Source organism: Piliocolobus tephrosceles, chromosome 14 (genome assembly GCF_002776525.5).
Source record: "Piliocolobus tephrosceles isolate RC106 chromosome 14, ASM277652v3, whole genome shotgun sequence".
NCBI classification, from domain to species: domain Eukaryota; kingdom Metazoa; phylum Chordata; class Mammalia; order Primates; family Cercopithecidae; genus Piliocolobus; species Piliocolobus tephrosceles.
In genome coordinates this window covers 25296450-25368538 of record NC_045447.1, presented here as the reverse complement: position 1 = coordinate 25368538, position 72089 = coordinate 25296450, and the positions used below count along the sequence as shown (strand labels likewise).

The 72089-nt window shown below is 41.7% G+C and overlaps 1 pseudogene; it reads right to left on the bottom strand.

Annotated features, from left to right (window-relative positions):
* Positions 1-47091: 47091 nt before the first annotated feature.
* On the bottom strand, positions 47092-47517 carry LOC111550346 (annotated as a pseudogene).
* Between the last annotated feature and the right edge of the window lie 24572 nt (positions 47518-72089).

The following is a 72089-nucleotide window of genomic DNA, read 5'->3' as shown; positions in this document are numbered from 1 at the left end:
CCCCCAGTGCTGTCTTGAGAAAAGAAGGTTTACTGTAAGGATGTGCATGGATGGGGAGGGCACCAAGCGTAGGAGAGGCTCTGGGAATGTGCTTCTGGTTCACAAGCTCTCCTGTTCTCTAGGAAGGTCAGCTCCTTTCTCCCCTCACTACCACTGGTTTGGTCCCAAGGGAAGGAGAAGAATTGGAACCCTATTGGGCAGAGCCCTTTGGGCCCACCATGTTTTAGGTGGCCAGCCTATGGGTGGGTCCTCTGTGGGTCAAATGCCTTCCTGAACCAGTCAGTGGCTCCCTGCACTGACTTGACTGTTGGGTAGGGCAGCCCCAGTGTAGAAGATGTTAATTTCCTCTCGAGAATCCAATAAGCCAGTAGATATAACTCATGAGACCAGATCCTGACTGTAAGGGTTGTGGTGGGTTTGGGCAGTTCAGCACCCAAGGACCTAAACAGAAACCTAAACAGAGATTCAGTGTAACTGAGAAAAACAAGATCAGCATCCCTGGCAGAAAGGAGAGATGGAGGCTCGGAAGTAGAGCCTGGGGGTCCCAAGGGGCAAGTGGCAGGGAGCAGCGTGGATGAGTGGAGTGCTGCCAGACCAAGTCTGAGGGATCTGGATTTTAGCCCCAGCTCTGCCAGAGACTTCTGGTATGAATTTGGCCTGGTTCTTAACCCCTCTGGACCTCATAATTCCCCCGATTATAAAATGGATATAACTACACCTGTCTAGCTTTCTTCTGCGACTGATACACAGGATATGCATTTAATTTTAAGGTCACTGATAAGATGTAGTGGTAGAAAGCAGAGACCAAATCCCCATATTACAGAGATGGAAACTCATGGTAGAAGATAAGCGATACTGTTTGAGATATGCTCTTTGAGCCTTTATTACATACAGAGTCCTGGACCAGGCATAATGACGGGCAAGGAGGTCCAGCCACACTCTTCACTGCGGCTGGAGGGATCTTCCTAATACGCACATTGGCTACTGTCATTCACCATCCTGAAACCAAAAGACTAGTAAAATCTTTCAGGCCAAGTTAGAAACATTTATGAAGGGTCTTAAAAAGGCAGCTATGAGGGGCTAGGTAAGAGCTTGGGTTTTGGAGGAAGGTCCCCCTATTCTCAAAACCCTCCTCTGCTACTTACGCCAGATCTTTGAGTCCCAGTCGTATTCCCCTCAAAAATCCTCCCCCCCCCCCAGTGACTGCCTTGTAGAATTGTTGTAATGTTTATCAGACATCATACAGAGTATATGGTCTGAGTTATGCTAAGCATTTCATAATTGTGGATGCTATTATTATTATTGGTAATGTGGCACTTTGAAGACTACTTTTGCATCTGAACAGGTGGTGGAATCCTGATTCAGGAAGGAGCTGTCTTTGGGGAGACACCCTGTCTTTGGGGAGACACCCTGTGAGGTCCCTTGGGGAGGAGGAGGACCTGGGCTTGGCAGGAGCTGAGATGTCAGAGGATGGAGGAGTTGCTCTGTCTGAGGCACAAGGAGGCACTTGAGGTTCTGTTTTTGGGAAAAAGGAGTGAAAAGGTGAGAAAAGAAAGGGTACACAGAGAAGGAGAGGTGCAAAGACAGGGGAAATGTGGGTAAAACCCACTGTTGGGAGTACCAGGGGTACCTGGAGCAGCATACCATTGGGGAAGCCTCCTGTTCCACCTTGACATTGCTCACCTGTCCTCAACATAGGGGACTCCTCTGTTCCCTGCACTTTCTGGACTGAGGAATGCCTATGGTGGTCACCAGTGCTTTAGGGGTAGATTTCGATGGGGGCGGGGCAGTGGGTTGGATCTCCAAGCAGGGACAGACTCTCACAGCTGGCTTAAGTGGTGAAGGTCAGAAACAGCAGAGATGGCCCTGACCCTTGAAGGTCACTGAATCTTGAGCCAGGCTTTGGGCTTGTGTAGCTCCCCTCTCTCACCCGCTTTGCACGGTAAAACCAAGTTTACTCCGAGGAAGAAGGGAGTGCCCATCTGACCTCTGAGTTACACTGGAATATCCACAGTAATAACAATCATATCTATGTAATCAAATCCTTGAATGTGCCAGGCATTGAGCCAGTAACTCTATATGTATCCTTCTACTTGATGTTCACAGTAATCCTCATGAAAAATGAAGTCCAGAGTTTAAATGACTTGTCTGAGTCATAGAGCATGTCAATAGAGAGAACAGGTTCAAGTGTTGCCAAAATGACTTCAGAGCTGGCCCTCTTAGCCATGACAGTGAACTTGAGCCAGGTCTGTGAATGACTAGATAGTCAATGTTACAAAAACAGAAAGCCAGAAACAGGTGTGAAGGTGTGATTTTAGACATATCTATATAAAATTTGTATATAATAATTACCATTTCAAAGGATGGGGTATTACTGAAACAGGCTACTGGGAAAATCAAATCAGTTTATATCACATGCTAAAACAAATCCCAGATGTTTATAAAATTTATATGTAAACAGATAATCATAAATGTAGAGTAATTTGATCTTTGGCTGGGCGCAGTGGCTCACGCCTGTAATCCCAGCATTGTGGAAGGCCAAGCAGTACAGATTGCTTGAGCCCAGGAGTTCAAGATCAACCTGGCAACATGTTGTAACCTCATCTCTACTAAAAATAAAAAAGCTAACCAGGTATGGTGCTGTGTGCCTGTAGTCCCAGCTAATTGGGAGGCTGAGGCACGAGAATCCCTTGAGAAGCCAAGATTGCTGTACTCCACTGCACTCCAGCCTGGGTGACAGACACTCCTACCCCCTAAAAAGAATTTGATCTTCATTCTGTAAGAATATTCTAAACATATGCATAAAGACAAAAACCATGGGAGAAAAAAGATTGATGTATCTAACTGAATAAAATTTTGAAAATTCCATAGGGCAAGAATACTTACACAGATTTGAAAAGTCTGATAATAAAATGGTCAAAATATTTGGAATATAGATGGCAAAGAGCCAAGAGCTCTTGTGAATTAATAAGAAAGATGAAAGGGTAAGGGATGTGAAAAGGCAGTCCAAAAATAGGTGACTAATAAATGTATTAAAGTGTTCACCTTTGCCAATAATAAAATAAATTTGAATTAAAATGATCATTTCCTCTCTGACAGTCTGTTTGGTGCCACTTTAACAAAATACCACAGACTAGTTTATAAAGAACAGAAATTTATTTCTCATGGTTCTGGAGGCTGGAAAGTCCAATATCAAGATGCCAGCATTATCTATGGCAAAAGGGCAAGAGAACACTCCAGAGAGAGAGAAGGTCAAACTCATGCTTTTATAAGCAAGTCCCCCACCATCACAAATCCACTCCTACTCCCACAATGACAGCATTAATCCATTTATGAGGGCAGAGCCCTCATGCTCCAATCATCTCTTAAAGGTGCCACCTCTCAACACTGTTGCATCGAGAGTTGCATTGGGATTAGCCTTCTAACACACAAACTCTGGGGGACACATTCAAACCATAGGACTCACCAATAGTCCAACATTGAAAATACTCAGTATTGGTGAGTGTAGATAGAAATGGGAGCTTGTAGGCTAAGGGAAAATCACTGGTACAACTACTCTGTGGGTAAGTAAAACATGATGTGACCGGCACAGTGGCTCACGCCTGTAACTCCAGCGCTTTGGGAGGCTAAGGCAGGTGGATTACATAAGGCCAGGCGTTCGAGACCAGCCTGGGCAACATGGCAAAACCCTGTTTCTACTAAAAACACAAAAATTAGCCAGGCACGGTGGTGCACATCTGTAATTCTAGCTACTCAGGAGGCTGAGGCAGGAGAATGACTTGAACTTGGCAGGCAGAAGTTGCCATGATCCAAGATCACGCCACTGCACTCCAGCCTGAACAATAGAGCAAGACTCTGTCTCAAAAAACCAAAAACATAATGTATCAAAAGTCTTAAAACTACACCTGCCTCTGCTAGCAATTCTAATTCTACAACTTTATCCTGAGAAAGTAATCATGGATGTATGCAGCTATTTAGCAACCAGAATATACATTGCAGTATTTTTTTTAATGACAAAATAAATTGAAAACCTAAATGTTTAATGGTAAGTAACTGGTCAATTATGGGGGATTTACTTAACTGAATAAATCCTCAGCAACCGCTAAATTTGACAGTATAGATCCAGTCTTAATAACAAGAAAATATGTTCTAATTTTATTCTTTAGATAAATAAAGCACGTTACAAAATAGTGTAAAGTGTGACCTCGTTTTGTAAAAAAAAAATGTAAAAATACATACAAATTTGCAAAGAAAAAACTCTAGAAGATATATATTAAAATATCAATGTAACTGGGAAGTGGGATTTCTGGTGATTTGTTTTTATCTTTCCTTTTGTTTTTGTTTTGCTTATTGCTATTTTCCTCTGAAACATCTCATTTGTCTATAAAAATCATACATAGACTAACAAAATAATAGAGTGATTTTGCAGAATGCAGACATAGCAGTACTTACAGGGAAATTCACAACTTTATACAATGTTATTTTCAAAAAGAGAAGACAATCAACTTTATGTACTAGAAAAGGAACAAAAATAAGCCAAAGGAAAATGGTAAGAATACTGTAATAAAGATGAAAGCTGAAGCAAATAAATTAGAGGACAACAACAAAATAACTCGGTGGAATTTGTAAGTGAAACCAAGAGCTAGCTTCTTAAAAGGACTCATGAAATATACAAACTTCTGGCAAATCCAACCACAGGGAAAAAAATAACTCATGAACAAAATGAGAAACAGGGTGTAACCGCCAATACAAAAGAGGTTAATGCAGATAAGGGTGAACCAACGCACAGTTTCATGGTCATACATCAGAAACACCTTAATCTAAATGGATAATTTTCAACAAAACTCCCACAGGCCTTGAAATATGCACCTCATTTGTATGACAAAAATCAGCCATCAAGGGAGCCCAGGCAGAAGGAAGTCCTTCCATCAAAGTATTCTGAGAGCCGGCCTTCCTTCCTCATGACAAAATAAAAATTAATTAAATAAATGAATAGCAAGGGAAACCTCTGCCAGTGGCTCCATGTCAAGACTGGCCTCAAAATGTTTTTAAGGCACGTCAGGGCTGCTGGGCAAGATGACATCATTTGATAAAACCTGTGATTTTCTTCCAAGCCACAAACTGGCTGAACAGTTTCTGCAGAGTCTCTTAGGTCATGCATGGCCTCTTTTGCTTGGTGAGGCCTCACACCTTGGAGCGTGCTTTGAGGTGAAGCTTGTGTAGGAACATTCAACTTCTGGTCAAGTGCCAGCCTTTAAAACCACACCTACTTCTCGTGGATCCTGATTTGAGGATCCTAGTAGAATGGGTTCCTTTGATCTATGGGCTTCATGCTCTGATGGCCATGAACCTGGGCCCTGAGTACCTTCTCATGTTTGTAGATAAAAGTGAAACCTGAAAGGTGTGGGCGTTTCCTTGCACATTCTTTGTTCTGACATTTTCTAACTTAATCTCTCTGTAAACATGAGCAGATGTTCATAATCATCACTGAAGAGTAAGTCTTAAAGTAGGTCTTTTAAAATGTCCTACTTTAATAGGGGTAGAAAGTATTACAGGAAAGTATTGTAGACACCAAAACCCAGTGACAGTGATCAGATGTTACTTAAGTATGTAGACTACTGCCTACCACACTGTACTTGTTGGAAGAGAAAGAATAATATGTCATAAACCATTTTTACTAACAAAGGCTAATTTCAACATACAGTACCCGGAAGGAAATCAAAGGAGAAACATAAGGATGCCAGGTTTAACCTCCTCCCCCAAAGCTCCATTAATTTCGGGGCATCTGAGTTAAGAGTTCTTGTGTATTCTTCCAACCCCACATTTCAGCCTAACCGGGGGCACCTGCATGGATCCACAGGGTGTGGGAGCTGATAGAGACTCTGAGGATACATCTGTGATGTATAGATCAGAAGACAGAAACCCACTCAACTCTTCAATGAATTAATACAAACCACTGACCTGGGAGTGCTTCCCACAGGTACTTTGCAGGCCTTAGATTTATTGTTGGGTGTATTAGGGTTCTCCAGAGAAACAGAACCAATGGAGTGTGTGTGCACATGTGTATGTGAGAGAGAAAAATTTTTTTTTATAAGAAATCAGTTCACATGATTCTGGAGGCTGGCAAGTCCAAAACCTACAGGTTAGACTGGCAAGCCAGAGAGCTAGGAAAACGATGATATTGCAGCTTGAGTATGAAGACAAGGTGAAGGCAGAATTCCCTCTTCTTCAGGGGTCCTCAGTCTGTTTTTCCTTAAGGCCTTCTACTAACTGAATAAGGCCCACCGCCATTATAGAGGGTAATCTGCTTTACTTAAAGTCTATTGATTTAAATGTTAATTTCATCTAAAAAATACTTTCACAGCAACATTCAGATTGGCGTTTGACTAAATATCTGGGTAATGCAGCCAAGTTGACACATAAAGTGAACTGCCACTCTGAGCCAGACAGGTGCATGCAGATAGTGTGTAGGCAAGTGTCCTTGCAAACAGCATCTTAGGGGAGTGAGGGAAATAGGTCAGGGCACAGAGAAAAGTCAGGCTGCAATGCAATGGCAGCAGAGGCCTCTGTTGATTCCACTGGGAGCTTGGAAGCTGGATTGGCTCTTGTTCCAGTTGAATCAAGGCGGGGAGGATGGGTCATTATCTCCCTGCATAGACCAATCACTAGATTAAGTCACGAGGACTTCATCATTGCCTAAAGACTCCACCTCTTAATACTATCACATTGGTGATTAGGTTTTGATGTAACACACTATCACTAACCCCCTTATAAATGGGATTAGGGCCCTTGTAAAAGGGTTTGAGGGACTGGGTTCATTTACTTCTATTCTGCCATGTGAGGACACAGCTACAAAGTGCCATCTTGGAAGCAGAGAGCAGTCCTCACCAACCATTGAATCCACTGGCACCTTGATTTTGGACTTCCCAGTCTCTAGAACTATGAGAAATAAATTCCTATTCTTTCTAGGTTATCCAGTCTAAGGTAGTTTGTTATAGCAGCACAAATGGACAAAGACAGAGAGTCTAAATTGAGAGCTATGTTACGTCTTCTTACAGTACTCTGGGGCATGATCACCTCCAACGTGAAGGAGGGTGTTTGTTGATGCACCACTGTTCCACTATGCAAACATCATCTCATTTTATCCCTCCTAGAACATTGTAAAGTGGGTGTGATTATGCCCATTTTGCAGATGAAGAAACTGAGGCTAAGACCAATGGAATAACTTGCAAAAGCTCACAGGGCTGGCAAAGCCAGAATTCAAATCCAAGCCTGATGGGCTCCAAAGTAGTCCAAGCTGTTCAATAACTCAGCTCCAAGATCTGGACCTTTGTTTTGGGTTTACCTGTAACAAAGATTCCTATGTGGTGGGTTTCTATTCTTCTCACTGGTTGGACTGGGGGTGCCATGTTTGGCAGCTGGGTTAAGGGATACATACAGCTAATACTTCACAGCTATTGTTTCACTTAATCCCTCCAAGGGCTGTATGGGGTAGAAACTATTATTAACACTAGTTGACAGGCGAGAAAATTGCAGCATAGAGAGGTTAAATAATTTGCCCAGACTCTTACTGCTGTTAAGTGGTAGAACCAGACTTTGAATCTAAATCAGATGAATTCAGAGTCTGGGCTTTGAACCTGTAAACTCTACTGGCTGCCTCAGATGAAGGATTATAGATACTAGGTGGGGAGAGAGTAGAAGGGACTGGAAGATGCAGGCAAGTCTTCCTGGGGGAAGTGTCACTTAAAGAAAGTAACTGCTGAGAGGCCGGGCATGGTGGCTCACGCCTGTGATCCCAGCACTTTGGGAGGCCGAGGCGGGTAGATCACGAGGTCCGGAGATCGATACCATCCTGGTTACACGGTGAAACCCCGTCTCTACCAAAAATACAAAAAAAATTAGCCAGGCATGGTGGCGGGCGCCTGTAGTCCCAGCTACTCGGGAGGCTGAGGCAGGAGAATGGCGTGAACCCAGGAGGCGGAGCTTGCAGTGAGCAGAGATCGTGCCACTGCACTCCAGCCTGGGCGACAGAACTCAAAAAAAAAAAAAACCAAAACGCTGAGAAGGATTGAGTGTCTCCTTGATTCAGGTTCTGCATGTTGTCTAGGATGTGATGGGGGAGGGAGAACTGGAGATAGTGTTATGGATGATCGTACTGCAGAAGCAAAGGCAGGGAGGTGAGACTTGAATAGACAGTGCACTGGGTACAATGAGAAAAGCAAGTGAGTGGGTGCAGCAGGCACATGACTGTCCCAAGAACATAGCAATGCACCTCAGCGAGCACTTGGAAAAGCGCCTGAGCTGCCCTCTCCAGCATATCCATCACTGCTTGTTCCTTAGCCTTGGAAGAGAGGAGGAATGTTTTTTCTTCCTTAGCTCCTTCCTGGCCACTGGCATCTGCTACGCTGACCCCTACCACAAGCAATTGCATGCTCCATTCTAGCCTCCTTGGCAGTGCCTTTGGGCTTCATGGCTGCTTTCACTGAGCCCTGCACTTGGGTGAGTAGACAAGAAATAATCTTGGCGAGAGAGCTCTGTGCCCCTCAACTGACCAAGTGTGTCTGGCCTGTTCCACTACAAAGGTTCCCTCTCAGCCTGGGCTCTGTCCTGGAGGCCCTCCAATGTCCCTGTATCTATGGCAGGGCAGAGGATACAATTGCTCTGGACCCTGGGGGCTGTCTCCAGATGATGCAGCCAAATGTGTGTTACCCCTATCGCCTCCCCTAAAGCTTCTCATGGTCCCTGTCCTGGAGTTTACAGATTGGCCATAGAGTTGGTGGCTCCTGGAGAAGGATGCTCTTGATGGGAAGGGTGAGATTTAAATTGTTAGAAGAAATAAAAGAACAGAGAACAAAGTGAGCAATGGATCTATGTGGGCCAACAGTCAGTCATTTATTCAATCAACAAACACTTCTTGAGTACCTATTGAGGCCAGACAATTTTACAGGAAGGAAAGCATGTCAGCTTGGCTCCAAGAGGTGGCAAAATAATGCTAGAGCTATCTTGCAGGATCTCTCTTCCCCAGGTCCAAAACTGACCTCATGCTGTTCATCTCCTCCTTTTGGATTCCCCGTCTCTGTCAATGACAACACCAGACACCTAACTGCTCAAGCTAGAAAACTGGGCGATCTCTCTGATTTCTCTCTTCCTCACGGCCCACATTCAGTCATCGACCTCTCCCATTGAGCTGCCCTCTGATGGCTCTCAGATCTGACTGCTGTTCTCCACTCCCCCGCCTCAACTGTGGGCCCATCAGCTCTGGCCTGGAGCTCTGTAGTATCTGTGCTCTCACTCTCCACTCCCTTCTGAACGTTCTCTGCACCATGACCAGAGGCATTAACTGAAGGCAAGTTTCACAGTGCTGCTTCTAGGCTTAAAATCCTTCACTGGTTCCCCTACTGCTCCGAGGACAGTGTCCAAAGTCCTGTGCTATGGACCAAATTGTGTCTCTCCCCAAAATGTACATGTTGAAGCTCAAACCCCATTGTGACTATTTGGAGATAGGGTCTTTAAGAAGTGATAAAGGTTTAATGAGCTTTTAAGGGCGGATTCCTGATCTTGATGGGATCAGTGTCCTTAGAAGAGGAAGAGGAGGAGACACCAGAGAGCTTACTCTCTGCTACATGAGGACACAGTGAGAAGGTGGCTATGTATGAGCCAGGAAGAGAGTCCTCACTAAAAACTGAATTGGTTGGAACCTTGATCCTAGACTTCCCAGTCTCCAGAATTGTGAGAAAATGCATTTCTGTTGTTTAAGCTTCCCAATTTGAGATATTTTGTTAGTGTGGCTGAGCTGACTGATGCACCCTGCAGGGTCTGTCCCCTGCCTATTCTATCCAGCTCATTTCTCTCCATTTTCAGGCTATCACAGAGCTGCTCTTCCTGGAACACTTCCCTGGCCCTTTCTAGGAGATGCCATTAGTGTCTGTGCCACCTCTTGGCACTCCTGCCTGCAGCTGGAGCTGGAACAGGCAGTTCTCATGCACATCACCTGTGTCCTACCACCAGGCTTCCACTCCAAGTGCCTGCTGAAGCTTTTGGCTCCACCCTTCTTTCCTTTGGAAAAACAATTCTGAGGCATATTCTGAACAATTCTTTAGTCTCCTTGAATGGAGCCCTGGGTGCTCCTAAGTATACCCAGCTCGGTTCCACACCTGCATTGGCTTTGCTTCTTTCTCTTCGTCTGCTCTGCACTTCCTGGCTCTGTGTCCCGAGATCACTGCCCAGATAAACCCCCTGCTCCCATGTCCTTGCCTCAGGCTGGGCTTTCAGGGGACCCAAATCAAGACACCTCTCCTCTCATCCAAACAGGAGTAAGTGCCCTTCTATTACCCTCCTTAAGCCATGTACAATTCTTTGTTCTATTATCTGTCTAGGTGTCCCCCTCCCTGACTTCAGTGTGAGCTAGAAAAGAGAAGTGACCTGGCTGTCCTATTCCCAGCACACAGCACAGGATGTGGAATGCAGCAGGAACCTCAGCAGGTGTTGTGGAATGAGTGAATGAGAAGTAGGATGTTCACGACAAAAACAACACACCGGGAACTGCAGGGAACTTCCTCGACATGATAAAAGACATGTGTTAAAAACCCACAGCTGATATCATACTCAATGCTGTCTAACTGAACGCTTTCCCCCTAACATCAGGAGCGAGACAAGGATGCTCACTCTTGCCACTTCTATTCAGAATTGTACTGGGGGCCGGGCGCAGTGGCTCATGCCTGTAATCTCAGCATTTTGGGAGGCCAAGGTGGGCAGATCACTTGAAGTCAGGAGTTTGAGACCAACCTCGCTAACATGGTGAAACACTGTCTCTACTAAAAATAAAAAAATTAGCTAGGCATGGTGGCACACATCTGTAATCCCAGCTACTCCGGAGGCTGAGGCACAAAAATCACTTGAACTCTGGAGACAGAGGTAGCAGTCAGCTGAGATCAGGCCACTTTTCAGTATGAAAAGGATGATTTTTTCTTTATTTCTTAAATTGACAAATTAATGTATTTATGGTATACAACATGTTGTTTTGAAATAAGTGTACATTGTGGAATTGCTAAATCAAACAAAATATGCATTACCTCACATACTTATTTATTTGTGGTGAGAACACTTAATATCTACTCTCTTAGCAATTTGCAAGTATACAATACATTGTTATTAACTATAGTCACCATGTTGTATGATAGATCTCTTGAAAGGGTAATTTATCTATTTTTAAATTAATTAATTTTGTAGGAACAAGGTCTTTCTCCATCACCCAGGCTGGAGTTGCCATGGCACCATCATGGCTCATTGTAACTGTGAACTCCTGGGCTCAAGCAATCCTCCCACCTCAGCCTGCTGAGTGGCTGGGAGTACTGTCACGTGCCACCACACCTGACTAATTTTGGACAATTTCTTGAAAGACAGCCAAATTGGAAAGGAAGAAGGTAAATTGTGTATATTCAAAGTTGACATAATTTGATATCTAGGAAATCCTAAAGAATCAAGAAAAGATTATTCAAGCTAATAAATTCATCAAAGTTATGGGATAAAAGATAAACATGCAAAAATAAGTTATATTTCTATATACTAGCAATAAACAATCCAAAAATGAAATGAAAACAATAATTCCATTTAAAATACCATCAAACAGAATAAAAAGGCATGGAATAAATTTAAAAAGGTACAAAACTCGTACACTGAAAGCTACAAAATATTACTGAAAATAATTAAAATCTAAATCAAGGAAAGATATCCCATGTTCATGGATTAGAAGATTTAATATTGTAAGATGTCAGTACTCCTCAAAGCAATCTACAGATTCAATGCAATTCCTATCAAAATCCCAAAGGCCTTTTTGCAGAAATGGAAAAGCTGATCCCCAGATCCATATGAAATTGCAAAGGATCCTAAATACCCAAAACAATTTTGTAAAAGAGGAAAAAAGTTGAAGAACTCATGCTTCCTAATTTCAAAACTTACTACAAAGCTACAGTAATCCAAATAGTGTGTCACCAACAGAAGGATAGATATGTGGACCAATGGAATACAATTGAGAGGCCACAAATAAACCCATATAACTGTCAATTATTTTTCCAAAAGGATACAAAAAAAAAAAAAAACAAACCCCTCTCTCACATTATATATGAAAATTAACTCACAGTGGGTCAAAGACCTAAACATAAGAGCTAAAACTATTACGGTTAGAAGAAAACAGGTAAATCTTCATGAGCTTGGATTTGGTAATGGATTCTCAGATATGACATTAAAAGCAGGAGCCAGACAAAAAAAGATGAATTGGACTTCATCAAAATTATAAACTTTTGTATACCAAAGGACAATATCAACAAATGAAAAGACAACATACGTAATGGGAGAAAATATTTACAAACTGTGTATCTGATAAGGAAATTGTATCCAGAATATGTAAAGAACTCCTAAAACTTAACAAGAAGACAACCCAATTTAAAAATGAGCAAGGGACTTGAAAAAATTTTCAATATCATAGTCATCAGGCTTGCAAATCAAAACAATGAGATACCACTTTACACCCACTAGGATTGCTGTAATAATGATAATTAATGGAAAATTAGTGTTGGCAAAGATGTAAATAAATTGGAATCCTTGTACATTGCTTGTTGAAGTGTAAACTCATGCAGCCACTGTGGAAATGTTTGGCTGCTTTTTAAAAAGTCAAGCACAAAATTACTATATGACCCAGCAATTCCACTCCTAGACATACACCCAAAATAATCGAAAAGTTAATTTAAATAAAAACTTGCACATATGTTGATAGCAGCACTAGCCACAATTGCCAAAAGGTGGAAACAACTCAAATGTCCATCACTGAATGAATGAATAAGCAACATGTGGTCTATCTGCAAATGAAATATTATTCAGCCATGCAAAGGAATGAAGTTCTGATACATGCTACAACTTTGATGAACCACGAAAACATTGTGCTAAGTGAACCAAGCCAGACATAAAAGGTCACATATTGTATGATTCCATTTATATGAACTATCCAGAACAGGTAAGCCCACAGTGTCAGAAAACAGACTGATGGTTACCAGGCCCTGGAAGAGGGAGGATTGGGGGTGACTGCTTAATGGGTACAGGGTTTCCCTTTGGGGTGATGGAAATGTTTTGGAACTAGATAGAGCTGATGGCTGCACAAAATTGTGAATGTATTAATGCAACTGAACTGTAGACTTTAAAATGGTGAATTTTATGTTATGTGAGTTTTACCCCAATAAAAACAAAAAAGGTCAGGTGTGGTGGCTCACACCTGTAATCCCAGCATTTTGGGAGGCCAAGGAGGGCAGGTCACTTGAAAAATACAAAAATTAGCCAGGTATGGTGGCACATGCCTGTAGACCCAGCTACTTGGGAGGCTGAGGTGGGAGGATTGCTTGGGCCCTGGAGGCAGAGGCTGTGGTGAGCCAAGACTGCACTACTGCACTCAGCCTGACTGACAGAGCTAGACCCTCTCTTAAACAAACAATAAAACAAGTGGATCAGCCTGTGGTGTCCAGCTACTCCAGTCTTCCCATCCTGCCTTGCAGTGGCACGAGTGGTACAGAGACCCCTCTGTCCCTGCCTCGTGATTTCCAAAGACCAGCTGCCTGGGTCTTCAGAGGTGGGGCCACTGTGGTCTTGCTCATCTCTGCCCTTTTCTGAAGGGGATGGGAATTGTCTAACGTTTTCAATCTTCCATTTCACTGGGAGTACTCATCAGAATTTGGCTAGAACCATTGCTCGAGGTCACAATTACTTCTGCCAAAGGTATGTGCATATTTATGACTGTACACATGCTTTGTGTTTACTATGTCTCAGCAGCACTGTTTGCATTTTTGCTGATAATAAAAACTCAATTTATAGTAAAAACAAGCATTTTGTTGTGAAATTGGGTTTTAAGGATCCTATAAAGGCATTGCAGAGATTTATTTTAGCCTAGTAAATATCTTGCTCTAGGGTGAGACTTTAGAACCTTCGAACAGTTCATTTTGAAGGATTTGCTTATTAGAAAACTTTTATAGTCTCTTTAATCACGGAAGAATAACAAATTGAAGGGCTTCCAACAACAACGGATTCCCCATATCTGGAATGTCTTGCCATTTTAAATAGGCTGGATGGTACAAGACTATGGTGGTAGCTGGGAGTTGGGAGACCTGGGTCCTAGGATCCTCAAAGGCTAGATGACTGTAGGCATGTACCTTTTCCCCTCTAGGCCTCAATTTTCTCTTTTGAACAACCTAGGGGTTGAATTTTTTACATAAAAACTTTTGATCCTGCAATTCCATACTTAGAAAATGTTCCTGAAGGAAAAAATTTAATAAAAGCAGTAAGTTATACATTTAAAACTGTTCAATGTAATGTTATCTATAAAGGCAAAAAAGCAGAAGCAACAAAAATATCCTATGAATTGGAAATAGATGATAGAATTATAGAAAAACTTGTGACAGAATAATAAATTGACATTAAAAATAGTAATTGCCATATATATATATATTCCTTCTCTCTCAACACCAATAAGACTGGCATAATGCTCATTAAAATGAAACAGTGGTTATTTCTAGATGGAATTATAGTTAATTTTTGTTTTCTTCTTTATGCTTTTATGTATATTTCAAATGTTCCATAATGAACACATATGACTTTTATAAAAGACTACTGTCATCGAAGTAGCAATTAATTTTATAAAGAGTAAGTGACGAAGAAGAAAATAGTTATAATGTGAAATGAGAAGGAAACAGAAGATGAAATGAACACTCAGGTTGCAACTAGGTTGAAATGGCAACAGACCAAATCCCTGAAAATCACTTTGCTAATTATCAATCTATCTAATAACCAATTCTCTAAAAATTTACCACCCTGCCTATAGGTGTTTTTGTATCTATTCAATTATCATATTCTTTTTTCATTTTGCCATCTTTTGACATGTTAAGTATTTTAAATAAATTGTCTAAGGGTACTTCTGATTTTATATTTCTTTCTTTCTTTTTTTTTTTTTTTGAGACGGAGTTTTCACTCTTGTTGCCCAGGCTGGAGTGCAACGGTGTGATCTTGGCTCACCGCAACCTCCACCTCCCAGGTTCAAGTGATTTTCCTGCCTCAGCCTCCTGAGTAGCTGGGATTACAGGTGTGTACCACCATGCCCGGCTAATTTTGTATTTTTAGTAGAGACGGAGTTTCTCCATGTTGGTCAGGCTGGTTTCGAATTCCCGACCTCAGGTGATCCACCTGCCTCGGCCTCCCAAGGTGCTGTGATTACAGGTGTGAGCCACTGCGCCTGGCCTTGATTATATATTTTTAAGAGTTATTTTAAACATGTGCACCATCCCTTGATTATGGGATTGTTTTTATCCTTTTGTGTGTGATTGTTCCTTTTTAATCTACTTTGAAATAACTTAATAAGTTGTGAGCCTGTTTGCTGAAAACCCTTTCTTTAAGATTTTGTGTTTTGCTGGTCATGATGGCTCAATCCCAGCACTTTGGGTGGCCGAGGTGGGCAGATCACTTGAGCCCGGGAGTTTGAGACCAGCCTAGGCAACATAGTGAGACCTCATTTCTAAGAAAAAAAAAAAATCTGGGCATGGTGGCAGTGGCAGGTTCTATTTTTTAGGACATTAGAACATCCATCCATGTCTTACTTGCTCTGTAACTGGTGACAGATGCCAGTGAAGGATCAGGACAGAAGGAGCCTTTATAATTGGTTGTCCTTGACATCTTGGGCACCGTTGAAAAGGTTGTTAGAAACACTAAATCTGTCTCTCTTTGTGTGTGTGTGTGTGTGTGTGTGTGTGTGTGCGTGAGAGAGAGGGAGAGAGAATGAGAGACAGGGTCTTGCTCTGTCCACCAGGCTGGAGTGCAGTGGTGCAATCACAACTCACTGCAGCTTTGACCTCCTCTTGGGCTCAAATGATCCTCCCACCTCAGCCTCCCGAGTAGCTGAAACTATAGTTGTGCACCACCACGCCCAGCTAATTTTTGTATTTTTTCTATGGAGTTTTGCTATGTTGCCCAGGCTGGTCTGAAACTCCTGGGCTCAAGAAATCTGCCCACCTTGGCCTTCCAAAGTGCCGGGATTGCAGGTGTGAGCCCCTGTACCTGGCTGTAAGTGGGATTCTTAATGATGAACCTGAAGAACTTTTGGGTACTACTTCAAGATTGGCCCAGTGCAGAAATCAAGGCTTCAGTTGCAGCTTCCTGTTTTAGCATCTGCATGTGAATATACCAAGAAAGAGAGGAGGAAAGAGAGAAAAGACAGAAATAGAACATTTTATAAGAACAGCCTATCTATCCTTCCTAGTTTAAAATTGAAATCATTAGATTTAGTTATATTTAAATTTAGCAACCAAAAAAAACGGGATGGAACTTTAGATAAATGTTTCTTCAAACAAGTGAAATCTGTTGGTTAAGACCCCCTTTAAAGTTAAAGGAGGAAACATGACAAACTTTAATTGGTCAGAACCATTGTTATTTTCTTTCAATTAAAGCTGATAGTCTCTACTGCTAATGCCAGTTTAATCTATTTATATTTATTTGATTCCTGATGTTTGGACTTATTTTCAAATCACTCATTTATTTCTTCTTTTTTTCTTTGCTTTCCTTCCTTCTGTTGCACTAGTAAAGTTTTCTATATATATATTCCCCCCTTTTGCCCCTGCTTATTAGGAAGCTTAGATTTTATTTATATTTCTTTAGTGGTTACAATAAAAAATTTAACATATACGTATTTAGTAATTAGTTTCTCAAATACAATCTAAAGTTATTCAATACTTCCAGTCATCTTTTGAGCAATCTTGACATACTTTTATCACATTTCATAACCAATCGTCCTTGTTACTGCAGTCTAGGTATTTAGTTTCGTTTCTGTTTAAATTACAAAAGATGGTATATTATTACATGCAGTCAACAGTTAATTAAATTTTGTCAATTTTATCAATATCTGCATACATCATTTTCTTATCCATTCAGGCTGCTATAACAAAATACCATAGACTGAGTAGCTTATAAACAACAGAAATTTCTCATTGTTCTGGATAAGGGGAAATTCGAGATCAGGGCACCAACAGATTCGGGCCCATTTCTAGGTTCACAGATAGCACTTTCTAGCTGTGTCCTTTCATGGTGGCAGGGGCTAGCTTGCTCTCTGGGGTACTAAGGGCTCTACCTTCATGATCCAATTACCTCCCAAGGCTCCACCACCTAATACCGTCACCATGGAGTTGAGGATTACAACATATGAACTGGTGAGGGTGGGGGGTGGCACGGGGGCACACACAAATTCAGACCTTAACAGTCATTTTCTTTGTATTCTATTCTCTTTGATTTCAAACTTCTTCTTGATGAAAAGTCATTAAGTAGTAAATGGTGCATCTGGGTGGGGGGGGGGGGGGAATTTTTTATTTTACCTTCTCTCTGGAATGATCATTAACTTTTATACTTAAAGTATGAAAGTCTAGGTTAGTAGCACTTTTCCTTGGCATTTTTAATTCTTTAATTTTCTTTTAGCTTTTAATTTGGCTAATGAGGGCTGGCTTTTAGCATAATTTATTTGTTTTCTGGAAGCTTTTAAGATTTTCTCTATATCCTACATTTCCTGACACTTCTTTATAATGCATCTAGGTATGAATTTATTTCTTCTGTCCAGTATTATGTACTTTCAAGGTTAGGACTTATATCTTTAACAGTGAAAAATTCTCAGTCATTATCTCACTAAGTATTGTTTCTTCACCATTCTTTTTATTTTATTTTATTTTATTATTATTATTATTTTTTGAGATAAGAGTTTCGCTCTTGTCGCCCAGGCTAGAGTACAATGGTGCTACCTTGGCTCACTGCAACCTTCGCCTCTGGGGTTCAAGCAATTCTCCTGCCTCAGCTTCCTGAGCAGTGGAGATTACAGGTGCCTGCCACCATGCCTGGCTGATTTTTGTATTTTTAGTAGATATGGGGTTTTACCACATTGGCCAGGCTGGTCTTGAACTCCTGACCTCAGGTGATCCACCTGCCTCGGCCTCCCAAAGTGCTGGGATTATAGGCGTGAGCCACTGCATCTGGCTCACTGTTCTTTCTTTTTTCCTGTTTTGGCTATTCTCTTAGAAGTATGCTGAATCCTCTAGGCCAGGCACAGTGACTCACACCTGTAATCCCAGCACTTTGGGACACAGAGGTGCGGGGATCATTTGAGGCCAGGAGTTCAAGACCAGCCTGGGCAACATGGCAAAACCCCATCTCTACTAAAAATACAAAAATTAGCCAGGTATGGTGGTGCATGCTTGTATTCCCAGCTATTCGGGATGCTGAGGCATGAGAATTGCTTGAACCCAGGAGGCCGAGGTTATAGTGAGTCGAGATCGTGCCACTACACTACAGCCTGGGCAACAGAGCAACTCTGTCTCAAAAAAGAAAAAAAGTGTGTTGGATCCTCTAAACTATCCTTTCTATCTTAACTCTTCATTCTTCTGTGTGTGTATACATATATATGTATATGTGTGTGTATGGGTGCACATGTATATATATGTATATATATGTATCCAGCTTGTGCTGTATTCTGGATGAATTCCTCAATACTATCTTCCAATTTATTAATTCTCTCTCCTATTGTATCCACCATAGAATTTATTCTCTCCATTGTGATTATAATTTATTTTTGTTTTATTTTTGAAACAAGGTTTTGCTCTGTTGCCCAGACTAGTGTGCAGTAGTGTGATTATGGCTCACCACAGTCTTGGCTTCCCAGGCTCAAGTGATCCTCCCACTTTAGCCCCCCCAAGTAGCTGGGACTACAGGTACATGCCAGCATGCCCAGCTAATCTTTTCTGTTTTTTCACTTTTTATAGAGACAGGGTCTCATATTGCCTAGGCTGGTCTCAAACTCATGGGCTCAAGTGATCCTCCCACTGTGGCCTCTGAAAGTATTAGGATTATAGGTGTGAGCCACCATGCCCAGTGTTTATAATCAAAATGGTAAGATTTTTATTTCTAAGATTTATAATTTTTTTATATTCACCTATTCTTTTATTTACATCAGTATTTGTTTCATAAATTCTTTTTCCCTTTTAACAAATGACAGCTTTCATTATCTCACTGAGAACCTTAAACATTCTTACTTTAAAGTCTTTTCCAGACTGGCTCATTATATCAATTTTGATTGCAATTAATATACCCAATTATTAATTTTGTTAACTTTCTTAGGATTAGTTTATTTCATATGTGTTTTTTGTTGTTGAGATATAAATCACATACCATAAAATTCACCCCTTTAAAGTATATGATTAACTGGTTTTTAATAAACTCACAAGATTGTGCAACTATTACCACTATCTAATTAAAAACACTTTCATCACCTCCCAAAGAAGCCTCATATTCATTAGTAGTCATTCCCTATTTCCCCCTCCGCCTTATCCCTGGAAACCACTTATCTACTTTTTATCGCTAAGATTTGCTTATTCTGAACATTTCTTGTAAATAGAATCATACACTATGTGGTCTTTTATCTCTGGGTTTTTCCACCTGGCACAATGTTTCATCATATAGGATGAATCAGTTACTTCATCCTTTTTAGGGCTGAATAATATTCCATTGTATGAACAGACCACATGTTATTTAACCATTTATCAATTCATTGATGGGCATTTTGGTTGTTTCTACTTTTGGGATATCATGAATGCTGCTATGAAAATTGTGTACAAATTTTTGTGTGGATATATGTTTCTTCTGCATGCTACAATATTGCATTTAAACCATATCTGGAAATGAAGTTTTTATTTCAGTCATTGTATTTTTCTATTCCAGAATATCTAATTGGTTCCTTTTTATAATTTTTCACATTTTTACTGATATTCTGTATATGGTGAGCCATCATTCTCATACTCTCCTTTAGTTCTTTGGACATAGTTTCTTTAGCTCATTGAACATAATTTAAATAGATGATTTAAAGTCTTTGTCTGTTGGAGGCTGAGGCGGGAGGATTATTTGAGCCTAAGGAGTTGAAGAGCAGCCTGGGCAACACAGCAAGACCCTGTCTCTACCAAAAAAAAAAAAAAGAAATTAGCCAGGCATGGTGGTTTGCACTTGTGGTCCTAGCTACTCAGGAGGTTGAAGCAGAAGGATTGTTTGGGTCTGGGAGGTTGAGGCTACAATGAGTCATGTTTGTGCCACTGCACTCCAGCCAGCACAACAGAGTGAGACCCTGTCTTACACACAAAAGAAGAATGAATGAATAAATAAATAAGAAAAATAAAGTCCTTGTCTAGTAAGACCAGTGTCTGGTATTCCTCAGGAACAGTTGCTATTGACTGCTTTTCTTCCTGTATATGGGCCATACTCTTTATTATTGTTAATTAATTATTTTTTCTTAAGTCTCCCTGCAAAAAAAAAAAAAAAAAAAAAAAAGATAACTTTCTTTTTTCTTTAAAAGTCTCTTAATATTTTGTGGAAAATTGGAAATTTTAAATTTGGCAACTCTGGAAATAAAAATCTCCAGGATTTGTTGTTACTGTTTGTTGCCTTTGTTCATTTCTTTAGTGACTTTTCTGAACTAATTCTGTAAAGTCTGTATTCATAGTTGTGTTTAGCCATCTAAGTCTTTTACCTTAGTGGTGAGCAAATGATTGGATAGAGATTTCCTTAAACCCTTGCAATCAGTAAATCTCCCTCTCTTTGCCAAAGGACTCTGTGTGTGTGTGTGTGTGTGCATGCTTTCCAAACTCAGCCAGACTGTTAGCAACTCTGTCTAACTCTTCACTTCTTATTTGTGCAAGATCTCAAGGTCTGCCCAAGGTAGGAGCTTAGGACTACAGGTTTTTCCTGAGTATGTGCATAGCCCTAGGCATGTGTATAGCGGTATGCACTTGTGTGGGCTTCTAGAGTCCCAGGAACGTGTCAAAACTTTTTAAAGTCCCCTATGGATATCTCATGCCTCAGGTTTTCCTTTTAAGCTTTTTTTTAGCCTATTATTTACCCCAATTATCTAACTGCCTTGGGAAGCTACAAATGCAATCAATTGCCTCTAATTGTTTACAACAAACACCCCTCAGGAAAAGACTTTTTGTATTGTGTGAGCTTCAAGTCAGGTCAAATAAAGACAGTTCTTTAAAATGATGGCTTCCAGACAACTGTTAGACATGTAAAATGATGACAATTTTCTAGAAATGAAGCTTTGAAGGAACAGCAACCCTGTTATGCCCCCACAGTGGCTGGCAGACTGCTGATTTTTACTATGATTTTAGGCTGTTAATTTTCAAGGCTACTGCGGAGCTGGAGAGCATGAGATGAAAACAGGGCAAATTAAAATGCCAAAACACTTGCTGTCTTTACTAAGATTTAGCTGTTTTTCTTTAATAATTGCTCCCTGGATTGCTACAAGAATTTGATTAACTTCCAGACTTCTAAAAAAGTTGATTCCAAAATTTTTTGCCAGTATTCACATGACATATTCAAAGCATTAACTCTTCCATTTTCACTGGTATCAGCTTTTCAGGTGTTTTTAAATTTCAGTGTACAAGTTCATTTTGAATGGGAGAGGTCTTTCTCCCTGCATTCCTCCCTGTCTAGCAGTTATGTGGCCGTCTCCACCCAGTGCCTCGGGACCCTTCGTTCAGAGCCATGTTTTGCGTTAGTAGGCTGGAGCTCTAGCACAGTGATCACACTGGGGATACTGCAGATACTTTCGTTGAGTCAGCAGCTTGATTGATGTCCTGGTGGTAAGGATCTGTCCTCCTCCTGTCTCCCTAAGCTTGCAGTTTCATATGGGATGTAACTGGGAGCTGTCAGCAGACATTTCTAGCTTCCTTTCAAGAGCAGAACGTACCACTGCTTCCCTGGTTTGTAGCAGTGAGCCCGGCTCAAGTGCACCACCACATGTTGAAGGTTGTTACTTCTGGTTACATCCTAGAATCCAAATTCTCACTCCTGTTTGCTTCCCAACCTTGAGCCCAGGAGGCTCATGGTTACAGCTTCCTCTTCCCACTTTTTATTTCTGGTTCATAGAGATTCTTCTGTTGTTTTGAGCATGCCTCTGTGTTTTTAATTTTCCCTTTTTACATTTTATTTATTGTTGCTGTGTGTTTGGAGCAAGAGAGCTGGGGGTATACGAGTAGGCAAAACACAAGCGAACACTATTATCTTGACTATGCATTGTATGAAATCTTCCATCATTTAAAATTTTAAATTATTTTTTAGCCTGAGACAGTATCTATTGATTCTCTGCTCTGATAGATGAGGAAATTAACCTAAAATGATTAAAAATGATAATACATATCTAGGTCATGCTTATACATTGCGGGCAGTACTCCTGAGTATATTTCTCTGACAAAACTACTCCAGCTGCTTTTCAAAGTTGTATAAATACACCAAAAATCTATCTTGATTTTGCATTCTAGGAAAATGTAGAAATAAGGCACCAATCACCATAACAAGGAAATTTTTCTTTCTTTTGTCACCCACATTTTATAAGGGTGAAGAGGTGGCTCTGTGGAGGATAGAAGTAAATCTCAGGAAAACCATGATTTCATCTAATTACAATACTTATATGCATACCTATGAACCTGGATGAAAAACTGATGCCCAACTGAGTAAAATTTCACTAACTAGAAGTGTAAGGAATAGATGAGCCCGATCCAATTTGAGCAAGTTTTATTGAATTTTTACAAGGTACAACTGGTGTTAGGCATTGGGAGGATGTAGAAGTAAGCAAAGACCATTTCTGTTCTCTAGGAGATGAGAAGGGAAGTAAAATAACTTGAGGCCTCACAGTGTGGTCTACACGGGCTTGATGTCCTTCAGTGAAGTTGTTTCTGAGTACAGGCCTGAGGACCAGGCAACTCCTATGGCACCTGAATATTTAAGAACAAATCTCACCATCCTGTTGATGCCCTCACCATGAGGAGACAATTAGTGGCTTTGTTTGAAATTTTCCTATTGACTTTTTATCAACATGGTTCCATTGATCAACTCAGTTCTCCAAAAATGGAACTAATATTAATTGGCTAAGGACACGGCTCTGAAGGGTACAAAAGTTCAGTTATTTTAAATGTTGAGATCTAGAGGTGGGGATAGATGTAGTTCCAGAGAAACCTCTTTCTAACAAACATAACATCAAACCTTCTCTTAAGTGTGGGTTCTCTTAAGTTAAGAGGTGAGATCCTGGAGAAAAGTGTGGGAAGTGCCTGCAGGGGCAGATGGGTGACACCAGCCTGGGAATCAAGAAGCCAGCTAGGTTCTCGTAAGCCATCCCTAATCTGGCTCTTCCAACCCTGCGAATACTGAGGCCAGCATTGTCTTTATAGAACAGTCTAACTCTGTGTTTTAGATCAGGGGTCCCCAGCTCCCAGGACATGGACTGGTACTGGTCTGTGGCCTGTTTGGAATTGGGCCACACAGCAGGCAATGAGCAGTAGGCCAGCAAGCATTATTGCCTGAGCTCTGCCTCCTGTCAGATCAGTGGTGGCATTAGCTTCTCACAGGGGCATGGACCCTATTGTGAACTGTGTGTGCGAGAGAGCTAGGTTGCAGACTCCTTATGAGAATCTAATGCCTGATGATCTGAGGTGGAACAATTTCATCCCAAAATCATCTCCCCAACCCCCTGTCCATGGAAAAATTATCTTCCACCAAACCAGTTCCTGGTCCCAAAAAGGTTGGGGACCACTGTTTTACATAATCCATTTACCTGTCTCAAATACTTCCATGACTTTCCATTGCTTGCAGAATAAAGTCCAAATTCTGTCACTTCCATAAAACACCCTCCCTGGTCTGGACCCTGCCAGTTTCTTTCACTACTCACCTTCCACCCTAGACTTGGTCCCAGACATCCCCAGCTGCTTGCAGGCCTGTGAATTCATCCAGCTTCTATACCTGTATCTATGCTGTGCTGTATACCTGGAGATACATCCCTGCCCTTCCCTCCTCCAGGAAGCCTTCCCTCCTCTAATAGTGATAAGCAGCTAGTATTGGCTAGGATAATTCTGGCAACACATAACAGAGACCAAATAACAGTCGTTCACATAAAATAATTTGTTTCTCACCTAGTTATTAGGAAGGCTCTGCTTTACAAAGCTGCCTATAATGCAGATTCCTTCTGTGTTGGTCTAGGATGTATCCTTTATCCACATGGTCCAAGGTGGCTTTCATTTGTCACTGTTGTGAGGGAAGGCTTCTGGGAGGAAGGGCAGAAATGAGTCCTCCAACATGGAAAGGACAGGCAAGCAGGAAGGGCAAGTGTCCTCTCTTTCAAAGGCATGGCCTGGAAGTTGTATGCATCACTGTCACGCACTCCCCATTAGCCAGGACTGACTCACATGTGTACAAAACCCAGCTGCAAGGAAGGTGGGGGAGTATAGCTTTTATTCTGGGAAGGCTGTGTTATTATGTGAGAAAAGGGGAAGGCTGACATTGGAGGATGGCTGTATGTGGATGAGAGCTGTGAGAACAGAAGGACCACCCAGAAGGAATGAAGATGAAGACTTAACCACTCCAACAAGGGAGAGGGTGATGTCAAAGATGGACAAATGGCAAGAAATGTTGAGGAAATCCATATCTTTACCCCTATAAGTCTTCCTGTCTGAAATGCCATCCCATTTCCTTCCTCATTTCTCCAGGCCCAATTTATGCTTGATTTCCTCATGGAGGCCTCTACTGACAACTTCAGTCTTTCCTGGGCCTAGATTAAAAAGTCTCTGTCTGGGTTACTAACTGGTCCAATATGATTATAATCTTTTATTGATGCCTCTTATGAAACAGGTAATTTATATACATATACATATCTCATTTTCTTCTCACCATGTGTTTATGAGACTTTTAATTTTTTTTTTTTTTTTTTTAAAAGAGACAGGGTTTCACTCTATCACCCAGGCTGGTCTCCACCTCCTGGCCTCAAGCGTGATTCTTACCTGAGCTCTGACATTACAGGTGTGAGTCACTGCACCTGGCCCCTTGTTAGACTTTAAGAAGTTCAGTGAAAATCACTTCTCTCTCCCCTTCTAAAATGAGGACCAATAGGGAAATAAGATCCAGGAGACTGGTAAATGGATATCAATGCTAACTTTTTATTGATAAACTGATTGGAGAGCATGACTTCCTATTTGTGGTCAAAGGGCTGGATAATAACCCTCTTTGCACCCATACAGGGTCCCATACAGGGTCCCCCATACGGAACTTGGAAAGGCCTACTGGGGGAACTTTGGGCTGCAGAGTCTCTCATCTACAAAGGATTCCTGCTAGCACTGGTGTGGAGAAAAGGGATGAAAAGAGGACAAGAGGAAACATCCCTAGTCTTACAGTCTTTTAATAACTTAGCTCTGCCCACCAAGAACTATGGTCCCAAGACTGTGGCCCCACATCAGGTAACTCATTCACTTCCCCTCTGAGGGGTAGAGGGGAAGGGGTGGGGCAAGAGGCCAGGAGGGTTACTCTTTTTGCATCCTGTCCATGTGGAAACGGGAGGCAAGAGGAACGAAGTTTCTGCCATAACAATCCCTAATGAGAGGAATTACTTTGCCCATGTTATAGGTGAGGAAATCAGCACTGCAAGAAGTGCTGTGACTTGCTAGGGTCACTGAGATGTCATCCAGGTATTAGATGGCAGAGAATTTTGGAACCAAATCTATCTAGTCTTGGCCATTAGTCACTAGCTGTAGTAACTTGTAAGCTCTTTGAGGGAAGCATTACAATCAAACATCTCTACTTTCCCAGTAGCAGCTAGCAAAATGTCTATTCATTAAAAGACTCGCAGCAGAGTTTGGTACATAAAGAGTCCGGGTTCTGGTCCACATATGTTGCCTCTTTGTCCTTGTCTCATGTTCAGTCAATCTCTTTACCAGGACGTTTCACCTCAGAGCAGGAATCAGCGATGCTACCTGGGTACCCTGTCAACCCTGCTGCCTCTGAACAGTCCCTTGCTGGGTGTATAGTTTGAGGTATTTTGTTGCATTTTTTTGAAATCCACTTTCTCCCTTGAGCCTCCTACTATCCCTGAGGAGGGAAGAACAGGGTGGTGAAGAGATTAAAGGCAATGTGGGATTAAGGACCATGGGTGGTCCAGGCTAGTGGTTTAGTTCATAACCCTTCAAACAGATATCCTTAAGTATTTGCCCAACATGTATTTCTTTTGTTTTCTTTTTTTCTTTTTTTGAGATGGAGTCTCGCTCTGTCACCAGGCTGGAGTGTAGTGGTGCTATCTTGGCTCACTGCAACCTCTGCCTCCCAGGTTCAAGCGATTCTCCTGCCTCAGCCTCCCGAGTAGCTGGGACTACAGGTGCCCACCACCATGCCCGGCTAATTTTTGTATTTTTAGTAGATACAGGGTTTCACCATATTGGCCAGGATGGTCTCAATCTCTTGATCTCGTGATCCACCCGCCTTGGCCTCCCAAAGTGCTGGGATTACAGGCATGAGCCACCGTGCCAACATGTATTTCAAGAGGCTAGAGAGAGACTGGCTGGTAATAGAAATTGCTCAGAAAAAGGAATTATCTTACTAATGAATCTTGGGCAGAAGTGGTGGTGTCAACATCTAGAAAAGGCCTGCCCAGCATTTCCCCACTTTTCTGTGGTCTTTATACTCTCTACGGTTTTCTTTTGCAACTTGCTAAACTGTACAGCTTTTTGGTAGGCATATTAAATTATTTTATATTTAGATAATGAAAGAAGTCACTTGCTCCCAGTAAACAGTCCCGCTCCATGGAACACATCTTTACAGAACTTCTGGTGCCTCCTGAAGAACAGTGGGCTATGCTTGGGAGAAACGCTGTATTTTTATCTTCCACTGGAGGGCGCTGTCTACTTTGGTGGAAGTGGAACCATGGATTCCACCAATTTATTCTAGCAGTGTTTCAGCTCCCCTGGTGAATTTGTGCCCTGGGCAGTTGTCCAGCAGTCTACTCCTTAATCTGGCTTTTCCCAAGGTCCCACAGGGCAGTAGTGTCAGGGCTTGGATGAGACCCCAATCAGTGTCATTTCTACTGAGCTGGGCCACTGTAAGAATTCTTGTCTTTGAAAAGAATGCTTTTCAGAGCATACTGCAGCCTCATCCCATATGTGTGTATCTGTTACCCATTCCTATACTGTCTGTGACTCTATTTCCATGACTTTGCATCCTTTGCCTTTGAAAAAATATAAACTGGGTCTCTCTCTCTCTCTTTCTTTCTTGCTTTCTCAGACTCTCGCTCTGTTGCCCAGGCTGGAGTGCAGTGGCGCGATCTCGGCTCGCTGCAACCTCCGCCTCCTGGGTTCAAGCGATTGTCCTGCCTCAGCCTCCTGAGTAGCTGGGATTACAGGCATGAGCCAAGGTGCCCAGCCTGGGCATCTTTCAGATAGGATCCCCTTCCTAGGTCATGACTCTGCCTCTGGATGCACTGCTGCACAGTATCCCAGGTTGTCAGCACATGGCTTTAAAATAGGGCTTCTCCAACTTTAATGTGCAAAGGACATGTCTGGTATCCAGTGAAATGCAGATTCTGATTCAATAAACCTTTGGCAGTGGGGCCTGAGATTCTGCATTTCTAACAAGCCATGGGTAGTGTCACTACCGGTTAATGTACCACATTTCAAATGTCAAGACTTTACCTATTTATCCCATCCTGGAGTTGTCCCACTCAGTTTTGTATATGGGAGGTCCCCCCCTGCCCCTATAAACTCAAGGATGGAGTCTGGTCAGTATCTATTTGGAGTTTCGCCTCTTACTTTGTTTTCATCAACTGCTCCTGCAGGGCCCCTCTCCCTGGCTGTGCTCCATCTCATCTATTCCTCTTTCCCTAATTGGGCAAGCATGAAGCATTGTGTTGGTGCTTGTGTCTGCCACATCTGTCCCCTGAGTGGTCTTTCACTATCATGCAGAGTAACGTCTTTTCATTTTCTCTGATCTTGCCTTTTCATTGAGAGCCTGAATCAGGACACAACAAATGATAGCATAATGGCAATGACAGGTGTCACCTGTACATAAAGTGCTTTTATACCCACAAGGCAGTACTGGTAGAGGCTATGGGCTAGGGCTCCACAGTCTGCCTGCCTGTGTTCAAATCCTATCTCTGCCACTTCCCAGCTGGGTGGCCTCAGTTTACTTACTTAACCTCTCTGTCTTAGTTTCCTAATTTGCAAAATGTGTCTAATGCTGCTTTATGAGGTCCTTGTAAAGATTAAATAAGATAATGTATGTGAAGCACCTAGAATAGGCCTGACACACAGTATGCACTCAATTATAGTCAGGAATGTTCTGATTCCTTTATCCTGTGGGAAAGGTGAATTATTACTTCCATTTTAAAGATGAGGAACTTGAGGCCCAATGAGGAGAAATGACTTGCACTCAAGAGCCCACAATAAGAATGGCAGCACAGCAGGGACCAATCCTGACTCCAATCCCAGTGCTCACTGCACCCTCTCCACCAACCCTGACTCTAATCCCAGTGCTCACTGCACCCTCTCCCAACCCTGAATCCAATCCCAGTGCTCACTGCACCCTCTCCGTGCTTCCAAACACAGAGTTTCATTTCCATCAACTCAAAGCCCTGAGCGTGACTGTTTTCCAGGCATCCTGCTGATCTTTTGTTTTCTCTTTCCTTCTAATGGAGCATTTCCAGCTGGGGTGATTCATGGATCTGGGACCGCATGGCTCCCATTAACTTCGAGGAAAGTCATAAGGCAAAACCCACATCAATCACGTCTCCAAATTACTCATCTATCTTTTCAGGTGACGCATGGATTAAGATGAACGTGGAGTGAAGTGGGTATCATAGAATAACTATTTAGATTTATGAAAATCGTGTCAGAGCTTACACCAAGTCCCCAAATGGAAGCTTGCTCTGTTTTCACGGCATGGTTATACTTTAGGAATAAGAGACAGAATGTCACAGTAGAAGGGCCTTGAAGCTTGAAGTCTGAAGGGCTGGGACTCCCAGCTTCACTATTTGCTAGACTTTTGATCATCAACAAACCCTTTAACCCCTAAGAATCTGTTTTCTCGTTTTATCAGACCAAAGAGTGAGTTATTATCCCCATTTCACAGATGTGGAAACTGAGGCACAGAGAGGGTAAGTGACTTGCTCAAGGTGACAAGACCACCAAGGGATGAAGCAGGGCTTGACATCCCTATATCTGAGTCTAGAAACCTATATCCTTGTACCACACTATCTCATAAATGAGATGGTGAGTCTAAAAGCACCAGATACTGAATAGGAGCTTAATACACCTCTGAATCTTGAGGATGAAGGCCATATCTTATCTATTATTATTATTATTATTGAGACAGTCTCGCACTGTTGCCCAGGTTGGAGTGCAGTGACGCGATTTAGGCTCAATGCAACCTCCGCCACCCGGGTTCACAAGATTCTCCTGCCTCAGCTTCCCGAGTAGCTGGGATTACAGGCGCACAGTAGGTTCTCAATTTATAGGAGTTGAGTTGCATTATTCCCCCACGGAAATGGTTCTGTTTTTATTTAATGATTTGCTTAGATGCGTTTTAATATGCAGACCACAATGCTTCTTGTACAATATCTCTGGACTGTGAGGCGCGGGCATTCATTATTTTATGAGATGCATATGTCATGCATAGCACAAGCCCTTTTCTTAAACCAACACAACATGCAAATAGAAATTTCATGTAAAATCACATTCAGACAGTCTCAAAGTAGAAACAGATGTCTGAAAAATATGAACGCTAGGCTTATTAAATATTTTATCATCAAATATTTCATACATTTCAAAAATGTCATCTGTGAAAACACAGAAATACCGCCTCAGGAGAACCAAAATATTTAATCACTTTCAAGAAATTCTTAAAAATAAGTCTTCACCTCAGAACTATTCCAGGCAGAGAACAAATTTCCAGGTGCTGCAAGCTATATTTATTATATTTTCATCAAAATCAGTAACCTAGTTGAAGGAGATACAGTAATCAGTAAGGTCATTATTAGGTAAGATAATGACTTCTGAATGAATTCTCTCATTAATCTCATTACAAAATGGTAATGGTACCTGACTAATCATGCCGGAGGGGAGAGCTGTGTTGAATCAGAGCAAAATTAAGGCTGTAATCCCAGAGCTGCCCCCACCATTTCTTCATGAAAGCCTCACTCAGGGTTTGGGGATGGGCTGGAAGCCTCTGACAGGGCAGCTTGTTGATCTGAAGGTTGGGGTACCCCATGTAGCCGGGGCAGAGTGAGACGGCTGATCAGCAGTCAGGAAAACCAGCCTCTTCCTGCTTCTGTTGCCTACTTCCTGGGTGCCTTTGGACAGGTCATGCCTCCCTGTGGGTTCCATTTCTGGGTTTTCTGATTTTTGTTCCCTGCTTCCACCCTTGCCCCTTTTATAGAGTCCATTCTCTACCCAGGAGCCAGCATGGCCCTGAAACACATAAGCGTGGTCATGTCATTCCAAGTAATGACTATGCATCTCACCCAGAAAAGGGGCCATATTCCTATATGGACCACACCCCCTGTGTCACCTGCCTCCATTGCTTCTCTGACCTTATCTTATACCATCTTCCCTGTCACTTGCTTCTCTTCAGCAACGCTGACTTCCTTGCTGTTCCTGGGACACTCCAGGCGTGTGCTTGCTGTTCCCTCTGCCTGGATTGTCCCCACCCCCATCCCATGTGTCCACATGACTCACCTCCTCCCCTCTTCCAAGTCTTTGTTCAAAGGTCACCTTCAGCAATGCCTACCCTGACCACCATATTGAACCCTGCAAACTCTGCATCAGCACCCCAATCTATGTTTTCTTTCTCTACGTCCTCACTGCCTTCTGACACACTATAAAATGTATTGTTTCTTGTCTGTGTCTCTCACCCCCACCCCTTCCACCCCTGCTGGAATGTAAGCCTGAGAGCTGGGATCCTGGTAGACTCATTGACATGCGCGGCACATAGCCAATGTGCAATAACTCTGATAAATGTGGAATTTATCACATGCTTGTAGATTCCCAACCTTGCTGGACACTAAGGGGGGAACCCCAGCATGTGAGACTGATGACCAGGAATGACTAAGTGTACATTCACTGCAGCGAGGTCCTCTGTTGGTGGAGCTGGCTTTGCTTTTTCATCCTGTTAGAAATCGGAGCCTCATCAAGTTCCTTCATCCCGAGGAGAGCTAGCCTGAGTACACACATGGTGGGTGGCAGTGACTGGAGTCAGAGAAATCTCAACAGCCGGGAGAGCTGGGCCAAATGGAGTGAGGTGGAATTGACAGAGGTGAAAGGGGAGCCTTGTTCCAGGCTCCAACCCCAGTGTGCAGTGCAGGGTGTGGGTGACAGGGTTCCACAGGCGCAGGCATGCAAGGACCTCAAGGGTCTCAGCAGATGGGAATTTGGGCTGTTTGAATAGATTCCTCATGACAAAAATAAGACAGGTAGCGATCTCATACTAACCCTCACTGGTCTGACCACCTAGAATCGAGTCAGGGCTGCAGTTTACATTGGTGCCAAAGATAAAATGGAACATGTGTGGTGGGGAGGTCGTTTTCATTAAATGCTCAATGAGTTAAGCTCTGAATTAACACTTGAATATATTTCTGTGTGCCCCATTTTATGGGGGAGGCAGTAATAAACTGTCCAGAGCTAACAGGGAGCCTGAAAACCATACCACCGAAGGGACAAGGAAAAAAACAAAGGGAAGTTTAACCCGAATAACAGAAGGCAGGGTGAAAATAGGCCCCGTCTTTAGTAACTGCAGGACCAGCACGTGAAAGCCAGATTACTTTAATATGGCTTTAGAACAGGGATTGCTGGTAACCAATCCAAGCGCCACCACATGCCACTTCCAACCCAGTGGCAAACATCATTAATCGATCATAGATACTTTTCCTATAAAGCCAGATCAAGTCTCAGAACCCTTCTCAACGCAATGGCCCAAACTCCCTCACCCAAATTGAATGGAGTGAACCCACAAGGTCAAATAAAATTGTGATACTTTGTCTAGAACAGTGATTGAGAGCTCATTAACATTAAGAAAAACACATTTTGCTAGAAGCAAAGATGGAGTATCCTGGGATGGGGTGGGGGGTGGGCAGTGAGTTTCTAGAACATCATTGTTTAGGAAGAGGTTGTTTCTCTCCCTTCCTTCCCATGATGGTGTCCAGTGACAAGGTTAGCATCTGAGCTCTCACTGGTACATGGGATGCATTTCCAGTGTTGAGAGCTCAGACCCGTGGTTATATCTGACAAAGCACCTTAACAGCTAAGGATAGTGATTAGTGCTCACAAACAGCAGACACAAGGCCCTTCAATGCAGTGAATGGTGCCCTGGAAATGCTTCCTGGCTGCGCCCAGGAAGTTCTGCCATTTTACCCTGCTAACCAGGTCCCCATGTCAACAGCTCTTGCCAGTACTACATTCCTTGGATTTTGGCTCATATACTACTTAATGTCCAGGTTCAGTGGTTCATCTTGTAGCAGCCCTGTTCCAGGGACCTTTTGCCAGTGACTGTGGGTGTCTGTGGTGAGACTACACCCTGGCAACTTCAGCCATGTTTCCTGCTAGGGCATGTGGGAACTTCCAGCTCCTCTATGTGATACAGAGAAAGGAACTGGGCTCTCTCTCAGCCTAATTATACCACACCTGAATTCCTTTCAGCTGCCCATGTTGGTGCAGGAGTGTCCTGTAAAGGTGCTGTAATAAAAGTATTACCCAGAGTAATAAAAGGTACAACGGAGTGTATTTCCCTTCAACCTTCCACCTATGGTATACACAAGACCTTTCTGCCACCTATTCCTTCCCTGCCCCTATCCTAGGATTTCCACTGTAAAAGAGAGCCAGGACACTTGAGTCTCTTCTTGGCATATTTCCTTCTCTCTCCTCATTTTTCCTTTCCTTCCCCTTTCTCTCTGATGGAAACTTACCTTATCAATCATCATTTTCTCTATAATGTGACTTTATGGAAAAATTGTACAATTTGAGATCATCGGGCTCTGTTCTTGATGGGTAAAGAAGCATTTAGAATTGAAAGAACTTAAACCTTTCTCAACAAAACCTTATCTTTTATGCTATTGCCTCAAAACTCTAGTCTGATTTAAAGTAGGACAATGACTTTTTTGGCCTAAACTCTAGGTGGCACACACACCTGTTTCTGAAGAAATAGAGATCATAGAATGAATGGAAAGCCACAGGACAATATGACTCATGTAGAAGGAAAACCATGATTTTCTATCTTAAAAAGTTGTTTTCTCTGAAATAACCAAAGTGCATAAGAATATTTGTGTTCAAGGTTGTTCACTATAGTATGATTTGTCATTAAACTAAAATTGGAAGCAACTTGAACCTGAATGTCCATGAAAAGAGGATCAGTTAAGTTGGGGTTTTTCATGTTATCATAGGATATTGTTCATTCACATGGGTAAAATTTTGTATTATTAGATGAAGAAAGCACATTATAAAATAGCATATTCAATATGATTATATTTTGTGAAAACGTATATAACTATCTCTGGATGATAAAATGATGAGTGATTTTTAAAATGTTCTTCTTTGAGCTTTTTTATGTTTTTGAAATTACTATTGAACATCTGTTAGTTTTGTGATCAGAAACGAATGATAAATGCTCTCTTTATTTTATGGAGAAGAAAATACAGATGACCTCTTGATGGGGATGAGAGGGCACAGAGGATGCTGTGACCATTCTAGTCTCTCTAAGTCTGAGAGACTGTAGTTCTGTGATGCCCCCAACTTTGGCCTCTGGCTGTGTGGTATGATGAGAAGGTGGAAAGGCCCATTCCATTTTTGGTGGTTCCGAAGCCCGTGGACAATAACCAGTACTCCAACCAGCACAGAAAGTGCCTGCTGCCCACGAAGCCTTCCCACCATAGCAACACTCCAATTTATCACAGAACTCTGGTGCCAAGAGAGCTTTCTGCCTGTGCTCAAGCCTTGAGTCAGCTGGAGCTTCAATCTTTTATGAAACAGCTTTTCATTTTTTCCTTCTTTACTAAGGGTTTTTACAAGCCACTGAGTGGTTCTTTCTGCATCAATTTTTAATCTTGTTAAGGTTTTTTTTTTTTCCACTTGACCAATCCCCAGTTTATAAATAACACATCAACAATTTGCTCCAATTCTTTCTGTAGGCTTTGTTTGTGTTTGTTTAAAAATGGTCTCCTATTGAGAAGGAAGAAAGTGGTGAACACATCACTATCTGCCTGTGTCCTCTCCCGTGTACAGACTTTCCATGGTTCCCTATGCCAGTCAGAGCCAGCCCAGACTTCTCCACGTAACACTCAAGTCCTGCCATGACCTGGCCCAACCGTCTTTTCTAGCTCAGTCTCCCAACATTCTCCCAACACACCCCAGAAGCCAGGAACAACTGCTGTTCCAGGCCGTGTTCCACCTTACAGTTTTCCTCCCTGTGCTCACCCTGTGTCCTCTATTGGGAGTGCCTGAAAAGACTTGGAGTGATTTTGATTTCACATGTTTCTGTATGATTCTCTCCGAGTTATGTTTCAGTTTCTAACATACTAGATTTGCCTGGTTCCTTTGTAGATATGGCTACAGTTTAATAGAGTCTGGACTTGTGGGTCAGGCAGATCTGTGTTTGAATTACACTCTGTGGCATTGGTCAAGAATTGATAGCTTCATTCATCTATTCATAAAATGGAGAGAGTAATGCCCACCCAACAGATCAGTTATAAGAATAAAACACAGCCGGGCGCGGTGGCTCAAGCCTGTAATCCCAGCACTTTGGGAGGCCAAGACGGGCGGATCACGAGGTCAGGAGGTCGAGACCATCCTGGCTAACACGGTGAAATCCCGTCTCTACTAAAAAATACAAAAAACTAGCCGAGCGAGGTGGCAGGTGCCTGTAGTCCCAGCTACTCGGGAGGCTGAGGCAGGAGAATGGCGTAAACCCGGGAGGCAGAGCTTGCAGTGAGCTGAGATCCGGCCACTGCACTCCAGCCTGGGCGACAGAGCGAGACTCTGTCTCAAAAAAAAAAAAAAAAAAGAATAAAACACAATTGCTTATGTAAAAGTATGGAGTAATGGGCCTGGCACACAGGAAGAACTCAAAAATTATGAAATCTGGGTCTTAGGCAAATTTGTGTATCCAACTCCTCAAGTATGTTTGAAACACCTGTATGCTCACCACCTAGATTCAACAATTGTTAACATTTGGTCATATATACTTTATCTATCCATATCTATTCATCTAGCCATCCATTATCTACATATCTATCTGTCTTCTATCAATTTAGAGCTATATAACCATCTCTTTCTCTTTTTTTGGGGGGGGGAGCTGTAGTACTTGAAAGAAGTTGCAGATATATTCTTCAACACTCATGCATCTAAAAATAAGAACATTCTCATACACAACCAAATGCCACTTTGCATCTAAGAACATTCACAATAATTCTATATTATCATCTAATATCAAGTCCTCATTAAAATTTCCCAGTTGTCCCCAAAATGTTTTTATAGTTTGCCCCAACCAAGATCCAATTAAGGTTCATATATTGCATTTGGTTGTTATATTTCCTCTGTCTCCTCTAATCTCAAACATCTCTCACCTAGGCCTTTATTGACTTTTGAAAATATTAGGCTACTACCGTCTTGTAGAATGTTTCACATTTTGGAGTTTCCTGCCTGTTTCCTTGTCACATCATTTAACATTTTCCCCCCATCTTTTGTATTTTTCATCAACTAATTGGCATAGACTATAGATCCCCTTAAAATGGCCAAGTAAAGACTTAATTCTTTCATTACCAAGTTTCAGAGTAAGGAGTTGGGATAACAGTCCCTTTGGTGCTGGCCTCTGAGTTTCCCCCTTCTCTGTCTCTTTTTCTTTCTCTGTTTTTCTCTTTTCAAGTATTCACTAAGGTCTCACGGATTTTTTTTTTCTTCTATCCATCCCTCTATCCATCCATAAATTCATCTAGGTATGAGGTACAATCCAATTTTATGATTTCCCAAGTGACTAGTTGTCCTATATCATTTGTGTTAAAGTTCATATTTCTCCAAAGATTTGAGATTCCTCCTTTAGTAACATCAAATTTCCATGTGTAGTGGTTCTATTTCTGGTCTTTCTTATCCTGTTCTATTGATATATCTGTTAAATTATGTGTTAATACTATAGCATCATAATTTTAGAGGTTTTCTTATATATTTTAGTATCTGAGAGAACTAGCTCCTCTGGCTATTGCTCTAAATTCTTGGCATCTTCCTGGCCGTTCTTGTTTGTTTTCATATGAACTTTAGAATCAAGTTGTCTAGTGTCAGAAAAAAAGTGTTGGTAGTTTTACTGCAATTGGCCTAAATTTATTATTTGTTTATTACTTTGTGGATATATTGAGTTGCATTATCTTAAGAAGAATATTTATGAAGATAATAGTATTATTTTTCTTCTTAGAATTGTTAACTTTTAGAATTACATTAACTTCCTAATATTGAACCATCCTTGAATTGTAGTAATAAAACTTGGCCATATGTATTATTTTCAGTGTGCTATTGGATTTTTTGATACAATTTTTGTATAGTTATTGAAAAGTGAGATTGGTCTAACATTTTTGCACAATATTTATTGCATTAAGGTATTAATATTATTTTCATTGTATAAATGAAATTCAAAATTTGCATTATTTTTCTGTTATTTGGAACAGTTTAAATGGCATTGGGATTATCTGATTTTTGAAGGAATAGTATAATTCCCCTCTTAAACCATGTGGACCCAGTAGTTTTATGGTTGGTTAGTTATTCCATACCTTTCTTTATTATGGGTATTGATCTATATAAGCTATCTCCCTTTGTGTCAATTCTGGTAAATGATATTTTTCCTAGAAAATTATTCCATCTAGGCTCTAAAATTTACATACACTTAATTGTAGAAGGTGATCTTACTAATTTTTCTGTTTCAATGGTTATTTCTTCCTTGTCATTTCTTATTTTGTGTATTGATTCTTTTTAATTATTTTTCATGACAAAGTTAACTGTCTATTCAGTCTGTCTATATTGTTTTTCCTGGAACTTAGAAAAGTTTCCACTGTAATGCAATGTGTCATTAATTTTTATGAATGTTTCATGTGCACCTGGATAAAAGATGTATTCTTTACTATCAGGGTGTAAATTTTGATAGATATACATGAGATTTATCTTACTGATTATGTTGTTTAGAAATTTTACCCATTTTTATCTTTTGTCTACTTCACCTTTTTGGAGTGAGAGTGGTATTTAAAATCTCTCATCATTAGTAGTTTCTATACATTTCTGTTTGCATTTCCTATAGTTTCTGCTTTCTGAAGATTGCTCTGTGTCAGAGGTCCCCAATCCCTGGTCCGTGGCCTGTTAGGAACCAGGCTGCGTAGCAGAGGGTGAACAGTGGGTGAGTGAGCATTACCACCTGAGCTCCACCACCTGTCAGATCAGCAATGTCATTAGATTCTCATAGGAGCATGACCTGTATTGTGAACTGTGCATGTGAGGGATCTAGGTTGCACACTCCTTATGAGAATCTAATGTCTGATGATCTGAGGTGGAACAGTTTCATCCTGAAACCACCCCCACTCCTACTGCCATCTGTGGAAGAATTGTCTTCCACAAAACTGGTCTCTGGTGCCAAAAAGTTTGGGGACTACTGCTCTATGTTATTTGCTGTGTTGATATCCATATTGTTACATCTTCATTGTGAATTGCAGCCTGAAATTATTAAGTGTTCTGCTTTGTCTCACTTAATTTTTCTGGCCTGAATTTTATCATGTGATAGGTCAAGGTATCAGATTCCTTTTCACCTTGCATATTTTGGTTCAATCCTTTATTTTTAGCCTTATCTACTCATTTAGTTTCTGATATGTGTCTTGAAAACAGAATAGAGTTGAGTTTTGTCTCATAAGCCATTCTGAAAATCTATTTATTCCAGTAGGTAAATTAAGCCTATTTGCATTTATTGATATGATTTTAGTCTTAGTTCTGTCATTTGCCATTAAAATTTTTTTGTTTTGTGTTTTTATTTCATTTAGTGTTTAGAAAGGTTTGAATATTTACTTTAGTGGTTATGTTCAGCTAACAGCTTTACTTAATGCCTCCTTTACTTAATGTCTCCTTTCCTTACTCATATGAACTACTATTTGCTGTTTTGACCTTAAATGATATTCTTTGACTCTCATCTATGCAGCAATAATTAGCTTATTTTACTCTTCTTTTTTTCTCTCCCTTCCTCCTTTTTAGTCATTATTTCAACTTTCTCAGAATATATATTTACATACTCTTCTTCCATTTTTGTGGAAATCTAAGTTTTGTTATACATCTATGATTAAATACATCCAATGATCAAAATCTGTCAACATTTCTCCAGTCATCTCCTGGTTGGATAAAGTTCTTCTGGTAGATTTCTCAGAAGGGACTCATGAATGCAATATTCTATAAATTTTTTTATGTTTGAACTATTTTTTTTAGTCTTGATATTGAAAGACAGATCACTGGACATAAAAGTCCTTTCTGGACATAAAAGTCCTTTCTTCCAGGTTCATTTTAACTTGAGTTTCTTGGAAACGTTACTCTATTGATGACTAGCTTTATATGTTGCTGCTGTAGTCTGAATGTGTGCGCCAAAATTTATATGCTGGAAACTTAATCCCCAACCCAACAATGTTGGGAGCTGGGGCCCTTGAGAGATATTTAGGTCCCAGGAGGGGTCCTCATGAATGGATCAAAGTTGTTATGAAAGGGCTTTCAGGAGTGGGTTCACTCTCTTCTGCCATGTGAGGACACAGAGTTCATCCCTTTCTTGTCCTTCCCCCTGCCACCATGGGAAGACACAGAAACAAGGCACCTTCTTGAAAGCAGAGAGCAGCCCTGACCGGCACCAATGTCAGCAACTTAATCTTGAACTTCTTAGCCTTCATGATCATGAGAAAATAAATTTCTGTTCTTTATAAAATTACTCAGTCTTAGGTATTTTGTTATTGTAATACAAACACACTAAGACAGTTGCTACTGAAAAGTAGTGCCAAGATTATTTTATTTCCTTGGTCTTTATGTTTGAAAGCTCAGAGTATTTTCTTCCACTTGAATATCTAATATTTTCACTAGGGTATGACTTGGAGTTGACCATTCTGAGAAGCCTTTTTAATGTGTAAATTCATGTCTTCTTTTATTTCAGGAGAGTGCTTGAATTATAGTTTTAATTAAGGATCCTGTTATTTTGTTTTCCTTTTTTAATTCAAGAACTCTGACGATACATATGTTAACCTTCTTTGCCTGTCTTCAATAGCTATCATGTTCTCTCCGATCCTTATAACCTTTTCTTTTGGCTTTGTTTTCTTGGCTCTTTTCATTTCTATATGCTTGGTTGTAGCTGTTCTCCCTTGGGGTATTTCCTACTTTAGTCTTTATTTTTCACATACTTATATGTTTCTTTCAATTTCTTGAGTCAAGCCAGCTCCTATTTCATGCCTTCCTCTTATTTACACTATTTTTTGAGTTTTGAACTTGTCAAAAAGTGTCCATCTTTAATATCTAAAATTTATTTTTTATGTATTTTCACCCCTATTGGAGTGTTGTGTTATAGTTTTCCTGTGTCATGTCTTTGTTTGTGTATGTTTTCATCTGCTGTAATGTTTTGATTCTCATTTTCCATTTTCTTTTTGAAGTAATTTTGTGTGGATGTTGGGTTATTTTAATGTTTATTATTTATTTCAGTTGGACTTTCCTAACAGATAAGCATAGAGATAGGAGGAAGGGGTTTGAGTGGCTTACCAGGTTCTAAGTTCAAAATCTCTTTCTTTTGTTGCTGCAGAAAAGAACAATTCTTTAAGAAATGGGGCTTTTAATGTGACTTCTTCTGATTCTTTGATATTCCTTTGTTTGAGGGATTTTGTGGGGAGGGATCATGTTTCTCTTTCTTTTCATCTTCAAGTCCTCAAGGGATCCTCTCCTTTCTAGGAATCTTCCCTCTTCCTGGAAGCTGCACAGTCTCAAGGCTGTCTCTACCTGTAGTAGGAGAACCTCTTTATAGCAATCTTATTTTCGACTCCCCACAGGAAATATTTAATCTCCCAGGTCTCAGACCTGTTCCTTGTGGTGCTCTCTTACTCAGGCTGGAGAAATACCTCTCTTTCTTGGGATGAGATTTGGTTAGTGTGATCTGAATTCTACCACTCTAGGACCTTGCCACAGTCTTTGCCTGACCTGCTGTGCTGTGCATTCACAATCAACCTCACTGGCTTCAGATGTTTGTTTTCCCACTTACATGTAAACGGAAGCTTCTAATCTTTTCTGACTCCTAGCTATGCTATAGGTGTGGGCCAAGAGTAATTTTATTTGCTCTGCTTTTTTGTTCTGTAAGATTTTCAGGAGGATGTAAGGACAGATTTGAATATAAGTGGCTGCCCTTATCCTTAGTAATCCTGAAGGCCAAACCTGAGTCTTTGAAATGTATTAATGAATGTAATAATTGGTCTTAATTGGATAATAATTACCAATGCAAATATTTTTATTCCCTCAAAGGAATCACTGTATCATTCATTTAACTAACTATTTACTGAGCAACAATTATGTACTTGTATTAGGCAAAATCTGATCCACCACTTGCTACTTGTTAAGATCCTGGGAGGGAGCTAATGCAAACATACCTTATCATCCCCATTTCATACATGAGATTTTCTCCTCACCAATTATTCTGCAAGCACGTTGGCCTTCTCCTGATTTCTGAAAGATTTATGCCCCAGGACCATTGCACAGCCATTATTTATCTGCCTGGAACCCTCTATCACTGGCTTTTTTTGTAACCTTCAGACTTTAATATTACTGCTTCATTAAGTATTTTCTTCCACACTCACCTCCATTATTTGTTGTTCCTATACATTGTTCAGTTCCTTTGTAGCTCTTGCCACAATTTGTATTGAGATACTTAGATATTTGGCTGTTTGCTGATGTATTGTCTGTCTCTCCGTTAAACTGAATTGTGTGAGGACAGAAATCACGTCTGTGTTCAATCTTGTCTGTGTTCAGCCATGTCAAAGTGCTAGGAACATGTGGGACTGCAACAAATATTTGCTAAATGAATGTTGCCCAGAGAGGATAGGCAGTTAGCCCAAGGTCACACAGCAGGTTAACGGAGGATCCAGAATTAGAATCCTGGTCCCTCCAAGCTAAGTGGTTCATTCATTAGCGACGTTGCCACTTCATGGAGGATGCTATCCTCTCTCTGGGGATGAAAGACAGATGTTCTCTCTCATTTTTGCCTCAATTAACCTTCTAAAAAATCTCCATACTCAATGAGTATGGGGAAAACCTGATTTTAAAAATTAATTAACGTCAGACCCCAGTGTTGTAAAGTTAGCCACGAAACCCAATCTCTGTGCTCAGCCGGCAGCCTAAGGGACTGACCAGAAGGGCTCAGGGGACAGTGCAGCTGTGGTCCAGTGACTGCAGATATTCAACCACTTCAAAAGCCACAGGACTGTATTGGGCATTTGTTAGCTGCCAGGTAGGGCACTGGGCACTGGGGATTGAAAAATGAACAAGACAGACATTTCCCTGCCTCTGGTGGTTGCTCCCAGTGCAGTGAGTCAGAATTCCAGAGCAGCGTATGGAGTGTTGTGAATGGGAAGGACCAGGGGCAGTGGAAGCCCAGAGGCGACACTAGGCCATTCTCAGGGCTCAGGAAAGAGGGCTTCCAGGAGGAAGGGACTGGAAGGATGAGCAAGAGTTAACCAGATGAAGGACAAAGAAGAGATAAGTGTAACAGGTAAAGGGCTAAAGAAGGGCCCAGATGCAAGGGGGAACAGAACACACTAAGATGATTCCAGGGACATCAAGATGGAACTTAGACAATTGGCAGTGTGGTGGAATGACCAGAGAAGAGGCTGGGGCCAGGTCAGAGAAGGCCCTGGAGGCTGTGCCAGGAGTCAGGTTGTGACCTGGAGGTCAATGGGGAGCCATGACAGGGGGTTCTTCCATGGAGTGACACAAATCACAGCATCTGAGTGCAGAAGGGACCTCACGTGTGATCCAGTCCCACCACCCTCTCAGTGTAGGAAGCTCTGCTGGAAGTTGCACACCTCTGGTGACAGGAAGCTCATTTCTCTGCATTGCCTATCTTGCTAGATTGCTCTGATAAGAAGAGAATTGGCCGGGCGCAGTGGCTCACGCCTGTAATCCCAGCACTTTGGGAGGCCGACGCGGGCGGATCACGAGATCAGGAGATCGAGACCATCCTGGCTAACCCGGTGAAACCCCGTCTCTACCAAAAACACGAAAAATTAGCCAGGCGTTGTGGCAGCCGCCTGTAGTCCCAGCTACTCGGCAGGAGAATGGAGTGAACCCAGGAGGCGGAGGTTGTAGTGAGTCGAGATCGCACCACTGCACTCCAGCCTGGGCGACAGATATAGGCTCCATCTCAAAAAAATAAAAAAAATAAAGAAGAGAATTCTTCCATATAATGAGCTAAAAGCACGGCTCTAAATGCAGCTGCTCTAACACAAAGGACAGAATAAACCGCAGCTGCTCTAATATTGTTCTCACTCCTGCGCTCTGTCCATCCGTTCCCACCCCTCCCACCCTTGCTTACCTTCACTCCACATTTGTGTTCTTTGCACCAGTCACTCCAGTTCCTGGTTCTTGGTTGATGTGGAGACCCCAGTTTTTAGCTTTCTGTATCTTGGTCCCTACCCTGACCCAACCTGGGCCCTCTGCGTCCCAGCCGCAGATTCTCGCTTCATCTTTCAGGTTCTGCCCAGCTGAGCCCACACGACGCTGAGTTATTAAACAAATTCTGCCAAATGGAAGTATCTGCCACCAAGCACATTTCACATGGGAAAGGAGAATTTTCATCTATCAAAAGCGCATTTATTTCAAGGGAGCCTATCACTCACTGAAATTCACGGGAGAAAGAGAGTCCCAAGAAAATCAAGGGCATTTGCATTACAATCCACCTCAATGCCCAAAAATATCCCGCTGAACATGCAGAATTTCAAGGAAAACAGTATGTTTTGCTTATTTGCAGGAAAGAAATGAATGTTCAAGAGAGGGAGGGGGCTGTGGTTTAAAATCTCCAACTTGCAAAGGAAAGCATTTGGTATATGTTAACCAAAGAATCACCTTTGACCCTGCAGATTTTGGAGCTGGTCCTGTCGGGGCAGGCAGAGGATCCACACACAGTGTGGAGGGGAAGGCACTGAGTTTGGGGACAGACTGAAAGGATTTGCAATCCCATTGTCTGGGAACAATAGCTGACGCTGAACACTTCCTTTACAACAGGTATCATGCCAAGAATTTGCCAAATATATATTTTTTATTTAGTATGATTAAGTAAATTGCCCAAGGTCACATGGCTAGAAAATTGCAAAGCAGGACACACAATCCTGGCTTGACTGCTTGCTGGATGACCTTAACCTTTCCGTGCCTCTTCTTCCAGATTGTTAAAAATGGAGCATCATAAGGATTCTATCTGTACTCTGCAAACTTGCCTTTCCAATTCTCCCTATGGTAGAGGAAAGTAAGCAAGAACTTGACCTACATGGATGCATTCCCCACCCTTCACCTGGAAGTGGGGAGTAATGTCCACCATGCTTATTCCAAAGTGGAAAATGTCTTTGAAGTCTTACACTTGAGGCTAAAAATTAATGTGATCTGTATCGTACTCCATAATACTATGTCGTTAGGTAAAAGAGCTTGAAATGATTCCCAACTGGGGAAAAACAAAAATCAACAGAAGATTTCCTGTCTCGCTACTGAGTTCACGGGGAGCTGCTCTTAATAAAAACAATAGCCGACACGGAACACTTCCTTTGCAGCAGGTATCATGCCAAGAGTTTGCCAAGTATTTACTTAGTCAGATTAAATAAATTGCCCAAGGTCATGTGGCTAGAAAGTTGCAAAGTAGGACTCAAGCTTGTGTGACTGCGCAGCCCAGGCATGTAAACTGCACACTTCGTAGCACTGAGTTTACCAGTGACAGGGAAGGAGGTAAAAGCGAAGAGCAATGACATCCCATCAGGTTGGCAGCCAGGCCATTTTCCTTCTCTGTCTTAGAGTCATAGTATTTTAAAAATCCTTTAGCCAGGTGTGGTGGTAGGTGCCTGTAGTCACATGCTGCTTGGGAGGCTGAGGAGGGAGAATCACGTGAGTCCAAGAGTTCAACGCTGCGGTGAGCTATGATCGCGCCACTGCACTCCAGCCTGGCTGACAGAGCTAGATCTTATCTCAAAAATATATTTTTAATATATATACACATATATATACACACATACATAAATATTAAAAATTCAGACTTACTTGAATATATGCATTCAGGATTTATTTTCCAAGTTATTGTTTTATGAGCCTCATTTGTGATTTGTAAGAGGAGAGGCTCAGAAAGTCACTAAAGAGGTGCCATGCTGTAGCATTCTCAGGATGATCTTGGAAAAAAATTTCCATGAGGGCCGCATCCTGCTGGGAGGTCAGTTCATGTCCCTCACTGAGCCATGGTCATTCTCTTCTGTCTCAGGGAAATGCTCAGCTTCAGTGACTTCAGTGCAGAGAGCTGCCCACTGCTAAGAGCCTCGATTTTCCCCATGAATGCTATCATTTTCATTGCATCTCCCTTCCCACCATCAACTTTCACCACATTCTTAGACTTGTCTTGGGCAGTGGGCAATTGGGTTTGCCTTGCACTGGTTATCTGAGAGTGGCCAGCCTTGAAAAACATCTACCAAATACTTTTGATGTTAAATATCTGTGAACCACATTTATCAGTTTTCATTCGTTTTTGCTGTCCAGCGTCCTGCCCTTCTGCTGTATAACTGGTTCATGGAGCAGTGGGGTTCTGTGGGACTACAGATGCGAAGGACTTTCATTTCTCCCTTATGATGACCCCCAGTAGCAGGTGTCTTACTGACATCTCAGAAAGTCCCCCTTGTGGGTGTTGGAAGTCCAGTCCTGGTCCAAGCCCACTTGAGCCAGCGCTTTTCCCCTCTCACAGCAGGCCACACCTGTGGTTGGTGGGACTGCAGTGGGCAGATGTGATTCTCTCTTCTCTCTCCCCCTTGCTCAAGCATCAGAGCTTGGGAGAGGAGAGCCAAAGTCTGCTTCTGGGATGCCTCTTTCTACTCCTTTTTTTGGACCTAATATCCCTGATGTTTCTTTTCTCAAATCTAGCACCCTCCCCCACCATAGCTAAAACACATGTATATCAGTGTAGTTAAGAGGGCTTTCAAAGTTGCTTCCTGTTTCATTACATATTTGTCTAAAATGATGATGAATCAAGCTATGCTATTTTTAGCAAAAATTGTCTTTTTTTTTTTTTCCTCTTTTGGCCTCCCTAACAAACTGAAAAAAATTGGGTAGAAAACACTTCCAGGCAAAATATCATTAGTGAATTATGTGATAACTAGTGAAGGCCTCATCTTTTGCAGGGGCTTTGATAAGAGCTCCCTCGCTTAAGTTTCAACGACTATAGAATTGAACCCATCTTCACAAATATACTTGAATTTTTTCAAGTTGACACTGTACTTGGTTAACAAATCGTGTCAGGTAATATTAAATATTCTTCAACATTATTTTACCATCCAGAAATGTTAGCCAAAACCATTATTAGTAAAGCAATCAAGGATGTATCAAATGGCCAAATTATTAACACCTGTTTTTCCCGAAGGTATGGTAAATAAATAATGATAGCTTCTAAAAATTTTACTGAGCATGTACTAGAGTCAGGTCCCAAACTAAGTACATAGTATAGCATTTAATACTTACAAATCTATCCCCATTTTATAGATAAGGAAACTGAAGGTAGACTAAATCTCAGTTTTTGTACCAGCTGTCCGAGGGGGATGTCTTAGTCCCTTCAGGCTGCTATAACAAAATACCATAAGCTAGGTAGCTTGCAAGCAATAGAAATTTATTTGTCACAGTTCTGGAGGCTGGGAAGGCCAAGATCAGGGCAGATTCAATGTCTGGTCAGGGCCCATTTTCTGGCTCACAGATGACACCTTCCTGCTGGGTCCTGGAGCATCTTATAAATACTGAAAAACAAAAATAAAAACAATAAAGCAATGCTCCACAATAATAGGGTATGTCAAAGGGACACAGGAGCCCCCAGTGACCAAAGTTGGACAATCTGAGCTAAAAGAAAAAAAAAAAAAAAAAAGGCCGAGCACGGTGGCTCACGCCTGTAATCCTAGCACTTTAGGAGGCCAAGGTGGGTGGATTACAAAGTCAGTAGATTGAGACCATCCTGCCTAACACGGTGAAACTCCATCTCTACTAAAAAATACAGAAAAAAATTAGCCGGGCGAGGTGGCAGGTACCTGTAGTCCCAGCTACTCAGGAGGCTGAGGCAGGAGAATGGCGTGAACCCGGAGAGGCAGAGCTTGCAGTGAGCTGAGATCGTGCCACTGCACTCCAGCCTGGGCAACAGAGCGAGACTCCGTCTCAAAAAACAAAAAAAAAGAAATACCTGAGACTGGGTAATTTATAGAGAAAAGAGATTTGAGTCACTCATGGTTCTGTAGGCTGTACTAGAAGCATAGTGGGTTCCACACCAGGGGAGGTCTCAGGAAACTTACAATGATGGTGGAAGGTGAAGGGGAAGCAGGCACATCTTACATGGCCAGAGCAGGAGGAAGAGGGAGAGGGGAAAGGTGTTACACACTTGTTAACAGATCTCGTGAGAATGAACTCTATCATGGGAACAGCACTAGGGGGATGGTGCCAGATCATTCATGGGAAACCACCCCCATGATCCAATCACCTCCCACCAGGCCCTACCCCCAATATTGGGGATTACAATTTTTTTTTTAGTGTAAAAATATGAACTTTTATTGTCCTGTCTTATTTTTGGGGAAAAAGGGTTCTATTTTCCACACGTCATGAGCCAGCAGTGGGCTTGAGTTATAATGTGTAGATCCCTTTTGGTTATAGTCGCAGAAGAAGCCATCATGTTCTTGAGGCATCTCTTGTTGTTCTTTGACATCTCTTGGAAAGAAGCAAACTAGAAGACGGACCAATGATCTGAATTGCTTAGAATGATAACATTTACAGTAGGAGCCTAGTTGGCATGCTATTAATGTTGAAATAATCATGCCTGTACTGGTCAGTGAGTTCAGTGTGCTGGTTGGAACACCAGTTCCAGACTTTTAGGTGACACGCTTGAATTGAGTTCTCATTGTAGAGTCATGGCCTTGGCTCCATCAGCTGCGGTTATCTTCTTTGGTCTGAATACCTATCAGTCCTTACTAGCTGTAGCAGCCACTGCTTGGTCAAACTTTGCCATGAAGTCTGGCTCATAGAACTCCAGCTGCCTGACAAATTCATTGCATTCCTGCTCAGCCTAGCCTTGAGACCACTGATCCCAAAGACATAGATGGCACTCAAAGATACAAGGCGGTCCGTTTGCCCTGGACACACTGAGCTATACCAGACTATTTGGCAGTGGCTGTAATTTTCCTGGCACTGCCTTAGCTACCAGGTCCTGCAGGAAACGTTCACACTGGGGACCTGACTAATTGGCACACCAGTGAAGAATACACTTCATCTCCTGGGAAGTGATGTAAGACACTGGAGAAAGGGAAGAACTAGTATTGTCTGGTACTGAGGGTAAAAGAGAAGGGAAAGATAGTGGCATTGAAAAGGAAGGTGCCTCCAGTGGCATCCTCCCCTTTTCTCTCAGAAGGCACCTGGAGATTGTCACAAGACTCCAACTACTGTTACAGCTTCCAGGGATTACAATTTGGTAGAAGATTTGGGTGGGGACACTGATCCAAACCATATCAGTCATGTGAATAGTATGTACCCTTAATGTGATGTGGTGAAAATGTCACTTTGACTCTGTGATTTTCCTCCCCCAAGCCTTAGTCTAACTGTGAGGGGAAAAATTATATAAATCCCAATTGAGGGACATTCTATAAAATGCCTAACTTGTACTCCTCAACACTGTCAAGGCCAAAAAAAAAAAACCAAGGAAAGTCTTAGAAATCATTAAAGCCCAGAGGAACCTAAGGAGACATGGTAAGTAAATGTAATGTGGGATTCTGGATGAGATCCTGGAACAGAAGAAGGTAAAAACCAAAGAAATCTGAACAAAGTAGGGACTTCAGTTTAAAATAATGTATCAATATTGGTTCATTAATTCTAACAAATGTATCATAATATATAAAATAATAGGGAACACTGGGTGTGGAGATATGGCAACTCTCGGTATTATCATCACAATTTTTTTCTACAAGCCTAAAACTATTTGAAAAGCTAAATTTTATTTTAAAACATTGAACACAGCTTCAGGGACCTAGGGCACCAGAGCATAAAGTCAAACATATGTATAATTTGAGTCTCAGAAACAGAAGAAAGAGAGAACTATGCAGAAAAACACTTGAAGAAATAATGGCTGAAATTTTCAAAATTTGGTGAAAGATATAAATTTACAGATTTAAAAATCTCAGTGTACTCTAGTAAGAATATGAAGAAAACCATATCTATGCATAGTATAGTAAAACTGCTGAAAATGTATATATGTATTGGCAGGTGGCAATTTATAACTTTAATGTTTATATAGAAAATAAATACTAAAAATTGTAAAAAGCAAGAAAATGAAAAGGAGGAAATAATCCAAGCACAAAAATTAATAAAATTGAGAAGAAATATACAATAAAGATTGAAGAGACTATATAAAAAAACCTCTGGCAAGACTGACGAAGTAAAAAAGGGAAGACACAAATACGAAACATTATAAATATAAAAGAACAATAGCCACAGATGTAACACACAGTACCACAAATAACTTATGCAAAGAAAATTGAGTGCTTAAATGCAATGGACAATTTCCTATTAAAGTGTTATTTATTATCATTGAATCAAGAATAGAAAACTTAGTTTATTGCATTTGAAGAATGGGGATCAGGAGTTTAAAATATATTTACCTTCAAAACACCCATCCTACACAATTCTAGCTATGAGCTCTAACAGTCTGTCAGGTAACAAGCAATTTCAAACTTCCACAAACTCTTCCGGAAGCTAATAGATTAAGAAACACTCATCAATTCATTTTATGAAGCTACAAAGTCCTTGATGCAAAATAGACATGCACACCATGAGGAATGTAAGTTACACACCATTCTCATTCATTAATATAGATGCAGAAACAAAAATATTTGCAAACCATATGTGTATATATATATAAATGTATATAATCATTACATTGATTTTATCTCAGGAATACAAAGATGGTTCACATTAAAGGACCATCTGGTCATCAGCACATGCAGAAATCATTTGAAAACATTTAACAGTCATTTGTATTTTTTAAAAATTGGGAAAGAAGAAACAGAATGTTCTTAACTCGATAAAGGGATTAAAAACATACAAAATTATACAGCAAACATTATATTTAATAGGAAAATGTTAGAAGCAATTGATTTAAATTCAGGAAAAGGCAAGGGATCCAATAGCACAGTTTCCATTCAGTATTGTGCTGAAGACTCTAGCCAACCCTTTAAGAAAGTTAAAAAAAGGTAAAAGGTTTGGAAAGGATAAAATAAAATTTGCAGAGTAAATTATCATAGATTAAGACAACATAAGAGACTCTTCAAATATTATAGTATAAGTTTTGCAAGGTTTCTGGATATAAAGGTCAAAGTTTTAAAATCATTCACTTTCTGTGCACCAGTCGCAGATACTAGAAAATGAAATTTTAAAGGTTTGTGATACTTTAAAGGACATAAGAAGCATAAGAATAAATCTAACCAAATATGAGCATAGCATTTGTGAAGAAATGTTTAAAATCCTTTACTGAAAAAAGTTAGAGTTAAATCTAAATAAATGGAGATATATACCATGTACATAGATAGATAAGACTTAATATTATAATATTGTAAGTTCTCTATAAATTAATTCATAAATTTAATGTACTTCCAATTTAAAACTTTATAGTATTTTGTGGAGCTTGACACATTGATTCTAAAAATTTATAGTGAAAAGCAAAGAGCCATGATAATTAAGATGAGTTTAAAGAAGAGCAAGGTGGAGGGATTTGTTCTGGTAGGTATCCAGTCTTCTTATATGGCTACAGTAATTAAGATTGTATTTTCTGACAGGTATAAAGAAATTAGTGAACAAAATTGAGAACCCAGAAACAGATCAATGCTTACACAAAATCTTACTGTGTAACAGAGTTGACAGTGCAGAGCAGCAGGGAATGATAGGGTAATAATTTAATAAATGGTGTTAGGACAATTGGTAATGCAATGAAAAGAATCTGATCTCTATCTTGCACCACAAACAAAAACTAAATTTTAGGGGGATTAAAAACCTAACACTAAAAAAGAAAAAATTGAAAGTGTTATAAGAAAATGTAGAATATTTTTTATGAACGCAGAATAAAGGACGGCTTCTTGTATTTTTTAACTTAATCCCAAATGTGATAGTATAAAGGAGGGTTTCTTAAACAAGAAAAACAAAGCATCATCTATGAAAGAACTGATTGATTCAACTACATTAAAATTTAAAACTCTTATTCATCAAAAACACTATAAAAGTAAAGACAATGCATGTATGCCCATAAAAGAATTAGTATACAGAATATATAAAACACATCTATACAACATTTGTCAATATAACCCAATATGAAAAAAAAACTGTGAAGCATAGGAAGAGGCAATTTACAGAGGAGGCTATTAAATGGACAATAAATACATGAAAAGATGCTAAACTTTATTAGATATCAGAAAAATGCAAAAAACAAGACCACATAAGAGACCATTTTACCCTGTCAGCTTGGCAATAATTTAGAAGTCCAACAATATCAAGTGCCAGGTATTGTCTATTTGCCCCTCCAGATCCACTCTCTACCCTTCTCTGTCCAGAAAATGGAAAATGAGAGGACCATGAGTTTGGATTGATTTCCCTGGTTCCCTCCCTGCTCTGCCTAGGGCTGCCTAGCGCTGCCTAGGGCTGATGATGGCTGTGATGCTCTACCGAAAACTACAGCTCTTGTTAAACATCCACTCCCACAGGTGTATGTCTCTTAAGTTCAAGTAACACTCCCATGCCTACCAATTCAGGCCTGGGAGTGTCAGTGACTCCGCATTGTAGATACTTCACCAACTCTTGTTGGTTCCTTTACCTCAGTTCACAACTCTGAAAAAAATCCCTTCATTAAACTCTCTTTAATTATCCCATTTGAGTGTGTCATCTTTCTTACCAAGACTGCTTAATATACTAAGTACTGGCAAGAAGGTGAAACAATAAGAACTCATATACCGCTATGAGAGTGTGAATTGGTGTAAGCACCTTAGAGAACAATTAGACAATATTTAGAAACTTGGAGATATGCATACTTCATGAACCATTATATAAGTCGAGAAAAATGATCTCTACATGTTAGGAAACATAAGAATTATCTTCATGGTAATGTAATAGCAAAAAGTTAGAGATAATCTAAACATCTATCAAGAGGAAAAGGATAAATACTAGAATGGCCACATAATGTAATGCTATTCCATACTGAATATTACTGAACCAGGAGTTATATTAATATGTATTGACATGGATAAATCTCACAAACATACTTTTATTTTTTATTATTTTTAGGCTCTATTGGACTTGACTCACATTTTTAAGGTAACAAGCAAACAACAAAAGAACACACAAAGATTGTTACTATAAAGCTTTAAAACATGAAAAACAATACTAATTACTGCCCAGAAACACAACATATATAACAAATATGTGAAGAAATGTTTGGGAATGATAAATATTAAATCTAGAATAGTGGTTACCTCTAGGAGGGAACAAGGTGAAGTGATTCCAGGATATATAAAAAAATTTAGCTGTGTTGGCAATATTTAATTTCTTAAGGTGGAATATGTATAAGTATACATGGCATTATTTTTAAACCTTCTTGTAGGTTTTGAATATTGCATATACATTTTAAATTTTAAAAAACTCAAAGTTTATTGATAAGATAGATTGTTCACATGAGATTGCAATGTAGTTAGGAAAAAATGAGAGAAATACATTTAAAGCAAGTTTTAAAACCACACATATAATATGCTAGCATTGGTATATAGTTGAGTATGTATAAATTATCTCTGGAAAGATACACATGAAACTGTTAATAGTGGATCTTTTGGGCAAGGGGGCTCAGTGGATGGCGAAGCATTTTTAGATATGTTTTTACGTCTTTTGAATTTTGTATCATAGGCATCTACTATCTATTCTTAAAAGATAAAATGGGCCAGCTGCGGTGGCTCATGCCTGTAATCTTAGCACTTTGGGAGGCCGAGGTGGGCAGATTGCCTGAGCTTAGGAGTTCGAGACCAGCCTGGGCAACATGGTGAAACCCAGTCTCTACTAAAATACAAAAAATTAGCCAGGCGTGGTGGCATGTGCCTGTAGTCCCAGCTACTCGGGAAGCTGAGGCAGGAGAATTGCTTGAACCAGGGAGGCAGAGGTTGCAGGGACCCAAGATCACGCCACTGCACTCCAGTCTGGGCAACAGAATGAGACTCCGTCTCCAAAATAAATAAAATAAATAAATAAATAAAACGTTTGAAAATGGCCTATTGTCTTCTGTTGAGTTGGTGAGAAATCTCATCATCCAGCCACCCTACACCAGCTGACCAGCACTGGTGTTTAAAATAGGAGAGAGTATGGTGTCTAGCAGTCGTGAGAGAGATTGCATGGCCCTCAAAATTGAAAACATTTACCCTCTGGCTCTTTAGAAAAAGGCTTGCCAACCCCTGATTTAGAAGGATGTGGATATGAGAGACAAGGGTAAGAAAAATATCAAGAAAGATGGCCAGGCTTTGAGTTTGAGTTATGAACTGAAATGGTTGGAAGATGCTCACTGAGCTAGAGCATACAGGAGGCAGACAATTGTAGTGGGAGGAGTGAGGAGGCAAGGAGGTAGTTCTAGAAGATTCTAAGTGTTTTGAGTTTGAGATGTCATGGGATGTCCAATTAATGATGTCATTAGGCATACGGTATGTGGATCAGGAGTCATCGAAAGGGATCAGAGCTGGAGATTCAGAACTGGGAGTCATTGGCATAGAGATGGGGCATGAAGGAGATCACTGAAGCAGTGAGAAGAGATGATCCCAGGAAGGTCACAGCTCTTTAGATGGAGTGAGGGGAAGAACTGAAAAGGAGACTAAGGAGAGGTGGTCAGAGAATTAGGAAGAAAACCAAGAGAGTATGGAGTCACTGAATCTAGGGACAGAGTCTTTCTAGAAAAGAACAGGTCCACAGATTGAATGCTGCTGAGAAGGGCTGATGAGTGAATATGCCTGGTGATATTGATGAGAATATTTCTGGTGAAATAGTGGGATTTTAGTGAGATGTTGGTGATCAGAGAATGAGAGAAAGGATATTCCAGGCTGAGGGGACTGAATCAGCATAAAAAGGGATCCAGCACAGAATAAACCATGTCTAGGGAATGGAGAAGAGAGAGAGTTGGAAAAATTCCAATTCCAGGAGGAATTCCAATTGCAGGAGATTGGACTATATTCTGTAGACATTAGGGAACCAAGGCAGATGTTGAGCACAGGAGTGTAATTAAGAGAAGCTAAACATTTCTTTAAAAGAAGACTGGCTGCATGGCTCCTATCTGGGAATACTGAGATTTTGCCAGGTTTCTTTGAAGATTGCTGTTTCAAGAACTAGGACCCAGTGGCTCTATCAGTCCTGAAGATTGAGCAGGGAAAGAATTCATTTCATGTGATTACACAGAACCAAGCCATTTCCTGATACACCTACACTTGAGACTTGGGGAAATGGGATGTGGAGGATATGGGTACTAGTAATTCTGATGAGGATTTAATTAAGAACTCAATTTTCCCAGACTTCCAGTACTTGACTGCCTGATGTTTCTTTAATGGGAACTGTTGATATGTTCTAATTATGGTGGGTTATTTATGGGATCAGGTCTCATCTCTCTGCTCAATTATGTTTTGTTTGGGAGATTTGCATTCTTTTATGACTCTAGCTCTTAAGTGAGTCTATTGTCTTCCCCAAGGATGCACTTAGTCTGGGGACTTATCATTTGTGGCTTTTCCTCTACCAGAAATCCCACCACCCTTTTCCCTTCTCTTCTGTTCATTGATAAACTCTGAAGTCATAGGGAAGGCAACTCCTTTCTCCCATATTCACAGTGCTATCTGTGGCTGTACTCTTGCCTGGCCCTGGATTTGCCCTGAAGACTCAGCTTAAAGGCTTCCTTTAAATTTTTGAGACGTAATTCTTTAAAATTGTCTGAGTATTAGATGTCTTTGAAATTCTGAGAGAAGTACAAATTCCAGGTGCTGAGAGTCAAGCACACATTTGCTTTGGGAGGCCAAGGCGGGCAGATCATGAGGTCAGGCGATCGAGACCATCCTGCCTAACACGGTGAAACCCTGTCTCTATGAAAAATACAAATAAAAAAAAATTAGCTGGGCGTGGTGGCGGGCCCCTGTAGTCCCAGCTACTCAGGAGGCTGAGTCAGGAGAATGGCGTGAACCTGGGAGGTGGAGCTTGCAGTGAGCCAAGATCGTACCACTGCACTCCAGCCTGGGAGACAAAGCAAGACTCTGTTTAAAAACACACACACACACACATACATTTGATAGTCTGAATCAGAAATGACTTATAGAAGTTTCTTCATGGAAGAAAAGCTTCTGGTTCACTACTTTGGAGATATTCTTATAAATTACACTGGGTCCTAGAAAATGTGTGATCCCATGGACACAAATTGAGGAACAACAGACACTGGGACCTACTTGAGGGTGAAGGGTGGGAGGAGGGAGAGGATCAGAAAAAATAACCATTGGGTACTAGGCTTAGTACCCAGGTGACAAAATAATCTGTGCAACAACCCTCATGATGACACAAGTTTACCTATAGTTTACTAACCAAGCTGCACATATATCCCGAACCTAAAATAAAAGCTAAAAAAAAAGAAAATGGGTATTCCTTCTAGACCTGGAGTAACTTGAAAGCAAGGATCATTCTATTTATGTGTGTGTTGGGAAAAAATAATTTTAATAGCAGAGAAGGAACTGTATTTTGAAAACTGCTTGGGAAAGCCTCTTAGAGGAGGAAGTTGAGTCCATAAAAACATTAGCTGGAAGGAGACCTCAAAACAAGCTAAAAATTCTTCATAAGGAACAAACAAGAAGTTTGAGTTGGCAGAGAACAGAGAAGGGGAAGAAGAGAAGAGAGTAAAGAGAGAAAAGAAAAAGAAAGATGGAAACCCGGCATCATGGCAAGAGGCTGTGATGTTGTTTGGCTGTGTCCCCACCCAAACCTCATCTTGAATTGTAGCTCCCACAATTCCTATGTGTTGTGGGAGGGACCTAATGGGAGATAATTGAATCATGGGCATGGTTTCCCCTACACTGTTCTCATGGTGGTAAATAAGTCTCATGAGATCTGATGTTTTTATAAGGGGTTTCCTCTTTTGCTTGATTCTCATTCTCTCTTGCCTGCCGCCATGTGAGACATGCCTTTCACCTTCTGCCATGATTGAGGCCTCCCCAGCCATGTGGAAATGTGAGTCCATTAAACCTCTTTTTCTTTATAAATTACCCAGTCTCAGGTATGCCTTTATCAGCAGCATGAAAATGGAGTGATACAGGCTGGAAACTATGGAAGAGAGTGACCCATGAAAAATTTCAAGTGACCAAAAGACTTCAAGTGACCAGGGATGTCAGTTTTCAGTGTGAAGTTACTGTGATGTAGTGTAAATGCCCTCCTTCACACCTAAACCGCAAGTCATAGTCTTCTATGTACATAAATGACCTGTGTGGGTGATCTGGGGGACATCGAGAATATGGAGCTGGTTGCTACTTAAGATAAAATTTAGTTGGAAGAGGCAGAAATACAGAACCAGAGGAGGAAGCATCTAAAAACCTTTTGGAGATATTGGGAGGGGCAGTGGGTTTTACTCTGAGTATCAGTCAGAATAGGAGAATTTATGCTGCGGTAATAAAGGAACCTCCCCAGCACCAATCTAAGTGAGCCACAACCACAAATGTTTATTTTTCACTATGTTGTCATCAACCTGTCTTCACTTTGGGATCCAGGCTGATGGAGCAGCTCTTATCCGGGACATTGCTGATCAATAAGGCAGAGGGGAAAAAGAAGGTGATGAACCACACATTGATTTTTAAAGTTTCCTTTCAGCAGTCTCACTTCTAATCATGCTTAATTGGTTAAAGAAAGACACCTGGTCATGCCTCAGTTCAACAGGGTGGAATGTGCTGAATGTCACAGGAGAGGTGCCAACCGTGGTGAACAGACAACACACCCTACCACAGATTCTGTCTTGGCTGTGGTTTGAACTAAAGTTTCCTTAAATCTTAAAGGATAAGATAATAACTTAATACATAGTAAAGAAGTAAATAAGTACATAGCATGTGGGGTTTTTGTTTATTTGCTTTCTTCCTGACCATCTACACTGTTTCAATTTATTGGAGACATGCTCAACCCTGTTCTATCCTTGTTTGTGGGGCCTAGAAACTGGTTTCCAGGAATGGTGTCTGGAAGTCAGATCTTTGGCTCAAATTGACTATGTAAGGATAGAAAGAGAAACCAGGATGCTTCTTTTCTTTGCAGACCTCCTGGCCTGGTCCGTGACCATAGCTCAGTCCTTAGGACACTGTGGGGTGTAGGAGCAGTGATTTCCCTGGCTCCAGTCAACAATTTCACATATATCTCTCCATGGTTAATGTGTGATAGACTATAGCTATGCTTGTTTACTTCCAACAGAATGAGATGTGGGTACCACCTTGAAGGATACTGCAGTCTTGCCAGAGAGAAAAATAAACCCAAATATAAGGCAAACCATGATCACTGCCAAAATAGAGATCCAAGAACACTATGTGAGGCCTGTGCCAGGGAAACCACAGTCAAGGCAGCAGGGACAGCTTCCTGGGAGTGGATGACATTGAACTGTCTCTGGATGGGCATTGAAGGATGGAGAAGAGTTTTCAAATTTAGTTCCATTGTTAATAATTTTAAAATAATTCAATTTCACTATAGAAAATTATATCTGAAGAAGAAAAATGTTAATAATGTGGACATTCTGGACACTTCCTATATGTAGACTATTTTATAAAACTGTGATATTATGTTATTTTGTAAACTGGATTCCTTCTAGCATTATAAGTTGACTCTTTCCATAACAATAAACATGCATCTATGTTATTTTGAATTGTGACCTAGATATTCTGTTTGGATACATGATAATTTGTGTAACCAATGTTCTATTGGTGGATACTCAGGTGGCTTCCAACCTCGTGATGAGTAACGTTAGACATGCATCATTATGCACATCCACAGTTACTACAAAAGGATCAGTTCCTGGAAGGCAAATTGCAGACTCCTAGGGCATGTACTATGTTAAGACTTTTAAAGACCTTAGGCTGTCTTACCAACAACCCCCACCAAAAAGAAAGAAAAAGAAACAAGGAAGGAAAAAGAAAACAAAGACTGTAGACTGTCAAGTTCCAACAGATGAGATTTCAACTGGAGATGAAGGTATGAGTGGTAGAAATGCGTGCTGGAAGATGGGCATGGCACAAATGAAGGTATGCGAGCAGAAATACAGCGTGTGTTTCAGTACTGCTAATCTGGAGACAAGCAGAACATCATTTCAGTCCACACTGGTCATGATGAGATCAGGTCATGGCGGGGAGCTGTCTCCTGTTCAGGCACAAAACCTCTGCTCCCCTAAATGCCCTTATTTTGCTTCCTCTTTCCTCATATAGCATGTGGCACACAGTAGGTATGTCATAAATGCTGGACTGAACTGAGTCAGCAGAGATGTCTGTAACTCCGTTGCTCCCTCAAAGCCCTTTCGCCTAGACTTGTAGGATAAAAACGCAACCAAGGAGAAATTGTCAGAGGAGCTTGATTTATCACAGTTTTGTGATTATGAAGAAAGAATTTCATCCACAAACATCCCTTTTTCTGGCCATTTACATTCTCAATTTGGATTCTATGGCTTTTCAGAAGAGGAGGAAATATGTAATGGGATGAAAATGTGAAATACTAGTATAACCATTTATCATTTTCATTGAAGAGAGGTATTGATTCTCTGGAATCTCATGAACCCAGGGCTGCTTCCAGAATGTAATGATTGCTCCCCCTGGACATATCCCCTCTCTACTCAGCAGGGTCATCTCAAGCCCCAGATGCTCTTCTTAGCACGAATATGAGTGATCTCTGGGGATCAGAAAAAATCCCCCACCCCCCACCCAGAAGGTGCTCTCCCTCCTCCATCTCCAAATCTAACCAATGCTTCAACGTCCCTTCTCAAGTAACAACCCCCCTTAAGCCAGCACCTATGGCTTTTCTTTCTGAACCTACTTCTGCACACAATGTAGAACCTCATGATGCCATATACTGCCATTTTCTCTCAGTGATCTCAACCTGCAACAGGAGGTATTGATTGATTGATTGAGACAGGGTCTCGCTCTGTTGCCCAGGCTAGTGTGCAGTGGTGCAATCTCGGCTCATGGCAACCTCTGCCTCTTGGGTTCAAGCAATTCTTCTGCCTCAGCTTCCCGAGTAGCTGGGACTACAGCTATGTACCACCACACCTGCCTAATTTTTTTTTGTACTTTTAGTAGAGATGGGGTTTCATCATGTTGGCCAGGCTAATCTCAAACTCCTGACCTTATGTGATCCACCCACCTCGGCTTTCCAAAGTGCTGGGATTACAGGCATGAGTCACCGTGGCTGGCCCAAGAGGTCTGTATTTATTTACTGTTGCTGCTACAATGAATCACCACAAACTTTGGTGTAAAAGAATCCCCATTTTTTTTGTTTTTGTTTTTGTTTTTGTTTTTAATCTCACAGCTCCTTGGGTCGGAATCTGGTCACAATACCCAGCTGGACCTCTGTCTGTGGTCTTGTATGGTGTTAGCTGGGCTAAGTGTTTATCTGGAAGCCCTGGGGCAGGTTCTGCTCATAAGCCCATCCAGGTTGTTGGCTGAATTGAGTCCCTCTTGATTGTAGGACTAAGGCCTCCCTTCCCTTGCTGGCTATCAGCCAGGGCCCTGTCTTTTGCTGCCAGAGGCTGCGTGCATTCATTTTTGCTATTTTCCACATGGTCCCCTCCAGCAATGGTGGGTCAAGTCTATCTCATGCTTTTGATATCTCTTTTTCTGCTGCATCATTCGAACTCCAGCTGGAGAAAGTTCTCTGCTTTTAAGAGCTCACGTGGTTCGACGGGGCTACCTGAACCATTCAGGATAATCTCACTATTTTAAGGTTTGCAACCTTAATTACATCTTCAAAATCGCTTTTGCCTGGTAGCCTAACATTATCACAGGGTCCAGGGCTTAGGGTGTGGACATCCGGGAGGGTAGAGGGAGATTCTACCCAACATAAGGAGGGGATGGTAGGAATTCAGGGCTTCCTCACTGCTGGCTCTCCTGCGAGCTCTGGGATGGGCCCAGTGTTTCATCTCATCTCGCTTCACCTTTCCTCATTTTGTGGAGCTCTCTCTGAGGTCTCCGGTTCCAGCCACAGTTTAATAGGAAATTGGCTTCTGTGCAAAGAATGTCAGTTGCCTCTTCTTTTTGTATAGCACTTTGCAATTGCTAAAGCAAGGCAGGTGAGAAAACTGAACTTGAAAGAGGGCAAGTTACTCAGGGAATGACAGCATTGATAGGGCATGAGGTCACCAGCACGGGTGAGAAGTAGGTTTCAAGTCTTCAGACTGTCAGGTCATCACTCTTTCCAAATCTGGAAAATTCTCTATGACCAGAAGCCAAGCACCTAAGGAACATATCCTCTAAGTTTCTAAGAGAACTTCAAGAGGGAAGCTGGTAAGACAGAGGAAGATTGGCAGGCTATCACTGGACCCCAGCTGCTGGGAATTTGCCCTGGCGGACCTCCCCTACATTGCATGTCACACTGGTCACTGGCATGACCTAAATGGAGAGACCATCTTGGGCAGAGCTTCCCTGCATTCTGCAAGCTGACACATGGCTCTGACTTGGCCATGGTTCATCTCAGGGTGGCAGTTAGGACAGAAAGTCAGAGAGCCCCAGAACAGTAGAGCTGGGAGGCAATTTAGAGATCATCTAGTCCCAACCCCTTTCCCTGATTTTCAATAATGGAAACTGAGTCCCACAGGTGTGGAGAGATTGCCCAGGTGAGTCACAACTAAGATGCAGCCATTCTGCCTTCCAGAGCAGAGTCTAGTCCTCAACCCTTCCTATGTCTTGGCCCTTCCTATTCAGTCATCCCATGAGCCAGTGCTTACAAACCACAAACCACAGCATTACGTGTCTGTGTGCACACAACTGCGCTTGTCTGTGTACACCCAGACACATACATGTGCCAGCAATCTTAGTAGAGTTATAATGATTGAGAGCCTGGACTCTGGAGTCAGGCACTCTGGGTTCAAATCCCTATAATGCTAATCTTAGGCAAGTTACTTAACCTCTCTGTGCCTCAGTTTCCTCATTTATAAAATAAAAATATAATAGTACCTACTTCATAGTGTTTTGAACCTTTTCTAAATTACTATACATAAAAGGCTTAACACACTATCTGATAGAGTGCCAGTCCTGGGAAATCACTTGGTCCTATTATCTCCAGAAAGGTTACTGTTATGCCTGCCTATTGTTCTCTTGGTTGGGAAACAAAGTTCTAACAAAAATAATAATCCCATACAATACTCATAAACTGAAATGCCTAGAGGGGTTAGGTAGAAGTGAGCAGGGTGTGAGTGAGGCTTCTCCCTCAACTCTTATTTGATTTTCCATTTTGAAAGAGAAACACAGGGAAATATTTCGCTACTCTAGGAAAAACAACAGTGCACACCCAGTGACAGATGGTGACTGCACCTTGGCCTCAGTGTTAGGACAATAGAGAGTGGTGGGGACTGTGGTACACGGGAGAGCCCAGGCCCTGTCTGAAGGTGTGGTTGCCACTCAGTTTAACTGATGATTGCCATGTGAAAATTAAGATCTGGGGTTGTCAGCTCTCCTGATTTTCTCAAGAGAGGCCAGAAATCTGCATTTTAAAAATGTAAAATGTCCCAATTATTAAACGTTGGCTCAATTTTTTGAAAACATTGACTGAGCCAAACAAAACATCTGTGAACCAGACTCAGCCACAGCTGCCAGTACTCAATTTCTGCCTGATATTTATGTGCTGTAGTCATCATTTTTACTTAATCCAATGGTGGCCATGTGAGTAACATTGAGTTGCTGTCAATGGCCCCGTCTAAGGATGAGATCAAAAAACCAGCTCAGAGGGTGGCAGCTCACTGCAGGTAACTGGTTAAAGAGAAAAATCTGAGATTATAAACTGGATTCTCCAAAGAAGGCTATACCCCTGTTTCTGAGATAGGTCCTTTGTTTCACTCTAGGCTTCAGTTTCCCCATTAGCAAAACAGGTAAAAAACCAAACACCCTGTCTACAACTTTGGGCTATCGTGAAGATTATGAAATTATGAATGAGGAAGTACCTCACAAACTTGAAGTTTGATGTAAGCCCACGTGAAGACCTCTTATCACAGTGTAATCATAATAATAGCAAACAGCACGTGCTTCTTTGAATCCTTTTCTGCCGAAGGAGAATTGGTGCATTTTAGACTAGTTTTTAACTCATAGGCCAGGCAATAAACCGGAAGCATTGTTTGCAATAGCAAGAAATTGGAAATGTCTTAAATGCCCATTGATAAGGGAATGGATAAACAGAGTATGTAATCCTCAGTTGAAATACTATGTGACATTTAAAAAGAATTAACTGTAAGTGTGTAAAAATACAACATGATCTGGAAAACAATACTAAATGACAAATGTGCAGAATAAGCATAGCATAATGACATTTAAGTAAATTTTTGAAACTCACCCCAAACTCTCTGCATTGTTCATGGATACCTACTTATGAGTTAAAGTATATAGATATGCATCCTGGCTAACATGGTGAAACCCCGTCTCCACTAAAAATACAAAAAAAATTAGCCAAGCATGGTGGCAGATGACTGTAGTCCCAGCTACTTGGCAGGCTGGGGCAGGAGAATGGCGTGAACCCGGGAGGCGGAGCTTGTAGTGAGCCAAGATCATGCCACTGCACTCCAGCCTGGGCAACAGAGGGGGACTCCATCTCAAAAAAAAAAAAAAAAGTATATAGATATGAGAGGGGGAAGATACACCCTCAATTTATGATAAAGATTGCTTCTAGGTAGGAAGGGAGGGGGATAGGCTCAGGTACAGTACAAAGAAGCTTCAACTTTATCTGTAATGTACAGTTTCTTTTTTAAAAAAATCTGAAGAAAATGCAACAAAATGTTAACATCTGTTAATTTTAGATAGTGAGCACATGGGTTTTAAAACATTGTTTTCTAATGTTTTTTGCTTTTTTTTTTTTTTGAGACAGTCTCACTCTGTTGCCCAGGCTGGAGTGCAGGGGCGTAATCTCGGCTCACTGCAAGCTCCGCCTCCCAGGTTCACACCATTCTCCCGCCTCAGCCTCCCGAGTAGCTGGGACTACAGGTGCCTGCCACCACGCCTGGCTAACTTTTTTGTATTTTTAGTAGAGACGGGGTTTCACTGTGTTAGCCAGGATGGTCTCGAACTCCTGACCTCGTGATCCACCTGCCTCGGCTTCCCAAAGTGCTGGGATTACAGGCATGAGCCACGGCGCCCAGCCTGTTGTTTGCTTTTTTTATAATTCAAAGGAAGGAAGAGAGGCAGGGAGGGAGGGAAGTGGGAGGGAGAGAGAAAAAGGGAGAGAAAGAGAAAGAAACAAAAAGAGGAAGGAAGGGCCGGGCGTGGTGGCTCACGCCTGTAATCCCAGCACTTTGGGAGGCCAAGGCCGGCAGATCACGAGGTCAGGAAATCGAGACTGTCCTGGCTAACACGGTGAAACCCCATCTCTACTGAAAAATACAAAAATTAGCCGGCTGTGGTCGAGGGCGCCTCTAGTCCCAGCTACTTGGGAGGCTGAGGCAGGCGAGAGAATGGCGTAAACCCGGGAGGCAGAGCTTGCAGTAAGCTGAGATCACACCACTGCACTCCAACCTGGGTGACAGAGCAAGACTCCGTCTCAAAAAAAAAAAAAAAAGAGAAAGGAAGGAAAAGGGAAGGAAGAAAACCACAACCATAACACTCAAAGTCATATACAGAGCTGGGTCCAAAACTTTGGTTGAATTTTAGAACATTTTGAGAATAAAGGAATAATGGACCACAAATAATTACTGCTGTGACTGGGTCCCCACTATTTGCATCCATACTCATTTCTGTGATGACCTTCATCAGGCTGAGTTATTAAGAATTCTCTTTGGCAGGGCGTGGTGGCTCACGCCTGTAATCCCAGCCCTTCGGGAGGTTGAGGCAAGGGGATCACAAGGTCAGGAGTTCGAGACCAGCCTGGCCAGCATGGTGAAACCCCCCTCTCTACTAAAAAAATACAAAAAATTAGCTGGGCATAGTGGCGCATGCCTGTATTCCCAGCTACTCGGGAGGCTGAGGCAGAATTGCTTGAACCCGGCAGGTGGAGGTCGCAGTGAGCCGAGATCATGCCATTGCACTCCAGTCTGGGCTACAGAGTGAGACTCCATCTCAAAACAGAACAAAAAAACTCTTCATTTCTGGGGGTCTGTACATGGTTGGCTCTTAGGCTAGTGGGTGGGTGGCTCTGATGATAAACATGGAGTGTTATTTCTCTAGTGGCTATTGGCTCAAGCAAGGGGAAGAAAAGAAGCCCAACTTCACTCCCAAATAACCCTCTTGATACATGTATCCCTAAGTGACTTGGAAATACAGAGAACGTCCACTTTGAGGTTTGATAGGATTGCAGGCACCATTAAAGCTCTTGAAATTCACCCCAAGTTAGACGAAAGGCAGCTCACAGTTCTTACATCAACCAAGAAGAGTGTTTCCTGGCTTTGAGAATGAGTCTGGTTTTCCTGCTGGTCATGGCATTGGAGTCAAGAGTAACAATGAAGGTGGCAAATGATGGAGTGGACTGTTTTCCCAGGGTTTATGGAGTACCATCGTCACTTAAGCTATCCCTTACTGCACACTTACTACACTTATCGCAGCACTAGGCTCAGTGCCTTTCACGGTGGGACATCTGCTGTCTTTGGTTTCTTTGTTTTGCTCCTGTTGAGGAATACTTCTCCTCTCCATATGTTTCTGGTGGAGCCCTTTATTATAGTACACAGTAAACCTCAGCCATTGGCCACATGACCCGAGCCTGGCCAATCACAGTTCCCCATCTTCCTGGCAGCAAGAACGAATTAGTTTAAGAGGTGGGCAGGTGACCTTTGCAGAGGATAGAGGGAATTTATCTGGGATTGCCAAGCAGATGCTGAGATAAAGAAGCATTTTCTCGGCGTTGCTAAGCTGGGGCTGCTGTGGCCATGTCCCCAACATGGGGAAGGCCTCTCTGCAGTAGGAGGGAAAGAAGCCAGCATGCAGAAAGGCAGAGACAAGCAGAGACAAGATAAATGCAAAAAAAGAGTCAGTATTTAGTGGCTCAGTATTTGGCCCTCAGTTCCAGATGTGAGGCCCTTGTCCCTGCAGTTCTTCCTCAGTTTCAGTGGGCTACTTCATTATCCACTGAACAATAGGAACCAATTGATCCCTTGTTTTCCCTTCAGCAAGTTGGGTTTCTGTTGCTTGCAACCAAAAAATTCAGAAACTTAGACAATAACATCAGAATCTAAGATTCACTGAAATCTAACTGTGCAAGACCAGGCCATATCAGTGCAGTTCACCATTGTATGTCTAGTGCTAGGAACAGCCCCTGTTCCATAATAGTTTTTCAGGAAATACTTGTTAAATGAATAAATAGTACTTAAGTATTACATCACAAAATTATTGTACAAACCCTGATAAGGAGGTGTTACTATCAGAAGTTCCCAATGGTCAAATAAGAGTTCAAGTTCACCCAGCTGGAAAGTGGCAGAGGTTAGTTTCTGACAAGATTCTTAAGCCTGGTGCTGTCTCACTTCCCAGTCCGACAGCTCCCTTCCAACTGGTCTCCTTAACTGTACTCACAAGGAGAACAGGGTGATCGCAAAAGCACAGACTTAATTCAGTCACCCCCTGCTTAGTCACACCCAGTTGCTACTGGTCTGCTGCAGTCAGTTGCAGAGGCTGGATTGCATCATGGGGCCATTTCCCTATCGTCCACCGTTCCCACTGCCTCCTATTGCCTTGGCCTCACCCTTCAGCCAAGTCCAGCTTCCAGATGGCATTTTCTTGCCCAGTGTTTTTTTTTTCCCCAAAATTCTAGGAATCTGTTCCAAGTTTCTGGAAGTTATTGGATCCTTAGTTTTAAATCTTTTTCATATGCAAGCAGTTTATTCTCATTAAGAGAAATCCTATCTTCTGCTTGTTTAACTCTGTCAGTTAAATCCGTTAAGTTTATTTGTGTTTGCCCAGTGGTAATTTTTATTGAGGGAACATCTGAAACCATCTGCAGGGAGGAAGTTGAAGAAGCTCTTGGAGTGCCCCAGCTCTGTTACTGATTTTCCTGACTTCTTCACCACCCAGAACAGCTCCTTCCATCCGCGGGAGGCTGACCACAGGGTTACTCATCTCTGAGTCCTTTTGAGTTTTGAATTTGGAATAATAGGAATGGCCTTAACTTTTGAGATTTCATATTGTGTGCTTTTTTTGTTGCAGGGTGTTTCAGAGAGAGCGAGCGAGAGAGCACTAAACAGCTAGGTTTAGTGATTTCCAGTGCAACATGCTAGGGAGCACAGGCAGAAGGGACAGAGTCCCTGTTTTCTGCCTTCAGATAAAGGGAAAGGATGCAGAATTCATCCTTCTGGGTGTGATCATTCTGTCCTCTGAGTTTCTATTGCATTTTGTACCTTTACCAGACCCCTGGCACTTCCCCCGTCAGGTCACGTTCATCTGCCTTATTCTCCTACTGGACTCTGAAAGCCTTGAGTAAAGACTTTGTATCATTCATTGTGATATTGTATCATTCATTGTGATGTGTATCATTCATTGTAATATTGGACCCTCTGGTTTATCCAATAGAGTGTTTTGAGTATAGAAACTCTTTTTAGTGTTTGGTGAATGGTGAAGGAATGAATGAGTGGGTGAATTCATGAATACCATTCCCTGAATATAGCCACTGACTTCCCAGAATGGGTACTGTCATTGCATAACTGAGACAACCACATGTGAATAGCCCTGGGGTTCCAGGAAAAAGATTATTGTTGCATTATTATTGTTCCTGTTTTATAAGGCTTTTTAACATTTATTTGCTTAACTTCATTTTCTTTAAGGAAAAAAAAAATACTGACCTAACCAATCAAAATCTTGCAGCCGGGCACGGTGGCTCATGCCTGTAATCCCAGCACTTCGGGAGGCCAAGGTGGGTGGATCACCCGAGATCAGGAGTTTGACACCAGCCTGGCCAACATGGTGAAATCCCTTCTCTACTAAAAATACAAAAAAATTAGCTGGGTGTGGTGGTGTGTGCCTGTAATCCCAGGTACTTGGGAGGCTGAGGCAGGAGAATCGCTTGAACCCAGGAGGTGGAAGTTGCAGTGAGCCGAGATGCGCCATGCACTCCACCCTGGGTAACAGAGCAAGACTCCATCTCAAAAAAAAAAAAAAAAAAAAGTTTCTTGCATTGGTTCTTTCAATACAAATAGCATTTCCAAATGATGTAGAACAAAGATGATAACCATAATCACAGAGCAAGGCAGCTCAGAAAGACAAACTTTATATTTCAGAGCAAAAAAAAAAAAAAAAAAAGTAAAGAAAAGAAAACTCAAACAAAACTTTGCCTGTCAACTCCCCTCATTCCCATCCAGATTTTTTAGAATCTCATTTTGACTTAAAAGAAGTTTGTGATAGATTGAGCTTTCAACTGTGAACTGGGATATCAAGATAGGTAGTAATCTATCCATTCCTGGAGGTAGGCAAGTAGAAGTTGGATGACTACCAAAGAGGAAAAGAGAATAGGAAATAACAAGTAGAATACAGTGAAAAGTCTAACAATATGATCTAGGAACAGAGAAATGACAAATTCAACTCCAAAACTGGTAAATAGAATGAGTAGTAGAAAATAGCAGAAGATTTAGGCTTAGACAGTCCTGAGACTGAATCTTAGCTCTAGTATTGGATAGCTGTGTGACCTTCAGGAAGTTACATAACTTCTTCGATTAAATGAGATACACATCATCACATCATAAAGAATCTAGCACAGTGCCTGACAGAGAGTATGTTAAACTATGGTAGCATCTTTTATTTGTTCTTATAAGAGGAGGAGGAGCATAGTAGATTGCAAAATTGACCCCAAATTCCTTCCATCCCTAAAATCATATGCATTTGCAACATGACATTACCTCTCCTCTCATCTAGAGGTAGAGTCTCTCCCCTGGGGGCTTTGGGTGCAGTCACATGAGCAAATGTGGCACAAGCAGAGGCTTAGAAAGGACACTTGGGAACCCTGAAACTGACCATGTGAGTGAGTCTGATCTAGCCTCCTCGACCTGGGGAGGGCCAAGTCACAGATTCTCCCACTCACTCTAGCCAATATATGAGTGAGGCCATCCCAGACCTCGTAGCCCCCAGCTGACCCACTACCTGACTGTAGAACTACCTGGTTGACCCAGAGACTCTGGAACAATAACAGAATAATTCTTGTTTTCAGTCACTAGGGTTTGGGGTGGTTTGTTATGCAGCAAAAGCTAACTATTACAAGTCGGTTCAAAAAAGTATCTAATTAGAAATAATCGGGATCAATGAGTAAATGGAATTTGCTTTTCCGAAACTCATTTGGTAGGTGACTTTGCCATAATGTACGTATATCTCTTGACACAAGGGCCATCTGTGTGAATAGAACTGTCCAAAACATAGTTGAATTGTCTGTCAGGCTTTTAGCCAATTTAATCTACAGAAATGCATGTTATGTCCAGAACAATGAATTTTAATGCTTAGGCTGCTCAATGCAAAAAGAAATTTAAGCCATATTTACACAAGTGCTGTGTTCCCTGGAGACCCTGCAGGTCCTCCTGGAGCGGAGGCTGGCTGGGGACATCACTGGTGTTCTTTCTCTAGGAAAGGCGGCTGTGATCCCTGGGAAAAGCAAAGAAATATTCAAACATTATTTAGAGCCCACTTTAATATTACCTAAAAAGCACCATGCACAAGCTTTGATGTCTTGGCTGAGTAGAAATAACACTTCCCTCATCAAAAAAGTTGTTTGATCCCTGAATTCTGTTTTTTTTTTTTTTTTTTTTTTTTTTTCTTTTGAGATATTAACTCAGAGCATTTCAGTCTCCCCTGGGTATGAAGTGATGAAAGGGGGCAGTTGATTTAGTGAATAAAGTTATTTAACGTCATTATTTTTGCAGCCCTAAAAGGGGGGGACTGTCCCTTTTCTGTTGGCAATTCCAGGGTTGCTGCCCTGGCTGCCACCATCCCACACAGCCCCTGGACAGTTGTCACATGATCTCACACATGGTAACAGTTCTTCTGTCCTCCAGGACCCTGGGTATTCACACGATGACCAGAGTGATCTTTTAAAATACCGAACCATGTGATTCCCCTGCTCCAAAATCTGCAATAGCTCCCTATTGCCTAGGCCACAGAGACCCATCTCCTTTCCCTGTTGTCTTTGTTTCTTGCTGTAGCAAAATCCCACAAACTGGGTGGCTTAAACAACAGATATTCAAGGTCTCACATTCTGGAGTCTGAAACCAGGCTATCAGTAGAGCTGCATCCATCTCTGAGGGCTGGGAGGATCGATCGGTTCTCCATCTCTCTCCTAGTCCTTAGGCATTCCTTGGCTTATAGATGGCATTCTCCCTACATCTTCACTTCAACTTTGTCTGTCTCTGTGTCCTTCTTATCAGACTCAGTCATATTGGATTAGGGCCTGCCCTAATCACCTCATCTTTTTTTTTTTTTTGGGCGGGAGACTGTGTCTCACTCTGCAGTGGCATGATCATAGCTCACTGCAGCCTTGAACTCCTGGGCTCAAGTGATCCTTCCGCTTCATTCTCCCAACTAGCTGGGACTATAAGTGTCTGCCGCAACGCTCAGCTAATTAAAAACAGTTTTTGTAGAGACAAGGTCTTGCCATGTTGTGCAGGCTGAAGTACAGTGGCCCAGTCATAGCTCACGATAACCTCGAACTCTGAGGCTCAAGCAGTCTTCCTGCCTCAGCCTCCTTGCTAATTTTATTTATTTATTTATTTTTTGTAGAGACAAAATCTCCCTATGTTGCCCAGGCTGGTCTCAAATTCCTGGGCTCAAGCAGTCCTCCCACCTCAGCCTCCCAAAGCATGAGATTATAGGCATGAGCCACCACATCCAGTCTAATAATGTTATTTTAACTTGATCTTCAAAGACCCTATTTCCAAATAAGGTCACATTCACAGGTAGTGGGGGTGGGGTGCAGAACTTCAACATCTTTTGCGGAGGACACAATTGTGCCCATAGCAACTGTGCCTTAAGGCCCTTTGTAGGCTGAACCCACACTCTCCACCCTGGAACAGTCCCTGTGCCTTCACAATTCTGGCTGCAACATCATCAGGCATAGTTATTTACGTTTGAGTTCAAATTTCTCTTCTGCAACCTATTAGGTCACTTATCTTCTCTGTGCCTCAATTTCTTCATCTTTAAAATGGGAATAAAACTAATACCCACCCTAGGGCAATTAATTGGAGGGTTAAACGAACTTATGCAAACAAAGCCCTCTGAGTAGTGTCTGGCTCCTAATAAGTGTTCAGTGAAGATTCATTACTATTATTTTTATGTTTTTTGAAGTTCTCCTTCTTTTCTTCCCCTCCAATGAGGCTCACTCTTTCGCTGTCCCCAAATACGAGGTTGGGGCATCCCAAAGTCACACCACAAGTCCACAGCATTAAACCCCAGACCTCTTCGCTGAATCCAGCACTGGTTCCACTGCCCCCCACCACCCGCCCTGCCCCAGGCCTCCCCTGAACCTTCCACATGCCGCCCACACTCTTTGGCTCCTTTCTGCATTCCCAAATGGTTCCAAGGTTGAGCCATGAAAACCTTCATGTACTTAAAAACCCAGCTTCCAATCCAAGTTAAATGCGCCCTGAGTGTTAGCAGCCGTTGTTCTGTGTTAATTTGTCACTGGGGATATAGAGGGGATGGGAAAAGCGTGGAGCACTAGAAAATGGTTTGCCCTGGTCTTCATCAGCATCCTAATTATTCCAGACCTTTTAAATAGAGGAAGTATTAGCATTCCTAAACTGTGTAGGGGTCTGATTGAAATAATGTCTCCTAAATTACTTTTCCATAAACTGAAAAAATAAATAAATAACTGGGAAGTGCCCCAGACACAGCCTCCTCCCAGGCTTGTGCCTGGCCAGGGCCTGAGATGTCACCTATTCTTTCTGTTCCTACTCCTCCCATCCTTCCACATTATGCTCCTCCCTCTGGGCCCAGGTCGTGTGAACCCTCCTCCTTCAGGAAGCCTTCCTTGACAGCATCCTTTCCTGGTTCCCACCAGTCTTGGCTGTTGATTCTCTTGAGTAAAACTCCTGTTGCTCTATGCAGGTGGCCCTTCCAGCTTGGGTGCTAATAGCTCAAGGACAAAGCCCCATTGGAAACTTGTCTTGTCCTCTCTGTCACGGCCGGCACAAGCCCTGGACCCCAGGAAGGTCCTGCTATACAGCTATTTACTTACCTTGGCAAAACGGTAAACAGCCTGATGTCTCGGTGTGTCACAGCCCCTCCTACTGCCTCCAATTCCAGCCACCTCTCCAGATATGACTACTCCAGAGGACTCAGCTAGCATCTGTGAAATGGAGAGTGGAGCTTCAGATACAAGGAACATTTTCCCAGTAGCCAGTGGTCTCATCACAGAATGCGCTGCCTTATAAGATACGAGGTTCACCACCTCTCGGAGCTTCAGAGCAGCAGATGGGACGCCCTCTGTGTCTCCAACGTCCCATGGCTCCAGGTCTTGAGACACTAGAGTTCCATTCTATATTTCATGTCATTCTTTGCAAAGGAAACACCAGTCCCTTTTGTTAGCTCCCAGGCCATGCATTAAGAAGGAAATCTGTAGCCACTTTGTTAAAGGTGGTACAAACAGAACATCTCACATTTCAGAGCTGTCACTCCACTGAGAGTCATTCACATAAACAACGAGGTCCTCGTGGGTTTGATGGCAACACAAACACCACTTGTGACTCAATTAAGGAAGCAGTAATTAAAAAGGGGGAACAGCATGCAGTCTCTCCAATCGTGTTTTCCCACTGAGGCCTGGGCCGCTGACGGGCAGAATCTAGGGGATTTATGGGGGATCTTTGCTGGGGCCTCTGCCCCTGCTCTGGCCAGAGCTTGTCCAGGGAGAGAGAGAAGACATGGACACACGGGCCTTGACCTCAGCTAGTGACCCATCTCTCACACCAGCAAGCGGTGTAAGTTAATAAATTTTCTTTTTCTAAATTAACCGAGTGCATCTAAGGAGAAAATCATTGATCCCAGAGATTAGTGATAATGTCTTGGTTTTCAAATAACAATAGCCATATCTTTTATTTTTACTATGTTCCAGGCACTGTTGTAAGAAGTTTATAGGTAGTAAGTCATAACAACCCCATGACATAGCTACCTTTATTAGCTGTATGTTTCCAGATGGGGAAACTGAGGCACAAGCCCAAGGTCTTTCAGCTAAGAAGAGGCAAAGCTGGGATTTAAACACAGAGTCTGGCTCTAAAGCCCACCCTTAACCACCATAATCAGTGCCTCTTACTTTCTGAAATTTCCTGGCCCTGGCCCTCCTCATAGTCAGTTTTACCATTTTTTAAACACGTACTGTGTTCCAGGAACTGTGCTGTGCACTTCCTGTGGAGGATCTCATCGTATGAAGTATGTTCTGTAATTACCTCCATTTTACAGGTGGAAAAACTGAGGCTCTTGGAGATTAAGTGCCATTCCTCACCTAGCTAAGTGACAGGGCCTGGAATCAAATCCATATCTGCAACTCCAAATATTCCATCCTGCATTTTTGACTCCCACCTGTGAGTACTGGAAAGCCAAATAGTGGACTAACAGGTATTTTCCATTTGTCTCTTGGTAGGATATGGGTGTGGAAAGAGAGGACACAATAAGATGCTCCTGTCCTTGAGGGTTGCTGTAGACTGAATTCTGTTCCCCTCCCAAATTCATACACTGAAGCCCTAATCCCCAATGTGACTGAATTTAGAAATAGGAATTTTAGGAGATAATTAAGGTCATAAGGGTAGGGCTCTAATCCAGTAGGATTAGTGGC